The sequence below is a fragment of the Numenius arquata genome, unplaced genomic scaffold, assembly GCF_964106895.1.
Source record: "Numenius arquata unplaced genomic scaffold, bNumArq3.hap1.1 HAP1_SCAFFOLD_466, whole genome shotgun sequence".
Lineage (NCBI taxonomy): Eukaryota > Metazoa > Chordata > Aves > Charadriiformes > Scolopacidae > Numenius > Numenius arquata.
The window spans coordinates 3,085-74,384 of record NW_027415336.1 but is presented as its reverse complement, the minus strand read 5'-3'; the positions used below and the strand labels follow the sequence as shown (position 1 = coordinate 74,384).

At 50.5% G+C, this 71,300-nt stretch overlaps 2 protein-coding genes across 2 annotated transcripts; one reads left to right on the top strand and one right to left on the bottom strand.

Moving 5' to 3' along the window:
• Positions 1-37,800: 37,800 nt before the first annotated feature.
• Positions 37,801-38,585, top strand: LOC141478620 (endogenous retrovirus group FC1 Env polyprotein-like; the record flags this gene model as incomplete). Its single annotated transcript, XM_074167647.1, is given in 3 exon segments — positions 37,801-37,875; positions 37,878-38,443; positions 38,445-38,585. Coding segments are annotated over 3 exon segments (782 nt in total), but the record flags the coding sequence as incomplete, so codon positions are not given.
• A 24,013-nt stretch (positions 38,586-62,598) lies between these two features.
• On the bottom strand, positions 62,599-64,178 carry LOC141478621 (olfactory receptor 14J1-like). The gene is made up of 2 exons (XM_074167648.1): positions 63,274-64,178; positions 62,599-62,803 (listed from the first exon to the last, which is right to left on the bottom strand). Exons 1-2 carry the CDS (start codon positions 64,176-64,178, stop codon positions 62,599-62,601), a joined length of 1,110 nt encoding a protein of 369 aa, XP_074023749.1.
• Between the last annotated feature and the right edge of the window lie 7,122 nt (positions 64,179-71,300).

Here is a 71,300-nt window from a genome sequence, read left to right as displayed (position 1 = left end):
GCAGAACAACTCTTGCTTTCTCTCAAGGTCTCTGGGAACTACTTGCATTGCCACCCAGACTTTGGGGCTGCAGGCTTTCCTGGCCACTCTATCCTCAAAAGAACCTTTTTTTCACTTTCCCCCAGCACCGGCCCCCAATATGCTGAACGTCCTGGCCTGGCTCCCACTCCCAAGGTGGCAGCCAGAACAACTCTTGCTTTCTTTCAAGGTCTCTGGGAACTACTTGCATTGCCACCCAGACTTTGGGGCTGCGGGCTTTCCTGGCCACTCTGTCCTCACAAGCACCTTTTTTTTACTTTACCCCAGCACCGGACCCCAATATGCTGAACGTCCTGGCCTGGCTCCCACTCCCAAGGTGGCAGCCAGAACAACTCTTGCTTTCTTTCAAGGTCTCTGGGAACTACTTGCATTGCCACCCAGACTTTGGGGCTGCGGGCTTTCCTGGCCACTCTGTCCTCACAAGCACCTTTTTTTCACTTTACCCCAGCACCGGCCTCCAATATGCTGAACGTCCTGGCCTGACTCCCACACCCAAGGTGGCAGGCAGAACAACTCTTGCTTTCTTTCAAGGTCTCTGGGAACTACTTGCATTGCCACCCAGACTTTGGGGCTGCGGGCTTTCCTGGCCACTCTATCCTCAAAAGAAACTTTTTTTCACTTTACCCCAGCACCGGACCCCAATATGCTGAACGTCCTGGCCTGGCTCCCACTCCCAAGGTGGCAGCCAGAACAACTCTTGCTTTCTTTCAAGGTCTCTGGGAACTACTTGCATTGCCACCCAGACTTTGGGGCTACGGGCTTTGCTGGACCCTCTGTCCTCACAAGCACCTTTTTTTCACTTTCCCCCAGCACCGGCCTCCAATATGCCGAACGTCCTGGCCTGGCTCCCACAGCCAAGGTGGCAGCCAGAACAACTCTTGCTTTCTTTCAAGGTCTCTGGGAACTACTTGCATTGCCACCCAGACTTTGGGGCTGCGGGCTTTCCTGGCCACTCGATCCTCACAAGCACCTATTTTTCACTTTACCCCAGCATTGGCCTCCAATATGCCGAACGTCCTGGCCTGGCTCCCAGACCCAAGGTGGCATCCAGAACAACTCTTGCTTTCTTTCAAGGTCTCTGGGAACTACTTGCATTGTCACCCAGACTTTGGGGCTGCGGGCTTTCCTGGCCACTCTATCCTCCAAGGAACCTTTTTTTCACTTTTCCCTAGCACCGGCCTCCAATATGCCGAACGTCCTGGCCTGGCTCCCACTCCCAAGGTGGCAGCCAGAACAACTCTTGCTTTCTTTCAAGGTCTCTGGGAACTACTTGCATTGCCACCCAGACTTTGGGGCTGCGGGCTTTCCTGGCCACTCTATCCTCCAAAGAACCTTTTTTTCACTTTACCCCAGCACCGGACCCCAATATGCCGAACGTCCTGGCCTGGCTCCCACACCCAAGGTGGCAGCCAGAACAACTCTTGCTTTCTTTCAAGGTCTCTGGGAACTACTTGCATTGCCACCCAGACTTTGGGGCTGCGGGCTTTCCTGTCCACTCTGTCCTCACAAGCACCTTTTTTTCACTTTTCCCCAGCACCGGCCTCCAATATGCCGAACGTCCTGGCCTGGCTCCCACAGCCAAGGTAGCAGGCAGAACAACTCTTGCTTTCTCTCAAGGTCTCTGGGAACTACTTGCATTGCCACCCAGACTTTGGGGCTGCAGGCTTTCCTGGCCACTCTATCCTCAAAAGAACCTTTTTTTCACTTTCCCCCAGCACCGGCCCCCAATATGCTGAACGTCCTGGCCTGCCTCCCACACCCAAGGTGGCAGGCAGAACAACTCTTGCTTTCTTTCAAGGTCTCTGGGAACTACTTGCATTGCCACCCAGACTTTGGGGCTGCGGGCTTTCCTGGCCACTCTATCCTCAAAAGAAACTTTTTTTCACTTTACCCCAGCACCGGACCCCAATATGCTGAACGTCCTGGCCTGGCTCCCACTCCCAAGGTGGCAGCCAGAACAACTCTTGCTTTCTTTCAAGGTCTCTGGGAACTACTTGCATTGCCACCCAGACTTTGGGGCTACGGGCTTTGCTGGACCCTCTGTCCTCACAAGCACCTTTTTTTGACTTTCCCCCAGCACCGGCCTCCAATATGCTGAACGTCCTGGCCTGGCTCCCACAGCCAAGGTGGCAGCCAGAACAACTCTTGCTTTCTTTCAAGGTCTCTGGGAACTACTTGCATTGCCACCCAGACTTTGGGGCTGCGGGCTTTCCTGGCCACTCGATCCTCACAAGCACCTATTTTTCACTTTACCCCAGCATTGGCCTCCAATATGCCGAACGTCCTGGCCTGGCTCCCAGACCCAAGGTGGCATCCAGAACAACTCTTGCTTTCTTTCAAGGTCTCTGGGAACTACTTGCATTGTCACCCAGACTTTGGGGCTGCGGGCTTTCCTGGCCACTCTGTCCTCACAAGCACCTTTTTTTTGACTTTCCCCCAGCACCGGACCCCAATATGCCGAACGTCCTGGCCTGGCTCCCAGACCCAAGGTGGCAGCCAGAACAACTCTTGCTTTCTTTCAAGGTCTCTGGGAACTACTTGCATTGCCACCCAGACTTTGGGGCTGCGGGCTTTCCTGGCCACTCTATCCTCCAAAGAACCTTTTTTTCACTTTCCCCCAGCACCGGACCCCAATATGCCGAACGTCCTGGCCTGGCTCCCACAGCCAAGGTGGCAGCCAGAACAACTCTTGCTTTCTTTCAAGGTCTCTGGGAACTACTTGCATTGCCACCCAGACTTTGGGGCTGCGGGCTTTCCTGGCCACTCTATCCTCCAAAGAACCTTTTTTTCACTTTACCCCAGCACCAGACCCCAATATGCCGAACGTCCTGGCCTGGCTCCCACACCCAAGGTGGCAGCCAGAACAACTCTTGCTTTCTTTCATGGTCTCTGGGAACTACTTGTATTGCCACCCAGACTTTGGGGCTGCGGGCTTTCCTGACCACTCTATCCTCCAAAGAACCTTTTTTTCACTTTACCCCAGCACCGGACTCCAATATGCCGAACGTCCTGGCCTGGCTCCCACAGCCAAGGTGGCAGCCAGAACAACTCTTGCTTTCTTTCAAGGTCTCTGGGAACTACTTGCATTGCCACCCAGACTTTGGGGCTGCGGGCTTTCCTGTCCACTCTGTCCTCACAAGCACCTTTTTTTCACTTTTCCCCAGCACCGGCCTCCAATATGCCGAACGTCCTGGCCTGGCTCCCACAGCCAAGGTAGCAGGCAGAACAACTCTTGCTTTCTCTCAAGGTCTCTGGGAACTACTTGCATTGCCACCCAGACTTTGGGGCTGCAGGCTTTCCTGGCCACTCTATCCTCAAAAGAACCTTTTTTTCACTTTCCCCCAGCACCGGCCCCCAATATGCTGAACGTCCTGGCCTGGCTCCCACTCCCAAGGTGGCAGCCAGAACAACTCTTGCTTTCTTTCAAGGTCTCTGGGAACTACTTGCATTGCCACCCAGACTTTGGGGCTGCGGGCTTTCCTGGCCACTCTGTCCTCACAAGCACCTTTTTTTTACTTTACCCCAGCACCGGACCCCAATATGCTGAACGTCCTGGCCTGGCTCCCACTCCCAAGGTGGCAGCCAGAACAACTCTTGCTTTCTTTCAAGGTCTCTGGGAACTACTTGCATTGCCACCCAGACTTTGGGGCTGCGGGCTTTCCTGGCCACTCTGTCCTCACAAGCACCTTTTTTTCACTTTACCCCAGCACCGGCCTCCAATATGCTGAACGTCCTGGCCTGACTCCCACACCCAAGGTGGCAGGCAGAACAACTCTTGCTTTCTTTCAAGGTCTCTGGGAACTACTTGCATTGCCACCCAGACTTTGGGGCTGCGGGCTTTCCTGGCCACTCTATCCTCAAAAGAAACTTTTTTTCACTTTACCCCAGCACCGGACCCCAATATGCTGAACGTCCTGGCCTGGCTCCCACTCCCAAGGTGGCAGCCAGAACAACTCTTGCTTTCTTTCAAGGTCTCTGGGAACTACTTGCATTGCCACCCAGACTTTGGGGCTACGGGCTTTGCTGGACCCTCTGTCCTCACAAGCACCTTTTTTTCACTTTCCCCCAGCACCGGCCTCCAATATGCCGAACGTCCTGGCCTGGCTCCCACAGCCAAGGTGGCAGCCAGAACAACTCTTGCTTTCTTTCAAGGTCTCTGGGAACTACTTGCATTGCCACCCAGACTTTGGGGCTGCGGGCTTTCCTGGCCACTCGATCCTCACAAGCACCTATTTTTCACTTTACCCCAGCATTGGCCTCCAATATGCCGAACGTCCTGGCCTGGCTCCCAGACCCAAGGTGGCATCCAGAACAACTCTTGCTTTCTTTCAAGGTCTCTGGGAACTACTTGCATTGTCACCCAGACTTTGGGGCTGCGGGCTTTCCTGGCCACTCTATCCTCCAAGGAACCTTTTTTTCACTTTTCCCTAGCACCGGCCTCCAATATGCCGAACGTCCTGGCCTGGCTCCCACTCCCAAGGTGGCAGCCAGAACAACTCTTGCTTTCTTTCAAGGTCTCTGGGAACTACTTGCATTGCCACCCAGACTTTGGGGCTGCGGGCTTTCCTGGCCACTCTATCCTCCAAAGAACCTTTTTTTCACTTTACCCCAGCACCGGACCCCAATATGCCGAACGTCCTGGCCTGGCTCCCACACCCAAGGTGGCAGCCAGAACAACTCTTGCTTTCTTTCATGGTCTCTGGGAACTACTTGTATTGCCACCCAGACTTTGGGGCTGCGGGCTTTCCTGACCACTCTATCCTCCAAAGAACCTTTTTTTCACTTTACCCCAGCACCGGACTCCAATATGCCGAACGTCCTGGCCTGGCTCCCACAGCCAAGGTGGCAGCCAGAACAACTCTTGCTTTCTTTCAAGGTCTCTGGGAACTACTTGCATTGCCACCCAGACTTTGGGGCTGCGGGCTTTCCTGTCCACTCTGTCCTCACAAGCACCTTTTTTTCACTTTTCCCCAGCACCGGCCTCCAATATGCCGAACGTCCTGGCCTGGCTCCCACAGCCAAGGTAGCAGGCAGAACAACTCTTGCTTTCTCTCAAGGTCTCTGGGAACTACTTGCATTGCCACCCAGACTTTGGGGCTGCAGGCTTTCCTGGCCACTCTATCCTCAAAAGAACCTTTTTTTCACTTTCCCCCAGCACCGGACCCCAATATGCTGAACGTCCTGGCCTGGCTCCCACTCCCAAGGTGGCAGCCAGAACAACTCTTGCTTTCTTTCAAGGTCTCTGGGAACTACTTGCATTGCCACCCAGACTTTGGGGCTGCGGGCTTTCCTGTCCACTCTGTCCTCACAAGCACCTTTTTTTCACTTTACCCCAGCACCGGCCTCCAATATGCTGAACGTCCTGGCCTGACTCCCACACCCAAGGTGGCAGGCAGAACAACTCTTGCTTTCTTTCAAGGTCTCTGGGAACTACTTGCATTGCCACCCAGACTTTGGGGCTGCGGGCTTTCCTGGCCACTCTATCCTCAAAAGAAACTTTTTTTCACTTTACCCCAGCACCGGACCCCAATATGCTGAACGTCCTGGCCTGGCTCCCACTCCCAAGGTGGCAGCCAGAACAACTCTTGCTTTCTTTCAAGGTCTCTGGGAACTACTTGCATTGCCACCCAGACTTTGGGGCTACGGGCTTTGCTGGACCCTCTGTCCTCACAAGCACCTTTTTTTCACTTTCCCCCAGCACCGGCCTCCAATATGCCGAACGTCCTGGCCTGGCTCCCACAGCCAAGGTGGCAGCCAGAACAACTCTTGCTTTCTTTCAAGGTCTCTGGGAACTACTTGCATTGCCACCCAGACTTTGGGGCTGCGGGCTTTCCTGGCCACTCGATCCTCACAAGCACCTATTTTTCACTTTACCCCAGCACCGGCCTCCAATATGCCGAACGTCCTGGCCTGGCTCCCAGACCCAAGGTGGCAGCCAGAACAACTCTTGCTTTCTTTCAAGGTCTCTGGGAACTACTTGCATTGTCACCCAGACTTTGGGGCTGCGGGCTTTCCTGGCCACTCTATCCTCCAAAGAACCTTTTTTTCACTTTTCCCTAGCACCGGCCTCCAATATGCCGAACGTCCTGGCCTGACTCCCACACCCAAGGTGGCAGCCAGAACAACTCTTGCTTTCTTTCATGGTCTCTGGGAACTACTTGCATTGCCACCCAGACTTTGGGGCTGCGGGCTTTCCTGTCCACTCTGTCCTCACAAGCACCTTTTTTTCACTTTACCCCAGCACCGGCCTCCAATATGCTGAACGTCCTGGCCTGACTCCCACACCCAAGGTGGCAGGCAGAACAACTCTTGCTTTCTTTCAAGGTCTCTGGGAACTACTTGCATTGCCACCCAGACTTTGGGGCTGCGGGCTTTCCTGGCCACTCTATCCTCAAAAGAAACTTTTTTTCACTTTACCCCAGCACCGGACCCCAATATGCTGAACGTCCTGGCCTGGCTCCCACTCCCAAGGTGGCAGCCAGAACAACTCTTGCTTTCTTTCAAGGTCTCTGGGAACTACTTGCATTGCCACCCAGACTTTGGGGCTACGGGCTTTGCTGGACCCTCTGTCCTCACAAGCACCTTTTTTTCACTTTCCCCCAGCACCGGCCTCCAATATGCCGAACGTCCTGGCCTGGCTCCCACAGCCAAGGTGGCAGCCAGAACAACTCTTGCTTTCTTTCAAGGTCTCTGGGAACTACTTGCATTGCCACCCAGACTTTGGGGCTGCGGGCTTTCCTGGCCACTCGATCCTCACAAGCACCTATTTTTCACTTTACCCCAGCACCGGCCTCCAATATGCCGAACGTCCTGGCCTGGCTCCCACACCCAAGGTGGCAGCCAGAACAACTCTTGCTTTCTTTCAAGGTCTCTGGGAACTACTTGCATTGTCACCCAGACTTTGGGGCTGCGGGCTTTCCTGGCCACTCTATCCTCCAAAGAACCTTTTTTTCACTTTTCCCTAGCACCGGCCTCCAATATGCCGAACGTCCTGGCCTGACTCCCACAGCCAAGGTGGCAGCCAGAACAACTCTTGCTTTCTTTCATGGTCTCTGGGAACTACTTGCATTGCCACCCAGACTTTGGGGCTGCGGGCTTTCCTGGCCACTCTATCCTCCAAAGAACCTTTTTTTCACTTTACCCCAGCACCGGACCCCAATATGCCGAACGTCCTGGCCTGGCTCCCACACCCAAGGTGGCAGCCAGAACAACTCTTGCTTTCTTTCATGGTCTCTGGGAACTACTTGTATTGCCACCCAGACTTTGGGGCTGCGGGCTTTCCTGACCACTCTATCCTCCAAAGAACCTTTTTTTCACTTTACCCCAGCACCGGACTCCAATATGCCGAACGTCCTGGCCTGGCTCCCACAGCCAAGGTGGCAGCCAGAACAACTCTTGCTTTCTTTCAAGGTCTCTGGGAACTACTTGCATTGCCACCCAGACTTTGGGGCTGCGGGCTTTCCTGGCCACTCTGTCCTCACAAGCACCTTTTTTTCACTTTTCCCCAGCACCGGCCTCCAATATGCCGAACGTCCTGGCCTGGCTCCCACAGCCAAGGTGGCAGCCAGAACAACTCTTGCTTTCTTTCAAGGTCTCTGGGAACTACTTGCATTGCCACCCAGACTTTGGGGCTGCGGGCTTTCCTGGCCACTCTGTCCTCACAAGCACCTTTTTTTTGACTTTTCCCCAGCACCGGCCCCCAATATGCCGAACGTCCTGGCCTGGCTCCCACTCCCAAGGTGGCAGCCAGAACAACTCTTGCTTTCTTTCAAGGTCTCTGGGAACTACTTGCATTGCCACCCAGACTTTGGGGCTGCGGGCTTTCCTGTCCACTCTGTCCTCACAAGCACCTTTTTTTCACTTTACCCCAGCACCGGCCTCCAATATGCCGAACGTCCTGGCCTGGCTCCCACACCCAAGGTGGCAGCCAGAACAACTCTTGCTTTCTTTCATGGTCTCTGGGAACTACTTGCATTGCCACCCAGACTTTGGGGCTGCGGGCTTTCCTGGCCACTCTATCCTCAAAAGAACCTTTTTTTCACTTTACCCCAGCACCGGACTCCAATATGCCGAACGTCCTGGCCTGGCTCCCACAGCCAAGGTGGCAGCCAGAACAACTCTTGCTTTCTTTCAAGGTCTCTGGGAACTACTTGCATTGCCACCCAGACTTTGGGGCTGCGGGCTTTCCTGGCCACTCTCTCCTCAAAAGAACCTTTTTTTCACTTTTCCCCAGCACCGGACCCCAATATGCCGAACGTCCTGGCCTGGCTCCCACAGCCAAGGTGGCAGCCAGAACAACTCTTGCTTTGTTTCAAGGTCTCTGGGAACTACTTGCATTGCCACCCAGACTTTGGGGCTGCGGGCTTTCCTGGCCACTCGATCCTCACAAGCACCTATTTTTCACTTTACCCCAGCACCGGCCTCCAATATGCCGAACGTCCTGGCCTGGCTCCCAGACCCAAGGTGGCAGCCAGAACAACTCTTGCTTTCTTTCAAGGTCTCTGGGAACTACTTGCATTGCCACCCAGACTTTGGGGCTGCGGGCTTTCCTGGCCACTCTCTCCTCAAAAGAACCTTTTTTTCACTTTTCCCTAGCACCGGCCTCCAATATGCCGAACGTCCTGGCCTGACTCCCACACCCAAGGTGGCAGCCAGAACAACTCTTGCTTTCTTTCATGGTCTCTGGGAACTACTTGCATTGCCACCCAGACTTTGGGGCTGCGGGCTTTCCTGGCCACTCGATCCTCAAAAGAAACTTTTTTTCACTTTTCCCCAGCACCGGACCCCAATATGCTGAACGTCCTGGCCTGGCTCCCACTCCCAAGGTAGCAGGCAGAACAACTCTTGCTTTCTTTCAAGGTCTCTGGGAACTACTTGCATTGCCACCCAGACTTTGGGGCTGCGGGCTTTGCTGGACCCTCTGTCCTCACAAGCACCTTTTTTTCACTTTTCCCCAGCACCGGCCTCCAATATGCCGAACGTCCTGGCCTGGCTCCCACTCCCAAGGTGGCAGCCAGAACAACTCTTGCTTTCTTTCAAGGTCTCTGGGAACTACTTGCATTGCCCCCCAGACTTTGGGGCTGCGGGCTTTCCTGGCCACTCTCTCCTCACAAGCACCTTTTTTTTGACTTTCCCCCAGCACCGGACCCCAATATGCCGAACGTCCTGGCCTGGCTCCCAGACCCAAGGTGGCAGCCAGAACAACTCTTGCTTTCTTTCAAGGTCTCTGGGAACTACTTGCATTGCCACCCAGACTTTGGGGCTGCGGGCTTTCCTGGCCACTCTATCCTCCAAAGAACCTTTTTTTCACTTTCCCCCAGCACCGGACTCCAATATGCCGAACGTCCTGGCCTGGCTCCCACAGCCAAGGTGGCAGCCAGAACAACTCTTGCTTTCTTTCAAGGTCTCTGGGAACTACTTGCATTGCCACCCAGACTTTGGGGCTGCGGGCTTTCCTGGTCACTCTATCCTCAAAAGAAACTTTTTTTCACTTTTCCCCAGCACCGGACCCCAATATGCCGAACGTCCTGGCCTGGCTCCCACAGCCAAGGTGGCAGCCAGAACAACTCTTGCTTTCTTTCAAGGTCTCTGGGAACTACTTGCATTGCCACCCAGACTTTGGGGCTGCGGGCTTTCCTGGCCACTCTGTCCTCACAAGCACCTTTTTTTTGACTTTTCCCCAGCACCGGCCCCCAATATGCCGAACGTCCTGGCCTGGCTCCCACAGCCAAGGTGGCAGCCAGAACAACTCTTGCTTTCTTTCAAGGTCTCTGGGAACTACTTGCATTGCCACCCAGACTTTGGGGCTGCGGGCTTTCCTGGCCACTCTGTCCTCACAAGCACCTTTTTTTTGACTTTTCCCCAGCACCGGCCCCCAATATGCCGAACGTCCTGGCCTGGCTCCCACTCCCAAGGTGGCAGCCAGAACAACTCTTGCTTTCTTTCATGGTCTCTGGGAACTACTTGCATTGCCACCCAGACTTTGGGGCTGCGGGCTTTCCTGGCCACTCTATCCTCCAAAGAACCTTTTTTTCACTTTCCCCCAGCACCGGCCTCCAATATGCCGAACGTCCTGGCCTGGCTCCCACTCCCAAGGTGGCAGCCAGAACAACTCTTGCTTTCTTTCAAGGTCTCTGGGAACTACTTGCATTGCCACCCAGACTTTGGGGCTGCGGGCTTTCCTGGCCACTCTGTCCTCAAAAGAACCTTTTTTTCACTTTTCCCCAGCACCGGACCCCAATATGCTGAACGTCCTGGCCTGGCTCCCACAGCCAAGGTGGCAGCCAGAACAACTCTTGCTTTCTTTCAAGGTCTCTGGGAACTACTTGCATTGCCACCCAGACTTTGGGGCTGCGGGCTTTCCTGGTCACTCTATCCTCAAAAGAAACTTTTTTTCACTTTTCCCCAGCACCGGACCCCAATATGCCGAACGTCCTGGCCTGGCTCCCACAGCCAAGGTGGCAGCCAGAACAACTCTTGCTTTCTTTCAAGGTCTCTGGGAACTACTTGCATTGCCACCCAGACTTTGGGGCTGCGGGCTTTCCTGGCCACTCTGTCCTCACAAGCACCTTTTTTTTGACTTTTCCCCAGCACCGGCCCCCAATATGCCGAACGTCCTGGCCTGGCTCCCACAGCCAAGGTGGCAGCCAGAACAACTCTTGCTTTCTTTCAAGGTCTCTGGGAACTACTTGCATTGCCACCCAGACTTTGGGGCTGCGGGCTTTCCTGGCCACTCTGTCCTCACAAGCACCTTTTTTTTGACTTTTCCCCAGCACCGGCCCCCAATATGCCGAACGTCCTGGCCTGGCTCCCACTCCCAAGGTGGCAGCCAGAACAACTCTTGCTTTCTTTCATGGTCTCTGGGAACTACTTGCATTGCCACCCAGACTTTGGGGCTGCGGGCTTTCCTGGCCACTCTATCCTCCAAAGAACCTTTTTTTCACTTTCCCCCAGCACCGGCCTCCAATATGCCGAACGTCCTGGCCTGGCTCCCACTCCCAAGGTGGCAGCCAGAACAACTCTTGCTTTCTTTCAAGGTCTCTGGGAACTACTTGCATTGCCACCCAGACTTTGGGGCTGCGGGCTTTCCTGGCCACTCTGTCCTCAAAAGAACCTTTTTTTCACTTTTCCCCAGCACCGGACCCCAATATGCTGAACGTCCTGGCCTGGCTCCCACAGCCAAGGTGGCAGCCAGAACAACTCTTGCTTTCTTTCAAGGTCTCTGGGAACTACTTGCATTGCCACCCAGACTTTGGGGCTGCAGGCTTTCCTGGCCACTCTATCCTCAAAAGAACCTTTTTTTCACTTTACCCCAGCACCGGACCCCAATATGCTGAACGTCCTGGCCTGGCTCCCACTCCCAAGGTGGCAGCCAGAACAACTCTTGCTTTCTTTCAAGGTCTCTGGGAACTACTTGCATTGCCACCCAGACTTTGGGGCTGCGGGCTTTCCTGGCCACTCTGTCCTCACAAGCACCTTTTTTTTGACTTTTCCCCAGCACCGGCCCCCAATATGCCGAACGTCCTGGCCTGGCTCCCACAGCCAAGGTGGCAGCCAGAACAACTCTTGCTTTCTTTCAAGGTCTCTGGGAACTACTTGCATTGCCACCCAGACTTTGGGGCTGCGGGCTTTCCTGGCCACTCTGTCCTCACAAGCACCTTTTTTTTGACTTTTCCCCAGCACCGGCCCCCAATATGCCGAACGTCCTGGCCTGGCTCCCACTCCCAAGGTGGCAGCCAGAACAACTCTTGCTTTCTTTCATGGTCTCTGGGAACTACTTGCATTGCCACCCAGACTTTGGGGCTGCGGGCTTTCCTGGCCACTCTATCCTCCAAAGAACCTTTTTTTCACTTTCCCCCAGCACCGGCCTCCAATATGCCGAACGTCCTGGCCTGGCTCCCACTCCCAAGGTGGCAGCCAGAACAACTCTTGCTTTCTTTCAAGGTCTCTGGGAACTACTTGCATTGCCACCCAGACTTTGGGGCTGCGGGCTTTCCTGGCCACTCTGTCCTCAAAAGAACCTTTTTTTCACTTTTCCCCAGCACCGGACCCCAATATGCTGAACGTCCTGGCCTGGCTCCCACAGCCAAGGTGGCAGCCAGAACAACTCTTGCTTTCTTTCAAGGTCTCTGGGAACTACTTGCATTGCCACCCAGACTTTGGGGCTGCAGGCTTTCCTGGCCACTCTATCCTCAAAAGAACCTTTTTTTCACTTTACCCCAGCACCGGACCCCAATATGCTGAACGTCCTGGCCTGGCTCCCACTCCCAAGGTGGCAGCCAGAACAACTCTTGCTTTCTTTCAAGGTCTCTGGGAACTACTTGCATTGCCACCCAGACTTTGGGGCTACGGGCTTTGCTGGACACTCTGTCCTCACAAGCACCTATTTTTCACTTTCCCCCAGCACCGGCCTCCAATATGCCGAACGTCCTGGCCTGGCTCCCACAGCCAAGGTGGCAGCCAGAACAACTCTTGCTTTCTTTCAAGGTCTCTGGGAACTACTTGCATTGCCACCCAGACTTTGGGGCTGCGGGCTTTCCTGGCCACTCGATCCTCAAAAGAAACTTTTTTTCACTTTACCCCAGCACCGGCCTCAAATATGCCGAACGTCCTGGCCTGACTCCCACACCCAAGGTGGCAGCCAGAACAACTCTTGCTTTCTTTCAAGGTCTCTGGGAACTACTTGCATTGCCACCCAGACTTTGGGGCTGCGGGCTTTCCTGGCCACTCTATCCTCCAAAGAACCTTTTTTTCACTTTTCCCTAGCACCGGACCCCAATATGCCGAACGTCCTGGCCTGACTCCCACAGCCAAGGTGGCATCCAGAACAACTCTTGCTTTCTTTCAAGGTCTCTGGGAACTACTTGCATTGCCACCCAGACTTTGGGGCTGCGAGCCTTCCTGGCCACTCTCTCCTCAAAAGAAACTTTTTTTCACTTTACCCTAGCACCGGCCTCCAATATGCTGAATGTCCTGGCCTGGCTCCCACTCCCAAGGTGGCAGCCAGAACAACTCTTTCTTTCTTTCAAGGTCTCTGGGAACTACTTGCATTGCCACCCAGACTTTGGGGCTGCGGGCTTTCCTGGCCACTCTATCCTCAAAACAAACTTTTTTTCACTTTACCCCAGCACCGGCCTCCAATATGCCGAACGTCCTGGCCTGACTCCCACAGCCAAGGTGGCAGCCAGAACAACTCTTGCTTTCTTTCATGGTCTCTGGGAACTACTTGCATTGTCACCCAGACTGGGGCTGCGGGCTTTCCTGGCCACTCTATCCTCCAAAGAACCTTTTTTTCACTTTTCCCCAGCACCGGACCCCAATATGCCGAACGTCCTGGCCTGGCTCCCACTCCCAAGGTAGCAGGCAGAACAACTCTTGCTTTCTTTCAAGGTCTCTGGGAACTACTTGCATTGCCACCCAGACTTTGGGGCTGCAGGCTTTCCTGGCCACTCTATCCTCAAAAGAACCTTTTTTTCACTTTACCCCAGCACCGGCCCCCAATATGCTGAACGTCCTGGCCTGGCTCCCACTCCCAAGGTGGCAGCCAGAACAACTCTTGCTTTCTTTCAAGGTCTCTGGGAACTACTTGCATTGCCACCCAGACTTTGGGGCTACGGGCTTTGCTGGACCCTCTGTCCTCACAAGCACCTTTTTTTCACTTTACCCCAGCACCGGCCTCCAATATGCCGAACGTCCTGGCCTGGCTCCCACAGCCAAGGTGGCAGCCAGAACAACTCTTGCTTTCTTTCAAGGTCTCTGGGAACTACTTGCATTGCCACCCAGACTTTGGGGCTGCGGGCTTTCCTGGCCACTCGATCCTCAAAAGAAACTTTTTTTCACTTTACCCCAGCACCGGCCTCCAATATGCCGAACGTCCTGGCCTGACTCCCACACCCAAGGTGGCAGCCAGAACAACTCTTGCTTTCTTTCAAGGTCTCTGGGAACTACTTGCATTGCCACCCAGACTTTGGGGCTGCGGGCTTTCCTGGCCACTCTATCCTCCAAAGAACCTTTTTTTCACTTTTCCCTACCACCGGACCCCAATATGCCGAACGTCCTGGCCTGACTCCCACAGCCAAGGTGGCAGCCAGAACAACTCTTGCTTTCTTTCAAGGTCTCTGGGAACTACTTGCATTGCCACCCAGACTTTGGGGCTGCGAGCCTTCCTGGCCACTCTCTCCTCAAAAGAAACTTTTTTTCACTTTACCCTAGCACCGGCCTCCAATATGCCGAATGTCCTGGCCTGGCTCCCACTCCCAAGGTGGCAGCCAGAACAACTCTTGCTTTCTTTCAAGGTCTCTGGGAACTACTTGCATTGCCACCCAGACTTTGGGGCTGCGGGCTTTCCTGGCCACTCGATCCTCACAAGCACCTATTTTTCACTTTACCCCAGCACCGGCCTCCAATATGCCGAACGTCCTGGCCTGACTCCCACACCCAAGGTGGCAGCCAGAACAACTCTTGCTTTCTTTCATGGTCTCTGGGAACTACTTGCATTGTCACCCAGACTGGGGCTGCGGGCTTTCCTGGCCACTCTATCCTCCAAAGAACCTTTTTTTCACTTTTCCCCAGCACCGGACCCCAATATGCCGAACGTCCTGGCCTGGCTCCCACTCCCAAGGTAGCAGGCAGAACAACTCTTGCTTTCTTTCAAGGTCTCTGGGAACTACTTGCATTGCCACCCAGACTTTGGGGCTGCGGGCTTTCCTGTCCACTCTGTCCTCACAGGCACCTTTTTTTCACTTTCCCCCAGCACCGGCCTCCAATATGCCGAACGTCCTGGCCTGGCTCCCACAGCCAAGGTGGCAGCCAGAACAACTCTTGCTTTCTTTCAAGGTCTCTGGGAACTACTTGCATTGCCACCCAGACTTTGGGGCTGCGGGCTTTGCTGGACACTCTATCCTCACAAGCACCTTTTTTTCACTTTTCCCCAGCACCGGCCCCCAATATGCCGAACGTCCTGGCCTGGCTCCCACAGCCAAGGTAGCAGCCAGAACAACTCTTGCTTTCTTTCAAGGTCTCTGGGAACTACTTGCATTGCCACCCAGACTTTGGGGCTGCGGGCTTTCCTGGCCACTCTATCCTCAAAAGAAACTTTTTTTCACTTTACCCCAGCACCGGACCCCAATATGCTGAACGTCCTGACCTGGCTCCCACAGCCAAGGTGGCAGCCAGAACAACTCTTGCTTTCTTTCAAGGTCTCTGGGAACTACTTGCATTGCCACCCAGACTTTGGGGCTACCGGCTTTCCTGGCCACTCTATCCTCAAAAGAACCTTTTTTTCACTTTACCCCAGCACCGGACCCCAATATGCTGAACGTCCTGGCCTGGCTCCCACTCCCAAGGTGGCAGCCAGAACAACTCTTGCTTTCTTTCAAGGTCTCTGGGAACTACTTGCATTGCCACCCAGACTTTGGGGCTACGGGCTTTGCTGGACCCTCTGTCCTCACAAGCACCTTTTTTTCACTTTCCCCCAGCACCGGCCTCCAATATGCCGAACGTCCTGGCCTGGCTCCCACACCCAAGGTGGCAGCCAGAACAACTCTTGCTTTCTTTCAAGGTCTCTGGGAACTACTTGCATTGCCACCCAGACTTTGGGGCTGCGGGCTTTCCTGGCCACTCGATCCTCAAAAGAAACTTTTTTTCACTTTACCCCAGCACCGGCCTCAAATATGCCGAACGTCCTGGCCTGACTCCCACACCCAAGGTGGCAGCCAGAACAACTCTTGCTTTCTTTCAAGGTCTCTGGGAACTACTTGCATTGTCACCCAGACTTTGGGGCTGCGGGCTTTCCTGGCCACTCTATCCTCCAAAGAATCTTTTTTTCACTTTTCCCTAGCACCGGACCCCAATATGCCGAACGTCCTGGCCTGACTCCCACAGCCAAGCTGGCAGCCAGAACAACTCTTGCTTTCTTTCAAGGTCTCTGGGAACTACTTGCATTGCCACCCAGACTTTGGGGCTGCGGGCTTTCCTGGCCACTCTATCCTCCAAAGAACCTTTTTTTCACTTTTCCCTAGCACCGGCCTCCAATATGCCGAACGTCCTGGCCTGACTCCCACACCCAAGGTGGCAGCCAGAACAACTCTTGCTTTCTTTCATGGTCTCTGGGAACTACTTGCATTGCCACCCAGACTTTGGGGCTGCAGGCTTTCCTGGCCACTCTATCCTCAAAAGAACCTTTTTTTCACTTTACCCCAGCACCGGACCCCAATATGCTGAACGTCCTGGCCTGGCTCCCACTCCCAAGGTGGCAGCCAGAACAACTCTTGCTTTCTTTCAAGGTCTCTGGGAACTACTTGCATTGCCACCCAGACTTTGGGGCTACGGGCTTTGCTGGACACTCTGTCCTCACAAGCACCTATTTTTCACTTTCCCCCAGCACCGGCCTCCAATATGCCGAACGTCCTGGCCTGGCTCCCACAGCCAAGGTGGCAGCCAGAACAACTCTTGCTTTCTTTCAAGGTCTCTGGGAACTACTTGCATTGCCACCCAGACTTTGGGGCTGCGGGCTTTCCTGGCCACTCGATCCTCAAAAGAAACTTTTTTTCACTTTACCCCAGCACCGGCCTCAAATATGCCGAACGTCCTGGCCTGACTCCCACACCCAAGGTGGCAGCCAGAACAACTCTTGCTTTCTTTCAAGGTCTCTGGGAACTACTTGCATTGCCACCCAGACTTTGGGGCTGCGGGCTTTCCTGGCCACTCTATCCTCCAAAGAACCTTTTTTTCACTTTTCCCTAGCACCGGACCCCAATATGCCGAACGTCCTGGCCTGACTCCCACAGCCAAGGTGGCAGCCAGAACAACTCTTGCTTTCTTTCAAGGTCTCTGGGAACTACTTGCATTGCCACCCAGACTTTGGGGCTGCGAGCCTTCCTGGCCACTCTCTCCTCAAAAGAAACTTTTTTTCACTTTACCCTAGCACCGGCCTCCAATATGCCGAATGTCCTGGCCTGGCTCCCACTCCCAAGGTGGCAGCCAGAACAACTCTTTCTTTCTTTCAAGGTCTCTGGGAACTACTTGCATTGCCACCCAGACTTTGGGGCTGCGGGCTTTCCTGGCCACTCTATCCTCAAAACAAACTTTTTTTCACTTTACCCCAGCACCGGCCTCCAATATGCCGAACGTCCTGGCCTGACTCCCACACCCAAGGTGGCAGCCAGAACAACTCTTGCTTTCTTTCATGGTCTCTGGGAACTACTTGCATTGTCACCCAGACTGGGGCTGCGGGCTTTCCTGGCCACTCGATCCTCAAAAGAAACTTTTTTTCACTTTTCCCCAGCACCGGACCCCAATATGCCGAACGTCCTGACCTGGCTCCCACTCCCAAGGTAGCAGGCAGAACAACTCTTGCTTTCTTTCAAGGTCTCTGGGAACTACTTGCATTGCCACCCAGACTTTGGGGCTGCGGGCTTTCCTGTCCACTCTGTCCTCACAAGCACCTTTTTTTCACTTTCCCCCAGCACCGGCCCCCAATATGCCGAACGTCCTGGCCTGGCTCCCACTCCCAAGGTGGCAGCCAGAACAACTCTTGCTTTCTTTCAAGGTCTCTGGGAACTACTTGCATTGCCACCCAGACTTTGGGGCTGCGGACTTTGCTGGACACTCTATCCTCACAAGCACCTTTTTTTGACTTTTCCCCAGCACCGGCCCCCAATATGCCGAACGTCCTGGCCTGGCTCCCACACCCAAGGTAGCAGCCAGAACAACTCTTGCTTTCTTTCATGGTCTCTGGGAACTACTTGCATTGCCACCCAGACTTTGGGGCTGCGGGCTTTCCTGGCCACTCTATCCTCCAAAGAACCTTTTTTTCACTTTCCCCCAGCACCGGACTCCAATATGCCGAACGTCCTGGCCTGGCTCCCACAGCCAAGGTGGCAGCCAGAACAACTCTTGCTTTCTTTCAAGGTCTCTGGGAACTACTTGCATTGCCACCCAGACTTTGGGGCTGCGGGCTTTCCTGGCCCCTCGATCCTCAAAAGAACCTTTTTTTCACTTTTCCCCAGCACCGGACCCCAATATGCTGAACGTCCTGGCCTGGCTCCCACAGCCAAGGTGGCAGCCAGAACAACTCTTGCTTTCTTTCAAGGTCTCTGGGAACTACTTGCATTGCCACCCAGACTTTGGGGCTGCAGGCTTTCCTGGCCACTCGATCCTCAAAAGAAACTTTTTTTCACTTTCCCCCAGCACCGGCCCCCAATATGCTGAACGTCCTGGCCTGGCTCCCACTCCCAAGGTGGCAGCCAGAACAACTCTTGCTTTCTTTCAAGGTCTCTGGGAACTACTTGCATTGCCACCCAGACTTTGGGGCTACGGGCTTTGCTGGACCCTCTGTCCTCACAAGCACCTTTTTTTCACTTTACCCCAGCACCGGCCTCCAATATGCCGAACGTCCTGGCCTGGCTCCCACAGCCAAGGTGGCAGCCAGAACAACTCTTGCTTTCTTTCAAGGTCTCTGGGAACTACTTGCATTGCCACCCAGACTTTGGGGCTGCGGGCTTTCCTGGCCACTCGATCCTCAAAAGAAACTTTTTTTCACTTTACCCCAGCACCGGCCTCCAATATGCCGAACGTCCTGGCCTGACTCCCACACCCAAGGTGGCAGCCAGAACAAATCTTGCTTTCTTTCAAGGTCTCTGGGAACTACTTGCATTGCCACCCAGACTTTGGGGCTGCGGGCTTTCCTGGCCACTCTATCCTCCAAAGAACCTTTTTTTCACTTTTCCCTAGCACCGGACCCCAATATGCCGAACGTCCTGGCCTGACTCCCACAGCCAAGGTGGCAGCCAGAACAACTCTTGCTTTCTTTCAAGGTCTCTGGGAACTACTTGCATTGCCACCCAGACTTTGGGGCTGCGAGCCTTCCTGGCCACTCTCTCCTCAAAAGAAACTTTTTTTCACTTTCCCCCAGCACCGGACCCCAATATGCCGAATGTCCTGGCCTGGCTCCCACTCCCAAGGTGGCAGCCAGAACAACTCTTTCTTTCTTTCAAGGTCTCTGGGAACTACTTGCATTGCCACCCAGACTTTGGGGCTGCGGGCTTTCCTGGCCACTCGATCCTCACAAGCACCTATTTTTCACTTTACCCCAGCACCGGCCTCCAATATGCCGAACGTCCTGGCCTGACTCCCACACCCAAGGTGGCAGCCAGAACAACTCTTGCTTTCTTTCATGGTCTCTGGGAACTACTTGCATTGTCACCCAGACTGGGGCTGCGGGCTTTCCTGGCCACTCTATCCTCCAAAGAACCTTTTTTTCACTTTTCCCCAGCACCGGACCCCAATATGCCGAACGTCCTGGCCTGGCTCCCACTCCCAAGGTAGCAGGCAGAACAACTCTTGCTTTCTTTCAAGGTCTCTGGGAACTACTTGCATTGCCACCCAGACTTTGGGGCTGCGGGCTTTCCTGTCCACTCTGTCCTCACAGGCACCTTTTTTTCACTTTCCCCCAGCACCGGCCTCCAATATGCCGAACGTCCTGGCCTGGCTCCCACAGCCAAGGTGGCAGCCAGAACAACTCTTGCTTTCTTTCAAGGTCTCTGGGAACTACTTGCATTGCCACCCAGACTTTGGGGCTGCGGGCTTTGCTGGCCACTCTATCCTCACAAGCACCTTTTTTTCACTTTTCCCCAGCACCGGCCCCCAATATGCCGAACGTCCTGGCCTGGCTCCCACAGTCAAGGTAGCAGCCAGAACAACTCTTGCTTTCTTTCAAGGTCTCTGGGAACTACTTGCATTGCCACCCAGACTTTGGGGCTGCGGGCTTTCCTGGCCACTCTATCCTCAAAAGAACCTTTTTTTCACTTTACCCCAGCACCGGACCCCAATATGCCGAACGTCCTGACCTGGCTCCCACAGCCAAGGTGGCAGCCAGAACAACTCTTGCTTTCTTTCAAGGTCTCTGGGAACTACTTGCATTGCCACCCAGACTTTGGGGCTACCGGCTTTCCTGGCCACTCTATCCTCAAAAGAACCTTTTTTTCACTTTACCCCAGCACCGGACCCCAATATGCTGAACGTCCTGGCCTGGCTCCCACTCCCAAGGTGGCAGCCAGAACAACTCTTGCTTTCTTTCAAGGTCTCTGGGAACTACTTGCATTGCCACCCAGACTTTGGGGCTACGGGCTTTGCTGGACCCTCTGTCCTCACAAGCACCTTTTTTTCACTTTCCCCCAGCACCGGCCTCCAATATGCCGAACGTCCTGGCCTGGCTCCCACAGCCAAGGTGGCAGCCAGAACAACTCTTGCTTTCTTTCAAGGTCTCTGGGAACTACTTGCATTGCCACCCAGACTTTGGGGCTGCGGGCTTTCCTGGCCACTCTATCCTCCAAAGAACCTTTTTTTCACTTTTCCCTAGCACCGGCCTCCAATATGCCGAACGTCCTGGCCTGACTCCCACACCCAAGGTGGCAGCCAGAACAACTCTTGCTTTCTTTCATGGTCTCTGGGAACTACTTGCATTGCCACCCAGACTTTGGGGCTGCGGGCTTTCCTGGCCACTCTCTCCTCAAAAGAAACTTTTTTTCACTTTTCCCCAGCACCGGACCCCAATATGCTGAACGTCCTGGCCTGGCTCCCACTCCCAAGGTAGCAGGCAGAACAACTCTTGCTTTCTTTCAAGGTCTCTGGGAACTACTTGCATTGCCACCCAGACTTTGGGGCTGCGGGCTTTGCTGGACCCTCTGTCCTCACAAGCACCTTTTTTTCACTTTTCCCCAGCACCGGCCTCCAATATGCCGAACGTCCTGGCCTGGCTCCCACTCCCAAGGTGGCAGCCAGAACAACTCTTGCTTTCTTTCAAGGTCTCTGGGAACTACTTGCATTGCCCCCCAGACTTTGGGGCTGCGGGCTTTCCTGGCCACTCTGTCCTCACAAGCACCTTTTTTTTGACTTTCCCCCAGCACCGGACCCCAATATGCCGAACGTCCTGGCCTGGCTCCCAGACCCAAGGTGGCAGCCAGAACAACTCTTGCTTTCTTTCAAGGTCTCTGGGAACTACTTGCATTGCCACCCAGACTTTGGGGCTGCGGGCTTTCCTGGCCACTCTATCCTCCAAAGAACCTTTTTTTCACTTTTCCCTAGCACCGGACCCCAATATGCCGAACGTCCTGGCCTGACTCCCACACCCAAGGTGGCAGCCAGAACAACTCTTGCTTTCTTTCAAGGTCTCTGGGAACTACTTGCATTGCCACCCAGACTTTGGGGCTGCGAGCCTTCCTGGCCACTCTCTCCTCAAAAGAAACTTTTTTTCACTTTACCCTAGCACCGGCCTCCAATATGCCGAACGTCCTGGCCTGACTCCCACACCCAAGGTGGCAGCCAGAACAACTCTTGCTTTCTTTCATGGTCTCTGGGAACTACTTGCATTGTCACCCAGACTGGGGCTGCGGGCTTTCCTGGCCACTCTATCCTCCAAAGAACCTTTTTTTCACTTTTCCCCAGCACCGGACCCCAATATGCCGAACGTCCTGGCCTGGCTCCCACTCCCAAGGTAGCAGGCAGAACAACTCTTGCTTTCTTTCAAGGTCTCTGGGAACTACTTGCATTGCCACCCAGACTTTGGGGCTGCGGGCTTTCCTGACCACTCTATCCTCCAAAGAACCTTTTTTTCACTTTCCCCCAGCACCGGACTCCAATATGCCGAACGTCCTGGCCTGGCTCCCACAGCCAAGGTGGCAGCCAGAACAACTCTTGCTTTCTTTCAAGGTCTCTGGGAACTACTTGCATTGCCACCCAGACTTTGGGGCTGCGGGCTTTCCTGGCCCCTCGATCCTCAAAAGAAACTTTTTTTCACTTTCCCCCAGCACCGGACCCCAATATGCTGAACGTCCTGGCCTGGCTCCCACAGCCAAGGTGGCAGCCAGAACAACTCTTGCTTTCTTTCAAGGTCTCTGGGAACTACTTGCATTGCCACCCAGACTTTGGGGCTGCAGGCTTTCCTGGCCACTCTATCCTCAAAAGAACCTTTTTTTCACTTTACCCCAGCACCGGACCCCAATATGCTGAACGTCCTGGCCTGGCTCCCACTCCCAAGGTGGCAGCCAGAACAACTCTTGCTTTCTTTCAAGGTCTCTGGGAACTACTTGCATTGCCACCCAGACTTTGGGGCTACGGGCTTTGCTGGACCCTCTGTCCTCACAAGCACCTTTTTTTCACTTTCCCCCAGCACCGGCCTCCAATATGCCGAACGTCCTGGCCTGGCTCCCACACCCAAGGTGGCAGCCAGAACAACTCTTGCTTTCTTTCAAGGTCTCTGGGAACTACTTGCATTGCCACCCAGACTTTGGGGCTGCGGGCTTTCCTGGCCACTCGATCCTCAAAAGAAACTTTTTTTCACTTTACCCCAGCACCGGCCTCAAATATGCCGAACGTCCTGGCCTGACTCCCACACCCAAGGTGGCAGCCAGAACAAATCTTGCTTTCTTTCAAGGTCTCTGGGAACTACTTGCATTGCCACCCAGACTTTGGGGCTGCGAGCCTTCCTGGCCACTCTCTCCTCAAAAGAAACTTTTTTTCACTTTACCCTAGCACCGGCCTCCAATATGCCGAATTTCCTGGCCTGGCTCCCACTCCCAAGGTGGCAGCCAGAACAACTCTTTCTTTCTTTCAAGGTCTCTGGGAACTACTTGCATTGCCACCCAGACTTTGGGGCTGCGGGCTTTCCTGGCCACTCTATCCTCAAAAGAAACTTTTTTTCACTTTACCCCAGCACCGGACCCCAATATGCCGAACGTCCTGGCCTGACTCCCACACCCAAGGTGGCAGCCAGAACAACTCTTGCTTTCTTTCATGGTCTCTGGGAACTACTTGCATTGTCACCCAGACTGGGGCTGCGGGCTTTCCTGGCCACTCTATCCTCCAAAGAACCTTTTTTTCACTTTTCCCCAGCACCGGACCCCAATATGCCGAACGTCCTGGCCTGGCTCCCACTCCCAAGGTAGCAGGCAGAACAACTCTTGCTTTCTTTCAAGGTCTCTGGGAACTACTTGCATTGCCACCCAGACTTTGGGGCTGCGGGCTTTCCTGGCCACTCTGTCCTCACAAGCACCTTTTTTTTACTTTCCCCCAGCACCGGCCCCCAATATGCCGAACGTCCTGGCCTGGCTCCCACTCCCAAGGTGGCAGCCAGAACAACTCTTGCTTTCTTTCAAGGTCTCTGGGAACTACTTGCATTGCCACCCAGACTTTGGGGCTGCGGACTTTGCTGGACACTCTATCCTCACAAGCACCTTTTTTTGACTTTTCCCCAGCACCGGCCCCCAATATGCCGAACGTCCTGGCCTGGCTCCCACAGCCAAGGTAGCAGCCAGAACAACTCTTGCTTTCTTTCAAGGTCTCTGGGAACTACTTGCATTGCCACCCAGACTTTGGGGCTGCGGGCTTTCCTGGCCACTCTATCCTCAAAAGAACCTTTTTTTCACTTTACCCCAGCACCGGACCCCAATATGCTGAACGTCCTGACCTGGCTCCCACTCCCAAGGTGGCAGCCAGAACAACTCTTGCTTTCTTTCAAGGTCTCTGGGAACTACTTGCATTGCCACCCAGACTTTGGGGCTACCGGCTTTCCTGGCCACTCTATCCTCAAAAGAACCTTTTTTTCACTTTACCCCAGCACCGGACCCCAATATGCTGAACGTCCTGGCCTGGCTCCCACTCCCAAGGTGGCAGCCAGAACAACTCTTGCTTTCTTTCAAGGTCTCTGGGAACTACTTGCATTGCCACCCAGACTTTGGGGCTACGGGCTTTGCTGGACCCTCTGTCCTCACAAGCACCTTTTTTTCACTTTCCCCCAGCACCGGCCTCCAATATGCCGAACGTCCTGGCCTGGCTCCCACAGCCAAGGTGGCAGCCAGAACAACTCTTGCTTTCTTTCAAGGTCTCTGGGAACTACTTGCATTGCCACCCAGACTTTGGGGCTGCGGGCTTTCCTGGCCACTCGATCCTCAAAAGAAACTTTTTTTCACTTTACCCCAGCACCGGCCTCAGATATGCCGAACGTCCTGGCCTGACTCCCACACCCAAGGTGGCAGCCAGAACAACTCTTGCTTTCTTTCAAGGTCTCTGGGAACTACTTGCATTGTCACCCAGACTTTGGGGCTGCGGGCTTTCCTGGCCACTCTATCCTCCAAAGAATCTTTTTTTCACTTTACCCTAGCACCGGACCCCAATATGCTGAACGTTCTGGCCTGGCTCCCACTCCCAAGGTGGCAGCCAGAACAACTCTTGCTTTCTTTCATGGTCTCTGGGAACTACTTGCATTGCCACCCAGACTTTGGGGCTGCGGATTTGCTGGACCCTCTGTCCTCACAAGCACCTTTTTTTCACTTTTCCCCAGCACCGGCCTCCAATATGCCGAACGTCCTGGCCTGGCTCCCACAGCCAAGGTGGCAGCCAGAACAACTCTTGCTTTCTTTCAAGGTCTCTGGGAACTACTTGCATTGCCACCCAGACTTTGGGGCTGCGGGCTTTCCTGTCCACTCTGTCCTCACAAGCACCTTTTTTTTGACTTTCCCCCAGCACCGGCCTCCAATATGCCGAACGTCCTGGCCTGGCTCCCACAGCCAAGGTGGCAGCCAGAACAACTCTTGCTTTCTTTCAAGGTCTCTGGGAACTACTTGCATTGCCACCCAGACTTTGGGGCTGCGGGCTTTCCTGTCCACTCTGTCCTCACAAGCACCTTTTTTTTGACTTTCCCCCAGCACCGGCCTCCAATATGCCGAACGTCCTGGCCTGGCTCCCAGACCCAAGGTGGCAGCCAGAACAACTCTTGCTTTCTTTCAAGGTCTCTGGGAACTACTTGCATTGCCACCCAGACTTTGGGGCTGCGGGCTTTCCTGGCCACTCTGTCCTCACAAGCACCTTTTTTTTGACTTTCCCCCAGCACCGGCCTCCAATATGCCGAACGTCCTGGCCTGGCTCCCACAGCCAAGGTAGCAGGCAGAACAACTCTTGCTTTCTTTCAAGGTCTCTGGGAACTACTTGCATTGCCACCCAGACTTTGGGGCTGCGAGCTTTCCTGGCCACTCTATCCTCAAAAGAACCTTTTTTTCACTTTTCCCTAGCACCGGACCCCAATATGCCGAACGTCCTGGCCTGACTCCCACAGCCAAGGTGGCAGCCAGAACAACTCTTGCTTTCTTTCAAGGTCTCTGGGAACTACTTGCATTGCCACCCAGACTTTGGGGCTGCGGGCTTTCCTGGCCACTCTGTCCTCACAAGCACCTTTTTTTTACTTTACCCCAGCACCGGCCTCCAATATGCTGAACGTCCTGGCCTGACTCCCACACCCAAGGTGGCAGGCAGAACAACTCTTGCTTTCTTTCAAGGTCTCTGGGAACTACTTGCATTGCCACCCAGACTTTGGGGCTGCAGGCTTTCCTGGCCACTCTATCCTCAAAAGAACCTTTTTTTCACTTTTCCCCAGCACCGGACCCCAATATGCCGAACGTCCTGGCCTGACTCCCACACCCAAGGTGGCAGCCAGAACAACTCTTGCTTTCTTTCAAGGTCTCTGGGAACTACTTGCATTGCCACCCAGACTTTGGGGCTGCGGGCTTTCCTGGCCACTCTATCCTCAAAAGAAACTTTTTTTCACTTTACCCCAGCACCGGACCCCAATATGCTGAACGTCCTGGCCTGGCTCCCACTCCCAAGGTGGCAGCCAGAACAACTCTTGCTTTCTTTCAAGGTCTCTGGGAACTACTTGCATTGCCACCCAGACTTTGGGGCTACGGGCTTTTCTGGGCCCTCTGTCCTCACAAGCACCTTTTTTTCACTTTCCCCCAGCACCGGCCTCCAATATGCCGAACGTCCTGGCCTGGCTCCCACAGCCAAGGTGGCAGCCAGAACAACTCTTGCTTTCTTTCAAGGTCTCTGGGAACTACTTGCATTGTCACCCAGACTTTGGGGCTGCGGGCTTTCCTGGCCACTCTATCCTCCAAAGAACCTTTTTTTCACTTTTCCCTAGCACCGGCCTCCAATATGCCGAACGTCCTGGCCTGACTCCCACACCCAAGGTGGCAGCCAGAACAACTCTTGCTTTCTTTCATGGTCTCTGGGAACTACTTGCATTGCCACCCAGACTTTGGGGCTGCGGGCTTTCCTGGTCACTCTATCCTCAAAAGAAACTTTTTTTCACTTTTCCCTAGCACCGGACCCCAATATGCTGAACGTTCTGGCCTGGCTCCCACAGCCAAGGTGGCAGCCAGAACAACTCTTGCTTTCTTTCATGGTCTCTGGGAACTACTTGCATTGCCACCCAGACTTTGGGGCTGCGGGCTTTGCTGGACCCTCTGTCCTCACAAGCACCTTTTTTTCACTTTTCCCCAGCACGGGCCTCCAATATGCCGAACGTCCTGGCCTGGCTCCCACAGCCAAGGTGGCAGCCAGAACAACTCTTGCTTTCTTTCAAGGTCTCTGGGAACTACTTGCATTGCCACCCAGACTTTGGGGCTGCGGGCTTTCCTGTCCACTCTGTCCTCACAAGCACCTTTTTTTTGACTTTCCCCCAGCACCGGCCTCCAATATGCCGAACGTCCTGGCCTGGCTCCCACAGCCAAGGTGGCAGCCAGAACAACTCTTGCTTTCTTTCAAGGTCTCTGGGAACTACTTGCATTGCCACCCAGACTTTGGGGCTGCGGGCTTTCCTGGCCACTCTGTCCTCACAAGCACCTTTTTTTTGACTTTCCCCCAGCACCGGCCTCCAATATGCCGAACGTCCTGGCCTGGCTCCCACAGCCAAGTTAGCAGGCAGAACAACTCTTGCTTTCTTTCAAGGTCTCTGGGAACTACTTGCATTGCCACCCAGACTTTGGGGCTGCGGGCTTTCCTGGCCACTCTATCCTCAAAAGAAACTTTTTTTCACTTTACCCCAGCACCGGACCCCAATATGCCGAACGTCCTGGCCTGGCTCCCACTCCCAAGGTGGCAGCCAGAACAACTCTTGCTTTCTTTCAAGGTCTCTGGGAACTACTTGCATTGCCACCCGGACTTTGGGGCTACGGGCTTTCCTGGCCACTCTATCCTCCAAAGAAACTTTTTTTCACTTTCCCCCAGCACTGGCCTCAAATATGCCGAACGTCCTGGCCTGGCTCCCACAGCCAAGGTGGCAGCCAGAACAACTCTTGCTTTCTTTCAAGGTCTCTGGGAACTACTTGCATTGCCACCCAGACTTTGGGGCTGCGGGCTTTCCTGGCCACTCTATCCTCCAAAGAACCTTTTTTTCACTTTCCCCCAGCACCGGACCCCAATATGCCGAACGTCCTGGCCTGGCTCCCACTCCCAAGGTGGCAGCCAGAACAACTCTTGCTTTCTCTCAAGGTCTCTGGGAACTACTTGCATTGCCACCCAGACTTTGGGGCTGCAGGCTTTCCTGGCCACTCTATCCTCAAAAGAACCTTTTTTTCTCTTTCCCCCAGCACCGGACCCCAATATGCTGAACGTCCTGGCCTGGCTCCCACAGCCAAGGTGGCAGCCAGAACAACTCTTGCTTTCTTTCAAGGTCTCTGGGAACTACTTGCATTGCCACCCAGACTTTGGGGCTGCGGGCTTTCCTGGCCACTCTGTCCTCACAAGCACCTTTTTTTTACTTTACCCCAGCACCGGACCCCAATATGCTGAACGTCCTGGCCTGGCTCCCACTCCCAAGGTGGCAGCCAGAACAACTCTTGCTTTCTTTCAAGGTCTCTGGGAACTACTTGCATTGCCACCCAGACTTTGGGGCTGCGGACTTTGCTGGACACTCTGTCCTCACAAGCACCTTTTTTTCACTTTTCCCCAGCACCGGCCTCCAATATGCCGAACATCCTGGCCTGGCTCCCACTCCCAAGGTGGCAGCCAGAACAACTCTTGCTTTCTTTCAAGGTCTCTGGGAACTACTTGCATTGCCACCCAGACTTTGGGGCTGTGGGCTTTCCTGGCCACTCTATCCTCAAAAGAACCTTTTTTTCACTTTACCCCAGCACCGGCCTCCAATATGCCGAACGTCCTGGCCTAGCTCCCACACCCAAGGTAGCAGCCAGAACAACTCTTGCTTTCTTTCAAGGTCTCTGGGAACTGCTTGCATTGCCACCCAGACTTTGGGGCTGCGGGCTTTCCTGGCCACTCTATCCTCAAAAGAAACTTTTTTTCACTTTACCCAAGCACCGGACCCCAATATGCTGAACGTCCTGGCCTGGCTCCCAAACCCAAGGTGGCAGCCAGAACAACTCTTGCTTTCTTTCAAGGTCTCTGGGAACTACTTGCATTGCCACCCAGACTTTGGGGCTGCAGGCTTTCCTGGCCACTCTATCCTCAAAAGAACCTTTTTTTCACTTTACCCAAGCACCGGACCCCAATATGCTGAACGTCCTGGCCTGGCTCCCACTCCCAAGGTGGCAGTCAAAACAACTCTTGCTTTCTTTCAAGGTCTCTGGGAACTACTTGCATTGCCACCCAGACTTTGGGGCTGCGGGCTTTCCTGGCCACTCGATCCTCAAAAGAAACTTTTTTTCACTTTCCCCCAGCACCAGACCCCAATATGCCGAACGTCCTGGCCTGACTCCCACACCCAAGGTAGCAGGCAGAACAACTCTTGTTTTCTTTCAAGGTCTCTGTGAACTACTTGCATTGCCACCCAGACTTTGGGGCTGCGGGCTTTCCTGGCCACTCTCTCCTCAAAAGCACCTTTTTTTCACTTTTTCCCAGCACCGGCCTCCAAAAATTCGAAACATCCTGGCCTGGTTCCCACAGCCAAGGTGTCAGCAAGACCAAGTCTTGCTTGTTTTCAAGGTCTCTGGGAACTACTTGCATTGCCACCCAGACTTTGGGGCTGCGGGCTTTCCTGGCCACTCTCTCCTCAAAAGCACCTTTTTTCTTTATCATTTTCCTGCACCGGCCCATAAAAATTCTGAACCTCAGGAGCTGACTCCCACAACCCAGGTGGCAACCAGAACACCTCTTGATTTTTAGGAACGCCTCTGGGGAACTACTTGCATTGCCACCCAGACTTTGGGGCTGTGGGCTTTCCTGGCCACTCGATTCTCAAAAGCACCTTTTTTTCACTTTTTCCCAGCACCGGCCTCCAAAAATTCGAAACATCCTGGCCTGGTTCCCACAGCCAAGGTGTCAGCAAGACCAAGTCTTGCTTGTTTTCAAGGTCTCTGGGAACTACTTGCATTGCCCCCCAGACTTTGGGGCTGCGGGCTTTCCTGGACACTCTGTCCTCAAAACTACCTTTTTTTCACTTTTTCCCAGCACCGGCCTCCAAAAATGCCGATCTTCAGGAGATGAGTCCCACAACCAAGGCATCAGCAAGACCAAGTCTTGCTTGTTTTCAAGGTCTCTGGGAACTACTTGCATGGCCACCCAGACTTTGGGGCTGCGGGCTTTCCTGGCCACTCTGTCCTCAAAAGCACCTTTTTTTCACCTTTTCCCAGCACCGGCCTCCAAAAATTCCAAACGTTAGGAGCTGACTCCACAACCCAGGTGGCAGCCAGAACACCTCCTGCTTGTTTTGAACGTCTCTGGGAACTACTTGCATTGCCACCCAGACTTTGGGGCTGTGGGCTTTCCTGGCCACTCGGTCCTCAAAAGCACCTTTTTTTTCAACTTTTCCCAACACCGGCCTCCAAAAATTCGAAACATCCTGGCCTGGTTCCCACAGCCAAGGTGTCAGCAAAACCAAATCTTGCTTGTTTTCAAGGTCTCTGGGAATGCTTGCATTGCCACCTAGACTTTGGGGCTGTGGGCTTTCCTGGCCACTCTATCCTCAAAAGCACCTGTTTTTCACCTTTTCCCAGCACCGGCCTCCAAAAATTCCCAACGTTAGGAGCTGACTCCACAACCCAGGTGGCAGCCAGAACACCTCCTGCTTGTTTTGAACGTCTCTGGGAACTACTTGCATTGCCACCCAGACTTTGGGGCTGTGGGCTTTTCTGGCCACTCGATCCTCAAATGAACCTTTTTTTCACTTTTCCCTAGCACCGGACCCCAATATGCTGAACGTCCTGGCCTGGCTCCTATCCCAAGGCATCAGCAAGACCAAGTCTTGCTTGTTTTCATGGTCTCTGGGAACTACTTGCGTTGCCACCCAGACTTTGGGGCTTTGGGCTTTCCTGTCCACTCTGTCCTCACAAGCACCTTTTTTTTGACTTTTCCCCAGCACCGGCCTCCAATATGCCGAACGTCCTGGCCTGGCTCCCACACCCAAGGTAGCAGCCAGAACAACTCTTGCTTTCTTTCAAGGTCTCTGGGAACTACTTGCATTGCCACCCAGACTTTGGGGCTACGGGCTTTCCTGGCCACTCTATCCTCAAAAGAACCTTTTTTTCACTTTCCCCCAGCACTGGCCTCAAATATGCCGAACGTCCTGGCCTGGCTCCCACAGCCAAGGTGGCAGCCAGAACAACTCTTGCTTTCTTTCAAGGTCTCTGGGAACTACTTGCATTGCCACCCAGACTTTGGGCCTGCGGGCTTTCCTGGCCACTCTATCCTCAAAAGAACCTTTTTTTCACTTTACCCCAGCACCGGCCTCCAATATGCCGAACGTCCTGGCCTGACTCCCACAGCCAAGGTGGCAGCCAGAACAACTCTTGCTTGTTTTCAAGGTCTCTGGGAACTACTTGCATGGCCACCCAGACTTTGGGGCTGCAGGCTCTCCTGGCCACTCTCTCCTCAAAAGAACCTTTTTTTCACTTTTTCCTAGCTCCGGACCCCAATATGCTGAACGTCCTGGCCTGGCTCCCACAGCCAAGGTGTGATTCAGAGAATGAATGGTTAAAGGTTGTTAGTGTAGATTTAGTACAGCTTGGAAAAAACAGAGCTCAGTGTACAGGAGCCCAGCATTCCAAGATAAGGAAATGGCCTTGTTTATAAGATAGCGGGAACAGCCTGCATGCTATGAAGGAACCCAATTTTCTGGTTAAAGTGTCCATCTGGTCGGGACCAGTTTCGCCGTTTGGGGTCCAGCCAACCCAACATTCTAGGACAAAGGTAAAGGTACACGGTGAAGAAGATTGCGAGCCTTCCTCCAGAAGACCCCGGCCCACGAGCACCGGGTGTCAGTACGCATGTCAAGGGGAGGAGACTTATGATAATGAGTTCCTAGAAATAATTAGAATAGTAACGCCTTTTCTCAGAATCAATTATAATAACCCAGGCCACATTAATGAATATGTATGCTTTTCATCATAAATAGACTCTTGTTTTACAAACCGGTGTGCAAGTTTGGAGGAGCGATCCCCCTTGCACCCGGCGCCGCAATAAACATACCTGCTTTATAACTCTCTGCGAGTTGTAGGGTTTGTTTCCGCGCGCCAATTTGGCACCCCAGATGGGACCCTCTCTGTCTGGCTGCGGGACCTGCTGAGGACGGGACTCCTCTGGGCACCCCCGAGATTGCTCAGGAGGACTCCCCCACTCATCCAGATCACTGCGGGGTCAGACAAGGACCATCTATTGCGGACCAGGTATGTTTAGGGTTTCTTAAGGGGGGGACCTGTAAGTCATGAGGAGACGTCCTACGCGTGGTAAAGAGTCGGCGTACTTGCCCCAGGGTATGGTCAAGCTTGGGCTAACGGTTGGCTTATGCTTGTGTGGGATCCCTCGGTTTTGGTTTTTGTGTTAGTGTGTGGAATTGTAATACTGTTGGTTACTTGTTGTATTTGTCATAAGGTACCACTACCGTGTTATTGTCTGATATAAGGTGGAAATTATTGTATGAGTGAAATGAGTGATTGAGACGCGGCACTGCTGCGGAGCGGTGCGGAGTTCCGATCCGCAGTTCCGTGTTCTCCACGAGGAGAGCGGCCGGAGACAAACGAAGCGTATGACAGACTGTAAAGAAACATTGTGTGAACCTAATATTGAGAATATTAAGTGGCAGTGTCTTGGACATTCGGATAACGTTTGTGATCCTACTTTTATCTTAAAGTGCTTTGCTTGTAATACGGAGGTTTGGGTAGATCAGGAGGACGATTTTTGGTGTTCACAGTGTGGTAGCTGGACTGCGTGGGAAAAGATCGAGCGGGCGGGAGAGTTGAAACAAGTAATCTGTGGAGACATAGCCTACCCCTGGAGATAAAGGTAGCGACAGGGATATAGCTGTACCATTTCCCGGGAGGGAAACAGGAATAACACCCAGGTGACACAAGGATCACCTCTGAACCAAGGGGGTAAGGAGAACATAAAATGGGCAATAATCAAGGAGGTGAGATACTGAAAAAGAGTCCCCTAGGGTGTATTTTAGCACACTGGAAGGAGATCGGGGGCTCACCAGGTGGCAGCGTGGACAAGAAAACCTTAATTAAATATTGTAATCAGTGGTGGCCCCTTTACAAGTTAGATGATCAAGAGAAATGGCCCTTTAACGGGACCCTTAATTACAATACTATATTACAATTAATGCTATTCCTTAGAAGGGAAGGAAAGTGGGATGAAGTCACATATGCGGACATGTTTTTCACCCTTCGGAACCACCCAGAGTACCAACGGGACTGCGGGCTATTACCTCCACAAGACCCGATGGTATTAGCCTTAGCGAAAGAAAAAAGGAAAGAAATGAAAGCAAATATAAAAAGATGTTCGGCCTGTAGCATAGGGCAGAGATGCACAAAGCCTGAAAAGATTTGGGGTTTTAAAGAAGACGATTTACTTGAAACTTACTTACCACCGGTTAAGGTAATGGGAGATGAAAATATTTCCCAAGGGGACAGAGAAACTGATTCCAGAACCCCACCTGATAGCCCGGTATCGTCCCGTACCCGAAAGGGAACAGGGCGAGCATTGATTCAGGCACCCTTAAGGGAAGCCGTGGGTCTGGAAGGACCTATATTGATAAAAGTCCCTTTTTCCTCATTTCATTTAGAAATCTGGAAAAACGTGGCGAAGAATTATCAGAATGATCCCGTAGGGGTCACTAAACATTTTCAGTTTCTGGTAAAGCAGCATAATCCTGACTGGGGTGATATCCAGTTATTATTAGATCACCTGACAGAAACTGAGAAACAACTGGTTTTGAAAGCTGCTCAAGATATAGCCACGGACCACCTGAAAGATTCAGGAAGAGACATTAAAGACTATTTCCCCTTGCAGGACCCTCATTGGGACCCAAATAGGAGCATTCACTTGGAAGCATTACACAGTTATAGAGATTGGGTCATAAGAGGGATGGAGAGAGCTATCCCGAAAGCTATTAACTGGTCAGTGCTATATGCTGTAAGACAAGGGCCGAAGGAGACTCCCTCGGAGTTCTTGGATAAATTACGAGATGCAATGAGACGCTACACCCCCTTGGACCCTGGATCAGAGATAGGAATCCAGCAGTTAGTGTCTCTCTTTATAGGGCAGTCCGCTAGTGATATCCAGAGGAAGCTGCAAAAACTAAGAACAACTGAAAGCAGAAATCTAGAGACTCTGTTAGATGAGGCATGGAGAGTATTTAGCAACCGAGAAGAAGAGGATAGGAGAAAGGACAAACGGGCACTGGTAGCAGCACTACAAGGGGGGGGAATAAGAAATGGGAACTTTAGGATACCATTAGAAAGAGATCAATGCGCATGGTGTAAGCAGAAAGGACACTGGAAGAATGAGTGTCCAAAGAGAGGAAAAGAAAAAATTCAGGCCCATTTTAAAAGAGATTGACGGGGACCTGGGGAATCTACCCGAGCGGATCCACTGGTTACTCTAAGGCTAGGGAAAAAGCAACAAGAAATAGAATTTTTGCTAGATACAGGAGCAACGTTCTCGGTCTTGAATCAAGCCCTGACCCCTATTGATACTGATTTTGTAACAGTAAAGGGAGCCACTGGCCAGAGTGAAAAGGCATATTTTCTCAAATCTCTTAGGTTCAAATTGGGAAAACAATTGGGGATACACAAATTCTTATATATGCCAAGCTCCCCGAAACCCCTGCTAGGGCGAGATTTATTAGAACAATTGGGAGCAGAAATTAAATTCAAAAAAGGGAAAATGGAACTTCGGATAAGAGAAGATCAACTAATTGAAGTACTAAGTTTGGCCCTGATAGGAACTCCCATTACTCCAGGAGTGCCTGAGAAGATTAGAGACCAAATTTATCCGGGGGTATGGGCCTCGGGAGTGCCGGGGAGAGCAAAAAGTGCTTCCCCAATAGTGATAAAACCTCAACAAGGAGCACGACCGGTGAGAGTCAAACAGTATCCCCTCAGGATAGAGGATAGGAAGGGAATCCGACAAATTACAGACCAGTTTATCGAGTATGGGCTGCTGAAAGAATGTGAATCAGAGTATAACACTCCAATATTACCTGTCAAAAAGCCGGATGGTAGCTATCGCATAGTACAGGATCTCAGGGCTATCAACAAAATTGTTGAGGATTTACATCCGGTAGTAGCAAATCCATACACTCTCCTAACTAAATTGGTACCTGAATTGACATGGTTTACTGTCTTGGACCTAAAGGATGCCTTTTTCTGCTTGCCTCTGAGCCCAGAGAGCCAACTTTTATTTGCATTCAAATGGGAAAACCCAGAATCTGGAAGGAAAACACAGCTTACATGGACTGTGCTACCACAGGGCTTTAAAAATAGCCCAACACTTTTTGGAAATCAGCTAGCCAAAGATTTAGAACAGTGGAAACGCCCGCCTGGGACAGGAGTAGTATTGCAGTATGTGGATGATATATTACTCCCCACTGACACCAGAGAGACATACCTAGAATGGACTGTGAGCCTGCTAAATTTTCTTGGACTTAATGGCTATAAAGTTTCTCCACAGAAGGCACAGATAGCCCAGCAGCAAGTGACCTATCTGGGATATGAAATAACCGCAGGCCAACGGACACTAGGGAAGGAGAGGAAAGAGGCCATTTGCCAGACACCTCGACCACAGACGCCTAAGGAACTTCGGACCTTTCTAGGAATGACAGGATGGTGTCGTCTCTGGATATATAACTACGGACTCTTGGTAAAGCTGCTATATGAGTTATTAAAATCTAACTCAAAGAATATTGTGTGGAATAAGGAAGCAGACAGAGCCTTCTATCAGTTAAAAAAGAGGTTAATGGAAGCACCTGCCCTGGGATTACCCGATACTACTAAACCTTTCTGGTGGTTTTCCTGTGAAAAGCAAGGAATGGCCTTAGGAGTCCTAGCTCAGAATCTGGGACCCTGTCGAAGGGCGGTGGCCTACTTCTCTAAACAGCTCGACGGAGTAAGTAAAGGGTAGCCTAGCTGTCTCTGAGCAGTGGCAGCAGTGGTAATAAATATCCAAGAGGCCCATAAGTTCACCCTAGGCCAGAAAATCACAGTTATGGTTTCACATACCGTCTCAGCAGTACTGGAAGTAAAAGGGGGGCATTGGCTTTAACCTCAGAGGTTTCTTAAGTACCAGGCTATCCTGATAGAGCAAGATGATGTAGAAATAACAGTAACTAATATTGTCAATCCAGCCTCTTTCCTCGGCGGAACCGAAGGAGAATCAGTGACCCATGACTGCTTGGAAACAATCGAGGCTGTGTACTCCAGTCGACCAGACCTGAAAGAGGAACCATTGGAAGATGCAGAGGATTCCTGGTTCACCGACGGGAGCAGCTTCGTTCAACAGGGGATACTCAAAGCTGGCTATGTGGTAACCACCACAGAGAAGGTAACAGAGTCCAAAGCCCTGGCCCCAAATACATCAGCCCAAAAGGCTGAGATAATAGCACTAATCCGAGCGCTGGAACTAGCCAAAGGAAAACGGATAAATATCTGGACAGACTCTAAATATGCTTCTGGGGTGGTGCATGCTCACGGGGCGGTCTGGAGAGAAAGAGGACTCTTATCTACACAAGGGAAGCACATAAAACATGCTGAAGAAATTCTCGAGCTCTTAGATGCAGTATTACTGCCTACCAAAGTGGCTATCATGCACTGCAAAGCTCACCAAAAAGGGAACACCGCTCCGGAACTGGGCAACGCACTGGCGGACCGAGAAGCCAAAAGAGCAGCAGAGATGGGTAATGCAGAGGTACAATCCTTGGTCCCAGATGGTAAGATACAAATTGACGACGAACCTAGATATTCTAGGGACGATCACAAATTGATCAAAGACTTAAATGGGAAAATTGAAGGGAAATGGGCCAGAACCCCACAGGGAAAAATAATAGTGCCTTTCTCGTTATTATGGGCTGTAGTCATGGCAGAACATAAGAAATCCCATTGGGGAACAGAGGCACTTTATGGATACCTGAGTAGGCTAAGATGGGCTCGGAATCTATACGCCACTGTCAAACAAGTCACTCAGCAGCGTGAGGTATGTTTACAGAACAACCCTAAGACAGGTCCCAAAGTCCAGTTTGGCCAAATAGGAAAGGGAAACTATCCGGGACAACAATGGCAAATTGATTTTTCAGAACTTCCAAGAAAAGGGGGGTTTCGATACCTATTGGTATTAACAGATACCTTTTTAGGATGGCCAGAGGCGTTTCCCTGCCGAACCAATAAAACAAAAGAAGTGGCTAAAGTGTTGTTGCAAGAGATTATACCAAGATTTGGGGTTCCCACAGTGATTTCCTCGGACTGAGGATCTCATTTCACTGCAAAGGTTGTTTCAAAAGTAAGCAGATTACTGGGTATAGATTGGCAACTTCACACCCCATACAACCCACGATCAAGTGGTCAGGTAGAAAAGATGAATCACCTAATTAAAATGCACATTGTGAAGCTAGGCCAGGAAGCTAACTTGGCCTGGCCTCAGTCATTACCGTTAGCCCTTCTCAGGATAAGAACAAAACCCAGAACTAAAGAAGGTTTGAGCCCCTTTGAAATACTCTATGGGAGATCATATAGTGTACAAGACGGGACATCCACAGAGTTGGGGAATGAAATATTGACAGATTATGTAATAAATTTACAGAAACAGCTCCGAGGGGTAGAAAAGCTGGTTCTGGGAACAAGAGCTTGTGGGCTGGATGGACCAGTACACAATATTGAACCTGGGGATTATGTATATGTCAAGTCTTTTACAGATTCACCACTGAAGCCAAAGTGGGAAGGTCCCTTCCAGGTACTGCTGACCTCTCACACAGCCATAAAGATTAAGGAACAAGCCGCTTGGATCCATTGGACTTGAGTCAAGAGAGCTCCAGAACCCCAATGGACATCAATGCAGGCCAGACCCTTGAAACGTTGCCTCCAACGAAGAGATGGACATTAATGACATTGATAATCGTTACCATGCCGGGACTTTGTATTTCAGGGGGAGGGACACGGGATGTGAATACATATTCACGAAATCTAGAAACATTGGTAAGGGCTACTAATCTGTCAGATTGTTGGGTATGTACTACCCTACCCAAAGGAGAAATGAAATTGCCTCTATATGGGGTGGCAGCAAGCAATTGGAACTGTGCCAACGGAACCTGGCCCAAATTTTGGGCAAGAGGGGAAGATGAGTTGGACGGGTATTGTGAGTACAATGATAATATCTACCCCTTAGGACCCAGATTTGATTTACAAGTGTTAAAGGAAGAGCTCGTTGCATTAATTAGCAATAACAATTGTACCTGGGAACACGGGGAATATAGACGCAGAGGGCCGGGAAATATGACGGTAGCATGGGGATGGAGCAACTTCTGGATCAATAAGACAACTGTTAATGTAGGAAATTGGGATTTAACAGGGATAAATGTCACGTACGTTGACTTTTGTAGTAAGACCCAATTAGTTGCATATAAAAGCAGCGGTATTTCCCAAGGAGAAGAATACTCTTGGGAGTATGGATAGTATCAGGCAGGAAAGTTTCTAGGTGTGAATCTGACAGCAACTATTGGACCTTGTAAGTTGCCTAAAGGGTACTGGTGGCTGTGTGGAGATGGGTATAGCAGAAAACAGCTCCCTGCAGGAGCTATCTAACTAGCCAAGATACAGTGTTTAATCAGTCTGAAATCCCCTCAAGTATGTTGAGAACACCTTGGAGGAGAATTCGAGAGGTAGAAAACCCTCTAGTGACAAGGGGAACAAGATACCATAGCTTTATAAGGTGGCTTATACCATCCCTGAGCGTTAGTGAACTGGAGAAAGCAATCATAAACCTATCAGCTACCACAGAAGCGCTTGAGAAATCTACAATCGATGCCATAGAGGCACTTCAACAAGAAGTCCAGTCATTAGCAAATGTGGCTGGACAAAATAGAATGGCATTAGATTTATTAACTTGGAAAGAGGGAGGCTTATGCGCAGTGATTAATCAGAGCTGTTGCTCGTATGCAAACCAAAGTGGAAGGATAGAGAAAGACTTAGAAAATCTCATAGCTAAAACTCAGATTTTGCATCAGACTGCACAAGATGATACTACGTTTGGGTTTTCAGACTTTTGGGAAAAGTTAACCTCATGGTTACCTAATCTGGCTTGGCTTAAACAACTGTTTATCCTTTTAGTAGCAATACTTGTTAGGAATTTTAGTGTGTGTATTAGCTAGATGTTTTATGTGTTGTACCAAGGGGGCCAAAGATGAATACATTCAATGGAAGAAGCATCAGCTCTGTGAACGAGTGGAGTCAGGGAAGTACTTTAGAAATCAGATGGGGAGGGAAAGTGTACTCTAGGCAATTGTAAAAGAATTTACAAATGAACAAAGGGGGGACTGAAAAGGGGGAAAATAGAAGGATTAATCATGCCAGGGACGTATATCTCAACCTTGGAGGGGAGGAAAGAAAACAAAAGAATTGCCCGATTAGTGGACGTGGGCCCCAGCCTTGAAAGAACACTCCGTAGACAAACGTAGATGGCAGCTCATCTGAGTTCTCCAGCCCTTAACTACCTCCACATACAAAGCTCTAGCATACCAATGGAACTGGTGGGAGTCACATTTGTAAAACAGGCCAGTTTAGTAGTTTACTGACAGTCTTCAGAACGGGAAGTCGAGTCATGATCTTTTCATGAGGTTAAAAACATTTGCCTCTCTAGCCCTCCTATCTCCAGCTTTCAATTCATCTTTCCATTTATTTTCCATACTCTTTCCAGTTTCTTAAGATCTCTTTAAAAATACAGGCAACACAACTTGGTACCGCATTTTAATCTTGGTTTAAAAATAACAGAGATGTTATTTATGTTTTCGATAGGGCAAACTCATGCAAGTAGACAATCAATAGTAGAGCACAGTTTCGCCTAAAACATTTAGGGCTGGAAGTTTCATAACTGGTTGTCTAGCTTTTTGCCCGTGCCCTTACCTGAATGTTCAGAGTAAGCATGTGCCACGCGTTATCCCGGACACCCAGGACGGCCTTTCAATGTATCTTCTCCAGCTGCAAAACGTGCTTAAGGTTAGCAAAGTGTTGCTTCGCCCTTTTGCTGAAACCAATAGATATATGCAAAGCCAGCAAAAGGAAAGCAATACCTATTTTTCAGAAGTGCTCAGGACTGGCGTTTTACCACTTGCAACTGCAGCACGGAAGGCTTAACACACAGACCTGGACTCAACACTCTCAGTGCATTCCCCTGTTCTGCCAGGCCTATTTTTCCACTGAAATCTCCAATGCTCTTGGCAATCTGGTGTGAGATAAGGATTCCCCTCTATTGACAGTATGGGTTCATGAGGTGTCACAGTAATTATTGCTCTGCTTGTTCTATAGACCTCCTTGTTTATGTATTGGAACTTTTTTAAATCGGAGGGCTTGAGTTGCCACTCATGCTGCTTAGTTATAGTCAAACTTTAGGCTAAGCAAAAACTGCTGTGACTGGCACCTGGGTGAAAGACCTGAAAAAAAGCTAAGCGCTACAAGTAGAATCTTTATTCAGAATAATTATTCAGCAGAGAGTCTCAGCTGCAAGTTAATTTTACATTTGGGCTCCCTTCTAGAGAACTATAAAGATGACAAAAATGATTATATCATGGCACAAGTCTGAAACAATGAGGTGGTTAATCAAAATCCTCTCATTTCTTCTAGGAAATGCTATTTTTGTCAGCCTGAGAAACTGTTTGGGTAATCTTGTTATGTCTTATTAAAAGGAAATACGGGAGTCAATCCTAAACATAAGTATATTTTTACATACAGCTGAAAATTCAGTTGTATGGAGTTAGAAATTGTGAAGTTTCCTTAGGGAGGAACAGTATGTTAAGAGAAGCTCATGTAAAGCCGCCTTTGTGATACCCATCCGTGATCAAAAAAGAATGGGAAAAAAAACCCCACAACAAAAAACAAACCTACAAAAAACCAAAATGAGGAGAAAGCATAAACTACGGCTACCAAATCAAAACAAGACTATTTTGAAGGTCCAGTACAGTGAGAAACGGGTCATTACAGGCTGTCTTCATATTACATATACTGCAGATCTAGAAGTTGCATTTGATTCATCAGGAACTATTGGAAATTTTATGATCATGAAGGGATAGGAAGTGCATTTAAACAACACCACCTGTCACTATTTCAAAGCACGTTAAAAAGAACTTCTAGCTATTGATGAAGTAGTATGACATACACTCTTTCATGTGCCTGTCAAGTGCTCTACAGGTGATCACATGGGAATGCGAGCACCACAAGCAGAATACGCTCTCGCTCCTCTGAGCCAGACTAACAGCAAAATGCGTAACTTGTGGAAACAGTCGGCCACTCATCATCATCACCTACATTGACTTGCACTGCTCTGCAAAACAGGCCACTGCATCGCAAGCAGAATTTCTTTTTTTAGGTGTAGTGTCATAATACGGATCACAGTTTTCTGTAATTACTAATTTTCTCTAATAGACCAGCCAGTAGCCTTCCGATGCTCTCTTCACGTACAAAATGTGGTCATCGTTAGAGCACGATGGGTTAAATTCATAGCAACGACAACTGAATGACAAAATCTGAATATTAGTCATTTTTATCAGGGCTAGCAAAATGACATATCCATTTGTCAGCATCCACTTTAGCAAAGAGCTGCTTACCCAGGTCACTGGTGACTCCAGGGGTGTCACCTGCAAAAACCCAGAAGAAAACTCCTTTGGTACGTCGAACGTACATCCCGCCATCGTCAACTCCTCCTGCAATAAACATGCCCCCATCACGTTGGTTTTCTACGTAGAGGTCACAAGTGACTGTCATGTTTACGCTACATAAGAAGCTTCGCGCTTTAAAAAGCAATGAATCGATCATTTTGAGCAGGCAGTAGGTAGAAGAGTATTCCCTATTTAGTCCAGTCAACTTTTTGAGGAAAGATTTAGCAATCCTAATGGTGACCTGCAGGTGTAAGACGCGTGGGACTTGTCTAGACTCATTGTTTCCCACCTGTGAATCCATAGATTTTCTTAGGAGGAGCAAATCTCCTCAGAAACCAACAGCAAAATGAAATGTATTTTCAGCAATTTTCAATTAATTATTTAAAAAACAAACACAACCAAAACAAAAGCACACAGAAGGTTTGCATCTGCACAGAAAAACTTGCGGGTGTCTGCCACGTGAAAAGTTGCTTTTAGACAACTAAATCAAACCCAAGGTTCAAGGTTACAGCACCACATCTGCTACCATTTGATCTTCATTTCTCTAGCGTTTTTCATACAGGACAAGTCTTAAGTAATCCAGACCTCTTGCCCAAAAGCCAAACCAAACTTTTTTAAGCAAAATGTTCAAATACGTTGAAATTATTTGATTTTCCTGAGGTGGCACTTCAGCTCAACAGTAAAGCACCACGTTATACATCTAATGACAGCTGCAAAGGAGAATAGAGTGAAGGAATACCAGAACAATCAAACATCACCTAGAAACTTCCCCCGCCCCAGGGCTCCACTACAAGCCTCTTAACAGTAAAAATTAAAGGCATTTTTTACCTCTATTAATCTACACTAAAATTGGAAATCTACATCCCCTGTGTGGACTTGCAACATGGATACAGCCACAAGGTCGCATATTTCAAAAGTTTCAAATTATCTATAACTATTTACAGAATGTGAAAAGACTCTCTCTGACATCAGCTCAGCTGATAACTACATCATATCTATTTTAGCAACTTTTCTCCCCACCTCTTACAAAATAGTAAGAACAACCCCAGATTTCATTCAAATGCAATGCTATTAGAAGTACCACATTCTTGGATACATATTCATTACACAAACAAGATTTCTTTTTTGCCTTCTTACGGACTAAACAAGAGATCCCCACATCTTGCTGAAGCCATTATAAAGCGATTGCAAGCAATGTAGAATGAGTCGAATAGGAATATATTCAGGATACAGCTAGCTTCAACCAAAGCATCAGGGCAAAACACTAACAAATTCAGGAGTCGAAACAAAGCACAAGACTAAAATTCACAAGCACAAGACTAAAATTCAAACTAAAATGAACTAAATAATTCTGAAATTTAATCATAATAAATTGCCATTGATGACTGAAGTCAAGTATCATGCCACAGAGAAGCACAGAGTGCAAGATTGCTTCAGTATTTCAATAGCATGCACTAATGGTTGAAAACATCTACCTAGGGCGAGATGAGCTTTAAACTGAGGATGAAGCAAACAAGTCAGAGGGCCCGAAATTGAAGACTACCATTATGAAAAGCTACAGGTCAGTAGAACTTAAATAATCAACTGAATAGTCAGGAAACAAGCTTGGTTCCGAAAACAAGATGAAAATTCAGAAAGAAATGGAAGAAAATGAAATAATAGGAAGGTTTTAGGAATCTCAGTACAGTAACTTAACAACACATCCTGTGTAGCTGTTATAGGAATCACTGATTATGATCTACTCAACGAGGAAAAGTTGATTTTAGGGGGAATACGAGACTTTGCTTAACAGATGACTGCAGGAGAAAACATCGGGTAACTGAAGAACAGCCCCCAGCTACAAGATGCCAATGGTCTTCCAGGCTTCAGAGCAAAGTGATTCCAACACTTGTCCAGGCCAGAAATTAGAAGCACGTTCTGTAAAAGCGTTTGGGGGATCAATGATGCAATTAAATTGAAAAAAACCTGGCCAAATGGCTATTTTAAAGAACATATCAAAGAATTTAAGTTAGACTTGAAAATAGAAGAAAACGATTTAAGCATAAATTTGATGATTACTTACTATTACTAAATCAATTAGTGAACAGGTTCTTTCCCAAATGCTTTTTAATTTTAAATAAACGCTATGCTAAATATGCTGCTTGATTCCAAATTACCATCATTACAGTTCCTAGAAGGAATTGCAATCATAACTATACTCTTACCAAACCAGTAAATCTCAGTTACATTTACCCCAAAATAAAACTCTCTTAAGTAGCAGTTGAATCAAACCCACACAATGGCAGTCTGCAACAAATATAACTGAATTAACTCCCAGACTATTTCATTGATTCGAGATTGATCAAAATCACTAACAATCAAGCAAGACAACTCATAATCATCTGGGCCGGAAGGGACCTTCAAGGGTCGGACTAGATGACCTCTGAAGGTCCCTTCCGGCCCAGATGATTCTATGATTCTATAATTAGGCAATTTAAACTGAATAGATTTTTTTTTTTTTTGTTCCATCTAAAAGGCACCAAAACTCAGTGCACACTTTGAATTAGGATTTTGGTCTTTCTAGTCTGCCCAGCGAGATCTGTTATTCTGAAAAACCAGCTTGAACAAACACGTCCAGCGGGACATTAGGGAGAAAAATTCTAAGACAGTGCAGCGGTGGGTCTGGCTACCAAGAGACGTGGTGGACTCTCCATCCTTGGATGGTTTCAAGACTCCTTTAGACAAAAAACACAGTTGATCTCTTAGAGTTGGCAAGAGCCCCGAGCAGGGCTCAACAGCTTTTGGAAGTCCCTTCAAGTCATCATTTCTACATGTCTACAGAGAGTCTGAATGCAAAAGCCCTCTGTCTAAGAGAAATGAGGCTTGAAACAGATTAACTGATCATAAGGAGGACATTTCCCCAGATGTCGCTAGAAAATAGTATTTACATACCACTTAGAATTTCCCATGAGTCTGGTCTGCATCAGAAGCCCAAGTGATGGGTCGCTGAACCACCACCTGGCGGCGTGTGAACACATGATCTCCTGGGTCGGAAGCATTTACAAAGCACTCAAATACACCTGTCTGATCAGCAAAATTTGGGGCTTCACTGAAAGGAGGACCACCTGTTCAGAAAAGAAAACATGTACCAACACCAAAACTATTATTTTTCTTCTGTGTACTCCTCAGAAATTTTGTCTGAAAATATTCTGCAGAATTTTCACTTACTCTATCAAAGCACAGTCTCCAAAGATGAAGTTTGGGGAGTTGCAAGGTGATTTTAGTTTTTAAGCAGACCCCAGTCTTTGCAAACATATGAACAAAGTTAAAATACTTCCTTTCCTATCTTCCTTCCTTAAGCTACTTCACTGTATTTATGAGCTGCATCACTTGCATCAAGAACTTTAAAACTGTTAGTGACCACCCAGTTAAGACACAGAATTAAATACAACTCATTGCAAGTGAAGCACGTAGGTGTAAGTTGCTGGAGAAGCAGGTATAAATAAACAAAAATAATACAGATTACTTTGTGTCACTTCCATTAGAGGACTCAAATAACATAATTTTTATTGCCTTTCTACATTAAGACTATATCTGTGTGTGAAATAAGTTTTTGGATAAGAGAATTCTGACTTACAAATATTGAAAACATCTCTGTAATTTGAAGGAAAGGGCTGAGGTGGTAGAGGCTCTGCGCAGCCACGTTTCCGCCCTATCTTGAGTGTGGTTAAAGTGTAGACTTCATCTACGTCTAGATCTAAAGAAAAACTTCCCTTCCGCACCTGGAATTAAAAGAAAGCTCGAGTTGCAAAAAGTCAAACAGCTAAATAACAAAGTACTCAAGTTCCTGAATTAAAGAAGGTCTCTGAAGTTCTGATTTAATGCAAAAAACTCTCTCATCTTCGTGCCTCAGCATTTAATACCTCGAGGCTCTTTTAAATACCCCTTTCCCCCAAACTCTTTATTGCCTCCAAATAAGCTTGTCTATAGCTAGTAAAACTGCAATCAAATGGAGCTAATAAAACACATCCTAATTAGGCAGTTTAGGCATGAAAGTCCAGAGGTTCCAGCAAAAAGGGAAGAAACACCTGGACCTGTAGACTGCATCAGAGAATCACAGAATGACATGGGGTTGGAAGGCACCCCTGGAGATCATCTGGTCCAACCCCCTGCCAAAGCAGGTCCACCCAGAGCAGGTTGGGCAGGTTTTGAATGTCTCCAGAGACAGAGACTCCACCACCCCCCAGGGCAGCCTCTTCCAGGGCTCTGCCACCCTCAAGTTCCTCCTCATGTTTAGATGGAGCTTCTTATGTTGAAGTTTGTGCCCGTTACCTCTTGTCCTGTCACGGGGCACCACTGAAAAAGGTCCGGCCCCATCCTCTTGAAACCGACCCATTAAGTATTTATTAGCGGTGATCAGATCCCCCCCTAAGCCTTCTCTTCTCCAGACTAAAATGACCCAAGTCCCTCAGCCCCTTCTCATAAGAGGGATGTTCTAGGACTCTAATCATCTTTGTGGTCCTCTGCTGCACCCTCTCCAGCAGTACCCTGTTCTTCTTGAACCGGACACAGCGCTCCAGATGGGGCCTCACCAGGGTAGAGTAGAGGGGCAAGATGAACTCCCTCGACCTGCTGGTCGACCTCGACCTGATGCCCCCCAGGATGCCATTGGCGTTCTCAGCCACGAGGGCACATTGCTAGCTCATGGTCATCCTGTGGTCCACCAGGACTCCCAGGACTTTCTCCTCAGAGCTGCTCTCCAGCAGGTCAGCCCCCAACCTGTACTGGGGCAGGGGGTTATTCCTCCCCAGGTGCAGCACCCTACACTTGTCCTTGTTGAAGTTCATCAGGTTCCTCTCTGCCCAGGTTACTCTCCAGCATCTCCAGGCTGCTGGTGACCATACAGGTGACACAGCCTTCTGGTGTGTCAGCCACCCCTCCTAGTTTTGTGTCGTCACCAAACTTCCTGAGGGTACCCTCCATCCCTTCATCCAGGTCATCGATGAACATATTGAAGAGGACCGGACCCAATACTGACACCTGGGAAACACCACTTGTTACTGACCTCCAACAAGATCCTGTGCCGCTGATCACTACCCTCTGAGCTCTGTCTTTCAGCCAGCTTTCAATCCACCTCACTGTCCGCTCGTCTAACCCACACTTCCTAAGCTTACCTAGGAGGATGCTGTGGGAGAATGTGTCAAAAGCCTCGCTGAAGTCCAGGTAGACAACATCCACCGCCCTCCCCTCATCTACCCATCCAGTCATGCCATCCTAGAAGGCTATCAGGTTAGTCAGACACGATTTCCCCTTGGTGAATCCACGTTGACTACTTCTGATAACTTTTCCTCCAGATGCTTTGAGGTGACATCCAGAAGGAGCCGTTCCATCATCTTTCCAGGGGTGGAGGTGAGGCTGACCAGCCTGTAGTTTCCCGGCTCCTCCTTCTTGCTCTTTTTGAAGACTGGGATAACATAGGCTTTCCTCCAGTCCTGGGGCACCTCACCTGTTCTCCAGGACCTTTCAAAGATGATGGAAAGCGGCCCAGCAATGTCTTCTGCCAGCTCCCTCAGCACTCGTTGGTGCATCCCATCAGGACCCATGGCTGTACTTTACTGTTCTCTTTCTTGGCCTTCCCCAACCAGAGGGCTGGCCTGAGCAGTAAAGCCTGAAAGCAAAGAAGGCACTCAGCAGCTCCTCCTCCTCTGCATCCTCCGGCAACAGGGCACCCGTCTCGTTCAACAGCAGGCCCACATTTTCTCTTGTTTTCCCTTTGCCTCCGATATACTTGACAAAACCCTCCTTCTTGACTTTGACATCCCTTGCCAGTTTTAATTCAAAAAACTTGTGTTAGGCAGGAACGAATTCTTAAAACCCTTTAACTTTTTGCATCAAAATTTTGAAAGCGATTACTGTGCAGTGGGATAGTTAAACAAAGAAGCAAAATTATCCTAGGCCACAGCTCATTGAACGTGACCCTACAGGGGCAGCAGACACAAAACAAGAGAAGACGAGAAAGTTAGAATAATACGACTAATTGATATAATTGCCAAAAAGATTTATATCAGGGATTTGTAGCAAATGCTATTTGGCTCGCATTTACGGTAATCAGATAAATGGATATACATGAACTAATTCCTCCATTCACGGTTACAAAAAAAAAAAAAACCCAACAACAAGGAAAGGTTATTGTCGTGGTTTAGCCTCAGACGGCAACAAAGGACCACGTGGCAGCCGCTCGCTCAGATCGGGCCCTCCCCCCGCCAGCACGGCCGGGAGGGGAGAATCGGAAGAAGAAGGCAAAAACTCGTGGGTTGAGACAAAGGCAATTTAACAGTACAGCAAGGGGAGCAAGAAACAACAACAATAATAACACCGACAGGGGAATATACAACCACGAGTACGATACCACCGCTTGCCGACCGCACCCGGGACCCCCCCCCCCCCCCCCCCGACCGCTCCGCTCCCCTGGGGGATGACTTCCTCCTCCCCCCCCCCCCCCCCCCCCCGACTTCCTGCCCCTCCCCTTCCCCGGCTAGCTCCTGTTACCCCCTGGGCATGGCTCACATGGGATGGAATACCTGTGTCCCTGCTAGGTCCTGGGGAGAATTAACCCTATCCCCGCCAGACCCAGGACAGTTATTTTATCACGGTGGGCGGAAATTATTCAAACCTCTAAAGGGTATTCACAAAGTGCACTTTTCAAAATGTGAGCCATATTAAATGAATTCCCGCTCCACCATTACGGAGATCAGCTCAGTGTTGTACCTTTACTGGCAATTCTCTCATATCCTTTCACTCCAAAGACGTTATGAGTGAGGCTCCGCTCGCCACCATCTCACACGGAGAGATCCCACTGCCAGACCACAGCAGCAGTTCTGAACTTCCACTTCTCTTGCTGAAGTCAGTTTATCTGTTTAAAGAAATATTGTTTATGTGAGAACTGCAGGCCATCAGATCTATATCAGCTGCCTCAGAGTCCTTTTTCTTTCTATCGTTCTGCAGGATTTGACTGATGACCAAAAATCTTGGAATTCCAGCTACCTGGGGAAAATAAGTACTCAGTGGAGGATATATAATAAAGAGCAGCTAAAAAGAAAGTGATAGCAATCACTGAAAAGCTCGATCACTGACTCTCTGGTATCCAACATAAATATGGGCTTTAGGTACTTTTTACACATTTCACAGCAAGACTCAGATGCTCGGAATCCAGTCAGGGAGTTTATAGAAGTCAGTTCCTTACTTGCCCAACTTTATGACATCGGTTCATCTTGAATTTATACATTGCTTTAAAAGGTCACAATTACAAAAAAATACTGCCAACTAAAATATTGAGACCGAGCCTTCCTGTTCCTGGCAGTTTTAAATGTATCTCCTGGAAATATTTTGAACTACATACTTGCAGATTTTATGAAATGCTGCAATCTTAGTATTGTGCATTATGTCATAGAATCATAGAATCATATGGGGTTGAAAGGGACCTCTGGAGATCATCAAGTCCAACCCCTCCACCAGAGTGGGTCTACCTAGAGCAGGTTGCACAGGATCTTGTCCAGGCGGTTTTTGAATGTCTCCAGAGAAGGAGATTCCACCGCCCCTCTGGGCAGCCTGTTCCAGTGCTCCACCACTCTCACAGTAAAGCTGTTTCTCCGCGTGTTCAGGTGGAACTTCTTATATTCAAGTTTGTGCCCATTTCCTCTTGTCCTGTCACTGGGCACCATTGAGAAAAGACCAGCCCCCTCCTCCTGACTCCCTCCCTTTAAGTATTTATAAGCATTGATCAGGTCCCCCCTCAGCCTTCTCTTCTCTAGACTAAAAAGACCCAAGTTCCTCAGCCTCTCTTCGTAAGAGAGATGCTCTAGGCTCTTAATCACCTTTGTGGCCCTTTGCTGTACCCTCTCCAGCAGTTCCCTGTCCTTCTTGAACTGAGGGGCCCAGAACTGGACACGGTATTCCAGATGGGGCCTCACCAGGGAAGAGTAGAGGGGCAGGATGACCTCCCTCGACCTGCTGGCCACGCTCTTCTTGATGCACCCCAGGATGCCATTGGCCTTCTTGGCCACAAGGGCACATTGCTGGCTCATGATCATCCTGTTATCCACAAGAACTCCCAGGTCTTTTTCCTCAGAGCTGCTCTCCAGCAGGTCAGTCCCCAACCTGTACTGGTGCAGGGGGTTATTTCTCCCCAGGTGCAGCACCCTACACTTGCTCTTGTTAAATTTCATTAGGTTTCTCTTGGCCCAGCTCTCCAGTCTGTCCAGGTCTCGCTGGATGGCAGCACAGCCTTCTGGGGTGTCAGACACCCCTGCCAGTTTTGTGTCGTCACCAAACTTGCTGAGGGTACCCTCCATCCCTTCAACCAGGTCATTGATGAACATATTGAAGAGGATTGGACCCAGTACTGACCCCTGGGGAACACCACTCGTTACAGACTTCCAGCTGGACTCTGTGCCCCTAATCACAACCCTCTGGGTTCTGTCTGTTAGCCAGTTTTCAAACCACTTAACTATCCATTCATCTAACCCACACTTCCTAAGCTTGCCTATGAGAATGCTGTGGGAGACGGTGTCAAAAGCCTCGCTGAAGTCAAGGTAGACAATATCGACCGCCCTCCTCTCATCTATCCAACCAGTCATGACATCATAGAAGGCTATCAGGTTAGCCTGACATGACCTTCCCTTGATAAAGCCATGTTGACTATTTCTGATGGCTTGCTTTCCCTCCATATGCTCTGAGATGACGCCCAGGATGAGGTGTTCCATCACCTTTCCAGGGATGGAGGTGAGGCTGACCAGTCTGTAACTTCCCGGGTCCTCCTTCTTGCCCTTTCTGAAGACTGGGATGACATTGGCCTTTCTCCAGTCCTTGGGCACCTCGCCTGTTCTCCAGGACCTCTCAAAGATGATGGAGAGTGGTCTTGCAATGACTTCTGCCAGCTCCCTCAGCACTCTCGGGTGTATCCCATCTGGACCCATGGACTTGTGGATGTCCAGCATTCTTAACTGATCTCTAACTTGGTCCTCCTCCACCAAGGGAAGATCTTCCTTAGTCCAAACTTTCTCTGATTCATCCAAAGTCCATGGCTCTTGGGGGTTGGCCCGAGCAGTAAAGACTGAGGCAAAGAAGGCATTCAGCAACTCAGCCTTCCCAGCATCCTCTGTTACCAAGGCACCCGACTCATTCATCAGCAGGCCCACATTTTCTTTAGTTTTCTTTTTGCCTCCAATGTAATTGAAGAACCCCTTCTTGTTAAGTTTGACATCTCTTGCCAATTTTACTTCCAAGGAGGCCTTGGCTTTCCTTGTTTCTTCCCTACATAGTCTAACAGCATCTCTGTAAGCCTTCCAGGTGGTCAGTCCCTTCTCCCACTTGGTGTAAAACTCCTTCTTCCACTTAATTTTTTTTCAGAAGGTCCCTGCTCAACCACTCAGGTCTCCTGCTTCCCTTGCTCGATTTCTTGCTCTTTATGAATGCACTGTTCCTGAGCCTGGAGAAGGCAATGCTTGAATATTTCCCAGCTTTCTTGAGCCCCCTTGCCTTCCAGAGCCCTAACCCATGGAACTTCACCTAGCAGTTTCCTGAAAAGGACAAAGTTAGCCCTCCTGAAATCCAAGGTTTCAGTCTTGCTTATTGGGTTTTGTATGTTAGCCACGATCCTGAACTCTTATCATGGTCACTGCAGCCTAGGTTGCCCTCAACCTTGATGTCATCCACCAGTCCCTCTTTGTTCGTCAGTACTAGGTCCAGTAATGCCTCTCCCCTTGTAGGCTCTTCCACCAGTTGGGTTAAGAAGTTATCATCAATATTTTGGAGGAACCTCTTAGATTGTATGTTCCTGGCTGTGTAGCCTTTCCAGCAGATATCTGGGTGATTGAAGTCCCCCACAAGAAATAAGGCCCGCGATTGTGAGGCTACTTGGAGCTGGTTGTAAAGGCCTCATCAACTTCTCTATCCTGGTCAGGTGGTCTGTAATAAACACCCACAATAGTGTCCCTCTGTGGGACGAGGCCTGAAGAGCAGGACCCCAAGTACTGCTCAATTAATTAGCGGGGATGTGCTGGAACTTGTAGGCCATAAACCATGGGAAACTGAAGGAAGTCATGACCATAAAAAGACTAAACAAGGGCCTGAAAACAGAAACTTGACAAATGTTACAACACTGAGATAAGCAAGTTCCAGACACCCTGGCGCCCTGCCAAAGAAGGCCTTAAGGACTATCTCCTCAAGATAAGATATGTTTGCTAGCGTGACAGTATATCACTGACCAATCTGATGCAGCCGCATGAGCAGCATATGTGCAAAAGAACCAATCTGTTTAAAACACACAGTCAATGTAAGCATATATAAAGAAATAATTGTATACAATAAATTGACATTCTGCTTGCATCAAGCTGTGTCCCGTCTCTCAATCGCCGCATCCCTCATATTGGCCTGCCCCTTAATTCTCACCCACGGGCTCTCAACTCTCTCATCTGACACCAGGGAAGAATTTAGGGACATCTCCTCACTCTCTATCCATTCCTTGATATAAAGGGCAACACCTCCACCCCTCCTTCCTCGCCTGTCTCTTCTGAACAACCTATAGCCCTCAATAGCCACACTCCAGTCATGGGATTCATCCCACCAGGTTTCAGTGATGGCCACTATATCCTATCTTTCCAGCAGCACAGTAGCTTCCAACTCATCCTGTTTGCTGCCCATGCTGCGTGCATTGGTGTAGAGGCACTTCGGCTGGGCTGGGCTGTTGGCTGCATTGCCTTCTTAAGGGAGTACCCCCTGGAGTGTCCATCAGGTGTTTCTCTGTGTACCGCATCTAGCCTGGGAGCTGCTGGCTCATCACCATAAGACTTTGATTGTAGTGAAGGGTATCCAGCTTGGCTCAGGGAGCCAGGCTGAAGGCCCTTACTAGCACCCTGTCACTCCAACCGTGGTGTGTTACTCCCAAACCTATCACCCCCCTCCCAACTAGTTTAAAGCCCTGTCAATTAAACCCGTGATCCCTTTATCTATGTCAAGTCTATAGAATGCGCCTCTGACAAACAGTAGCTAAGTATTTCCATGCGTGTGCAAAGGTGCATCTGGGTAAGTTCTTTGTCTCTCTCCAAGTAGCTACAACTCCCATTCCTCAGAAATGTGAGGTACAGCACCCCTCGATTCCATCTAATGAAACCCTGATGAGAACGGGCTCTTCAGGTGTACAAGTGACAAACCAAAAGCCCAACCACAGATTACAGGCAGGCGCTGAGACAACACTGCAAGAATTTAAGCTTGTGTTACGCTGCAGAAGAAAGAACAGTGCGCTTTGGCCGAGGCGGCTGCACCTGCAAAGCTGACTGTGATTTGAGGGGCAGTGGGAACCTGCAGGTGAGGCGGGTCTGCCACGGCCCAGCGGTGCTCCAGCATCCCTCTGCTGTCCTCTGTCTTCTCCTGCCTGTCATTTATACCTCCTCAGGTGAGTATGGATACATGCTGGCTGCCAGCAGTAGAAAAAAACACGTTAAAAGGAACTAAGGGGTGATGCTTTTTATGCTAGGAAAGGCAGTCTTTTATCCTTAAAATGGTGTGCGGTCTGGGGCTGTAGGAAGGACGAGGCCTTACGGCGTTTAGAGTAATAAGAGCTGCCACACCCTCAAAGAAATGTGTTGTAACGGTGAAACCCCTGCTGAAGGCAGTGTGATTTCTGCCGCTGACGTTAACGGGGCCAAGATGTCACCCCACAAATGAGAATCTTTCTGTCACTAAGTTCTGGGACACAGCTCCGCCGAGAGCCGGGTTGTGGGCACGTGAGAATTTACCGTTCTGCGCCTGCGCTTGGGCGCGTCCTGGCTTGAGCGACACAGGACTGATTTCTCTTCTAATGCCTGGGAAAACTGTGCTTTTAGAAGACTCTAGTGTCTGATCTGGTGACAATATTTACTTTACAGCCAGCTCTGGGGTGCGGGTTTCAAGGTCTCAAGTGTTTTCGCGCTCCTCGGGTGCGGGGATGAGGAGGAGCGAGACCCGGGCACTTGCCCCAAGCTGCCAACAGGGTTATTTCATACCAGGAATGGCACATTCCATAGAAATTAGAAAGTTTGGTGCATAGAGCGCACTCACTCTCTCTCCCTTGATGGTGGCGGGTCCAGAGAACTCCTTGCCCCGGTGCCGGAGCCCTGAGCCCTTCCCTTCCTCCCAAAGCCGCAGCGCTCGCAGGGTTCCACACTGGCTGTCCTTGCGGGAAGGGCACGGCTTCCTGAGGACAGAACGGGCTGGGAATAGTCTTTGTGTGTTTTATATCGATATCAGGATCAATGCTGATTCGTCAGTGTTATTAATGTTAATTATCTAGTCTTACTCTACTAAATCTGTTCATATTCCAACACTTGGGCTTCCTTGTTTTTCCCTCTCCCGGGTAGGGAGAGGTCATTGAGTGACAGAGTAATTGTCTAAACGACAGTAAATCACTGTGGGTTTCTCAGACCATAACAGGGTGATAACGCTGCAAGAGTGGCGAGGTCTGGATTTATTTTCTCCTGCTAAAATATCAGTTTAGAATCGCTGCAACCAAAGTAGGTTGGCTCAACAGACACCACACTTAAAATTAATGGCCTTCCACAATATCTTATAAATTCCTTATTGAAAAACAAAGTGTTACAGAAATTTGGCACTGGTGTGAAACTTTGGGAGGTAGCAATTGCCAGAGGCTCTAAATCAGCCTGCTCCCACAGGCCTGACGCCACCCTCGCTAGCCTTTTGCTACCGCCACCGTGTGGCCACTCAGCCCTCCCAGCCCTGCCAGCTCTCTCTCGGCGGTGGCCAGGCCCCCTCTGCCCAGGGAGAAGGCATTCATGCTCCTCCGTGGAGTCACGGCAGAGATGTTCGCAAGACACGGAAAATTTAGTGACTTGCAAGTACAGTTGACGTTTCCAGCAAACCTCTTACAGCGATCGGCAGAACTTGCCCTGGAGGCGCTTCTCGGCCTCCCAGGATCTACTATCACGTCATTTGGTACCATGATGCAAGGAACTACAGAAAAATATAGTAACTTTGTTGACCGACTGTGGGAAGCAATCATGAATCACCCTGATTTAGATGACAACGGCAAAAAACAGATGATCAAAGTATTGGCTTTCGACAACGCCAATAAGACCACCAAGAAAATTTTAGCCAGTTTACCAAAAGGAGCAGGCGTTGAAGAAATGTTATTAAGAGTAGAAAGGTCTGAAGCTCAAAAACAAAACACCACAGTCGCTGCAGCAGTTCAAGGAGCTGTCCGAGAGGTCATGCAGCCTTTAGCCGCAGTTGTCCAACAGAAGCAAGGACGGCTGCCTGGACAGCCCTTCCGTGGAAGTTGTTTCCGCTGTGGTGAGTCTGGCCATGTTAGAACCAACTGTCACGGTGCCGTATGGTGCGACAAGTGTCAAAAGAATACTCATGCTACGAAAGCCTGTACGGGAAACTGGAAGCCGAGTGGCATGGGCACTGCAACCACTTCGGAACCAATGGCCGAACACAATAATCTATCATTATATGGATGATATTCTCTGTTGTCAAAAGGAGCCTTTCACTGAAGAGTCTGTGCGACCATTAACCAACATATTATCAAGAAAAGGACTTGTTATTGCACCCGAAAAGGTACAGCGCACAGCTCCCTGGAAATATCTCGGATGGTTTATCATAGACTCCAAGATTCGACCACAAAAAACCGAGTTTGCGACTCAATTGTGCACACTGACTGATGTCCAAACCCTGCTTGGAGACATTCAATGGGTGCGGAACTGTGTTGGCATTTCCAATACCGACATTGCACCCTTAACAGAATTATTGAGAGGCAATCATCCAGCCAACAGCGTTACTCTGACGGCAACGCAGGAAGCAGCACTACAACAAATTGCACAAAAACTGCAATCGACGTGGTCATCTCGATGCATTTTAATGTTGCCAGTGTCTTTGATAATATGTAATGGCAAAGATTCACCATACGCAGTCATTTGTCAATGGCAAAACAAAAAGGGGGAACTTGCCTCTCTCTTCTCCTCCTTTGGTGATGCCACTGACAAATGCGAAGGGATCAAATGCGAAGGGAAAGTAACAAAAGAGGATGTGTTCAATGTCTTAGAATGGGTGTTCTTAAGTGTACAACCAAAAACGAGCATTCAAACGCGAACTGAAGCAGTAGGTGAATTGATACGAAAAGGAAGATCACGAATCATAGAAATCAGTGGTAAAGAACCAGAGGATATTAGCATACCTGTTAGCGCCTTAGATTTACAATGGTGGCTGCGTAATGACGCTGCCATGCAAGAAGCCTTGTTAGGCTATAGTGGGAGAGTGCATTCACAACAGCCACAAGGGAAATTATGGCAAGTTTTAAAAAGAAATCAATGGCTAGAAAGACCCAAGGTACGGAGAGACCCATTGTCAGATGGTATCACTGTGTATACAGATGCGGGCAAACGCTTGCGGCGTGCAGCCTGTGTTTGGCAGGAAAGAAATCAATGGTGTCAGCATATCATAGAGGGACAACCCCGAGATTCCCTTCAAACGTTGGAACTAACCACAGTAGTTTGGGCCTTGAACAATTGGCTAAGCACTCCCTTGAATGTAGTAACAGACTCATTATATGTGGCTGGAATAGTGCCACGCCTGGAAGACGCTCTACTTAGAGAGACAGCTAATCCTAGGCTGGGGAGTTTGTTTATTCGGTTGCGATCTATACTTGACCAAAGAACAGCTGCCTGTTGTGTCATCCATATTCATAGTCATCAGCTAGACCTTGGACTAGGCCAGGGCAATCAACTTGCTGACAGCCTGGTTAGTCCAGTGTGTCATGTGCCTCCTGTGGATAAATTTCAACAAGCTAAGCAGAGTCATGAGAATTTTCACCAAAATGCAAAAGGGCTAAAAAGACAATTTAATTTAACAGAAAATGAGGCTCGAGGCATTATCCAAGCCTGCCCGAAATGTGGGAGCCACGGCCCAGGAATAGGGTTAGGAGTGAACCCAAAAGGATTAAAGGCGTTAGAGTTATGGCAGATGGATGTCACACATATCCCAGAGTTTGGTCGCTTGAAGTATGTACATGTGACCATTGATACATTTTCAAAAATGATCTGGGCAACCGCATTGCCCGGAGAAAAGGCACATCATGTATGTAAACGCTTGCTTTGCTGTATTAGGAGTGCCTGAATGCATTAAAACTGATAATGGGCCTGCTTATATTAGTCAAAAGGTTAGAAAGTTTTTGCTAAGATGGGGGGTCAATCACACGACAGGATCCCACATTCGCCTACGGGACAAGGATTAGTGGAACGCACTCATCAAGTATTGAAGGACTATCTAGGTAAACAAAAGGGAGTAGAGACAGATGCTCAGCAAAGGCTACATCGTGTGCTCTTTACGTTGAACTTTCTCTGTCTCGTGGGTGATCGAGAGGAACCGCCAGTGATGATTCACCATCAAAACCTTAAGTTCAATAGTACAACAATACTCCCGCAACTCAAAGTGATGTATAAAGATCCAGTCTCTGGAATTTGGATGGGGCCTGTTCCTGTTATATTTAATGGTCGAGGTTATATGTGTGTCTCCACAGATTGCAGTCCAGTGTGGGTGCCCAGTCGAGCTGTAAAACCTGCTCTGACTCGACATGATCCACCTGACAACCAAGATGTTCAAGATCCTGACCCTGGAGATATTGATCCCGGTGGTAATGACCCTCCACAAGATTGAACCTAGGGAAAACATGTGGGTCACCTGGGCGAATAAGACAGGACAACAAGCCTTTTGTCTATCGCTTGCCTCTGCTACAGAGCCTTTTCAGACATGTTTGATAGGAGTACCTGGTTTTAAGGTAGAAGACTTTAGCAAGTATAGTAAGCAGAACTGCACTAATTCTCAGAGCGTTAGTAATTGTAGTGCCACGCTCCTTAATAGCCTGAATGTTACGCTGCCTTGGGACCCTCAAGAATTAGAACTGTTAGGATCAATGAGAATTGGAAATGTCTCCCAGAACTGGACTCAAACCTGCATATTTTTTGGAGGACCTGCCTTTACTGGCGTAAATTATTATCGATCATTTAATTGGATGGGGTGGACAAACGTCACTCCGAAAGCAAACTACTATGACTATAGATATAAAGGTGCATTTTGTGGCACAAATGACACATCAAAGCAAGGACTGGGAGCCCTTGGGGTTGGAACAAAAGGGGAACAGCAAATTTGGAACAATGGCACCCCAAAAGCCTTGCCGCCAGACGTGTTTTTGATATGTGGTGACAGGGCATGGCAGGGAATTCCGAAAAATGTGATAGGTGGTCCATGTTATCTTGGCAAATTAACGTTGTTGGCCCCAAATCAAAACTGGTGGAAAAATGTGACCAAGGGAGAAAACGCCGCACGTACGAAACGGGCGGTCACGGGTCTCCCACCCAATTGCAATGATGAAGTTACTTTACTCAATCCCACTGAGAGAGTGTTTTTATCCTTGTTTGTACCTGGGGCAGCAGCAGGCAGAGCTTTGAAGGAGATAGGACGGTTAGCTTGTTGGGCTGAAAAACAAGCTAAAGTCACCACTGAGTTAATAGAAACTCTGTTAGGAGATCAAAATAGCTTACGCCACGCAATTTTGCAGAATAGAGCGGCAATTGACTTTTTGCTATTAGCTCAAGGTCATGGTTGCGAGGATTTTGAAGGCATGTGCTGTATGAATTTGTCCGATCACAGCGAATCAATTCATAAACAGTTGCAGTGGTTAAAAGAGCATGCAAACAAAATTCATCAAAACCATGGGTTTTTAGATGGGTGGCTGACTAACTTGTTTGGGAATATGCCACAATGGTTAGTAGGCTTGCTTGTTGAAGTCTTGCACATTATAATAACCCTTATGATTATAGGTCTGTGCTTATGTTTAGTGCTTAGTTGTATTAAGAGAGCTATGTTAAAAGTAGTAAACCAAGCCTGGATTGCTCAAAAACAAGAAAGGGGAATTGTGGAGGAATGGCTGAGTGAAAAAGGGCATGACTTGATTACAATGAGCAACCAGTCTTTGATAGGGATGAAAGCCCGGAGGAGGCTGTGAACTCTCCTTGAGAAACAGAAGTGTGAAGAAGTAGCTACGTGATAAGTAAGTGATAAGTGGTATTGCCTCCGGGAGATAGAGAAACATCTGCTGCGCGTGGACAAGAGGTCTGCACTAATTGTGTGAGCGCTCTAGGCGCCTGAACAGAGACTGTAAGCCAATCGTATAGCTGTCGCTAGCGCGTGCTCTGCTTGTCTGTCTTTATATACTCTGTGTGAACTTGAATAAAGTGAGAATGACCATACTCATATTGAGACTCATCGTTACTCCGGGTCCATCTCCCACTCCGACAGTTCCCTGTCTCTCTTGAACCGGGGAGCCCAGAACTGGACGCAGTATTCCAGCTGTGGCCTCACCAGTGCAGAGTAGAGGGGGAGAATGACCTCCCTCCACCTACTGGCCACACTCTTCCCTAAGCAGCCCAGGATCCTATTGGCCTTTTGGGTGACAAGGGCACATTGCTGTCTCATGGATAGTTTACTCTCTACCAGGACTCCCAGATCCTTCTCCTCAGAAGTGCTTTCCAGCAGGTCCATCCCTAACCTGTATTGGTGCCTGGCATTCTTCCTCCCCAGGTGCAGGGCCCTACACTTGCCCTTGTTGAACCTCATTAGGTTCCTCTCTGCCCAGCTCTCCAGCCTGTCCAGGTCACGCTGGATGGCGGCACAGCCCTCTAGAGTGTCAGCCAGCCCTCCCAGTTTGGTATCATCAGCAAACTTGCTGAGGATACACTCTGTCCCCTCTTCCAGGTCATTGATGAATATGTTGAAAAAGACTGGAACAAGTATTGACTTCTGGGGGACACCACTGGTTTCAGGCCTCCAACTTGACCCCGCTCCATTAATTACAACCCTCAGAGTTCTGTCACAGAGCCAGTTCTCAATCCACCTCACTGCCCCCTCGTCTAGCCCACACTTCTGGTGGGGCTAGCCCACATCTGCTGCTCTCCCCTCATCCAGCCATCCACTAATAACATCACAGAAGGCTACCAGATTTGTCAAGCATGATTTACCCTTGGTAAATCCGTGTCGACCACTTCCGTGTTGACCACTTTCAATCACTTCCTGTTCTTTAAGATGAGAGAATTTGCCCTCCTGAAGTCCGAGGTTGCAATGCTACTTGCTGTTTTGCGCATACTACCCACGATCCTAAACTTTATCTGTTCATGATCACTGCTGCCAAGGCTGCCCCCAACCTTAATGTCCTCCAGCAGTCCCTCTTTGTTTGTCAGTCCTAGGTCCAGTAGTACACCTCCCCTTGTTGGCTCCTCACCACCTGAGTCAAAAAGGACCGTACATGCCGGGCTGTGTGCCCTTCCCAACAGGTCTCGGGGTGACTGAAGTCCCCCATGAGAACCAAGGCCTGTGATCGTGAGGCTATTTCCATCTGTCTGCAGAAGGTCTCATCAGCTTCCCTGTCTTGATCAAGTGGCCTGTAATAAACACCCACGACAGTGTCTCTCCTGCCAGCCTGCCCCTTAATCCTCACCCACAAGCTCTCACCTCTCTCCTTACCCACTCCCAGGCAGAGCTCCATCCATTCCAGCTGCTCCCCCAAATAGAGAGCAACTCCACCACCTCGCCCCGCTGGCCTGTTTTCTCCTGAAAAGTACGTAGCCATCCCCAACAGTGTTCCAGCCAGGCGAGCCATCCCACCGTGTCTCTGTAACTGCAACGAGATCATGGCCCTGTGATCGCACACAGATCTCCAGTTATTCCTGTTTATTCCCCACGCTGCATGCGATGGTTACAGGCATTTCAGAGAGGGAGCTGAGTGTGTAGTTTTCACCCTTGAGGGGTGGTAGGCCTTCTGGCTCTCAAAAATACTCACCTGCTGTCCCACAAGTGCTGACCTACAACGCCCAGGCAGCTCTGGAGCAAGCCCAGTTACATCCCCATCCTCATTTGAATCTAGTTTAAAGCTCTCTCCATGAGCCCTGGTAACTCTTGTCCTAGAACCCTTTCCCCCTGTGAGATAAGCTATTCCTGCCCGTTACCAGCAGGCCTGGTGTCTTGGAAATCAAGCCGTGGTCAAAGAACCCAAAGCCCTGCCGGCAGCACCAGGCTCGGAGCAAGGCACTGATCTGCTGGCTCTTCCTATTGACCCCCTCCTCATTCCTGCAACTGGAGGGACAGAGGAGAACACGACTTGTGCTCCTGATCCCTCGACCAGTCGACCCAAGGTCCCGACATCTCCTGGGCATGTTTAGTTTGGAGAAGAGGAGGCTGAGGGGAGACCTCATTGCCCTCTACAAATACCTGAAAGGAAACTGTAGAGAGGCAGGGGTTGGCCTCTTCTCCCAAGGGAATAACGACAGGACCAGAGGAAATGGTATGAAGCTGCGGCAAGGGAGGTTTAGATTAGATATTAGGAAGAATTACTTTACTGAAAGAGTGGTCAAGCACTGGAACAGCCTGCCCAGGGAGGTGGTGGAGTCACCATCCCTGGAGGTATTTAAGAAACGTGTAGACATGGCTCTTCAGGGCATGCTCTAGTGCCCGGGATTGTTGGTTTGCGGTGGGGTGTTGTGTGTGAGGTTGTGGGTGTGGGGTTTAGTTGGTGGGTGCTTTTTTTTTTTTTGGTTTTTTTTTTTGCTTGTTTGTTTGTTTTTGTGTGTTGTGGTTTTTGTTTTTTTTTTTTTATGTGGCTGGACTCGATGATCTCAAAGGTCCCTTCCAACCGCCAAGATTCTGTGATTCTGTGATTCTGTGATCTCTCTTCGTTGCCCCTGGACTTCTTCACAGGACTTTGTCACTGCCTGACAGATCAAACGGGGTTTGATCTGAGGGCCGTACCAGGGAGGGAAGGGTCTTCCTTACATCAATAACCTGGGCCCCAGGGAGGCAGCATCCCTCCCTGTGCAGCGGCTCTGGTCTGCGTATGGGGCCTTCTGTTCCCTTCAGGAGCCAGTCGCCTGTGACAGTGACCTATCTGGGAAGGTGGGGTAGTGGCTGGGCAGGAACCTCTTGCCATTGCCCCCTCTCCTCCAAGTCAGCACATTCCGTGGGGCGGAGAGAGGAGAGGGAGTTCTCTGGAGCAGGGGCTCTGTCTGCCTGCTGGGTTTCTATCCCGGGAGGCTGGCGGCAACTCCAGGGATCCGTCTCTCTCTCTCACATCCCCTGATGGCCCTCAACATGCTCCCCTCCTCCCTGAGCTCCATCCCTAAGCGGAGGAGCTCCTCTCCCAGGGCTCAGCTCCCACAGGCGCTCACCGCTGCCATGGGACACCGGCCTAAGAGCAGGGCACACTCTGCAGCCCCACGTCTGGGGGGCAGCGTGTTCCCAGGAGAGCGCCGTCTGGGAAGCTGCATCCGAAGTGCTGGGTGCAGAGATCACGGGTGCCGTGGTTCTTCTTTCCAGCAGACACCGTTGTTTCCTGGCCGAGTTGGCCGTCTCTCAGTGCTCTCCGGTGCAAACTGCCGTGCAAACTGCTGCGCCCTGACTGTCGTGCCGTGCCCCGTTCTCCCGCCCAGGGAGCCCATCCTTGCCGTGGTGCTCCCAGGGGATGCCCTGCGTGATGCCCACTGGCTGCTTGCTTGCTCAGCCCTAAAAACGGGCTTATTTTATGAGGGGGAAAGTGGCCTCGCCGTTTATGCCTCATTTAGCTCTGCCACCGGTGGTGCTGGCTCCATCCACACCACCTCAGCAGCCGCCCACAACCTGCTGGTTCCCGGCACAGGCCACTTTCCCCGGCTTCGAGAAGCCCCCAAAAGAGCCCCTTGCTGGCCCTCTTTTCCACAATTCCCTTCCCCAGTGGGGACTCACCTGCACTGGAGCTGGGTGAATTGGGTGTCAGAGCCCTGTCTGTGTGCACCCCCACTGCACTGGGATCAGTAGAGACCAATAAAGGTTTTTTTTTCTTTTTATAATAGTCTTTCTGTGTGTGAGCCTTTGTGCAACACTCACAGCTCCCACCCAGCTCCAGTTACTTTGGGATACGATGGTTTCCCTTCTGTACCACGAAGAATCTCAGTGTGAGGACACCGCCCAAGGCTCACACGTGCACCCAGCACAGCGTGAGGCACTCGTCCCCTGAGAAGCTTTCTCTAATGGTGCTCAGTTCCTGCTGTGGGTGAGGACCATCACAGCCCATCTCCAAGCTCAGCCTGGCCAGGATCTCCTGGGACTGGGCAGCCAGGCCATGGTGACCAGCTCCAAGCAGAGACACACACGGCAGGTCCCTGCATGGGATCCCAGCAGGACACATGGAGACCCCCAACACCCAGCCCACAGGGACTGTGGCAACACCTGTCAGCTGAAACTGTGCTGGGGAGCGTGGGGCAAGAGGAGGAGACCTCCTCACTGGGGCTGGACAAGCCCCACTGCCCACCATGGCCCCACAGCCCTGCGGTGAAGGCACCACACAGATCAGGGTGTGTTCATGAGGTGGGGAAAGGTCCCCACCAGCACAGTCCCCGTGGCCACCCTCTGTGCCCCCACCCCCAGCAGCCCCCCAGTTGGACGCTCCGCTCCCCTTGCCCTGGGGCAGCTTCCCCAGGATGGCCAGGGAACATGGCACAGACCAGCTCCTCTCTCTGCCCCTCTCATGACTTGCTTCCTTCTCCAGGAGACCTGGCTCTGCCCCACATGCCCACTGGAGCAGGTCCTCACCTGGCATGGTCACACAGCTCCGCTGCCATTGGGGCTTTCCTCTCCTGGGCACTTCCCAGACCAGTCCAGCCCCCCTCTAGCTCTCTGAGATTTAAACTTTTCTGTTTCCATTCACTTCCCACCCCAGAGTACATGTAGCGTCCCCATCCTCTCCTGACAACTTCAGATTTTTTTCCACATGGACTGAGATCTGCCATCAGCCCCATCATACCTGGGATGGCCCGAGGAAGGGGTCTGGGAGCTCAGGCATCATCTCTACTGCCCCTCTACACTAGAAGTGATCCTATATCTGAGTGCTTGGTGTCTATAAAATCCCTGTGATACCATGATTTTACTCCCCCAAACACAGCAAGAAAACAAGGTGGAAAGACACTTGGAAAGTCCAATTCCATAGACTTGTTTTTTTATTCACCTGTATCAAAGAGAAGCCAACCGTCTTTCTCTGCACTCAGGACATCCCCTTCTGTTGCACAAGGTGACAAGAGGTGACACCTGGTTCTTCAGGGATCAGACACAGCAGGACAAACAAAACAAATGCAATGAACCCAAGCAATTGCCTCTAAGAAGTATTGTCAATGAAGGAAAAGCAGAGCCCTGGATTAAAAAAGAATTCTGGGCACTACTCAGAGAAGCCAAATTGCTGTTAATGGTGCCAGGTCCATGGGATCAGTTTCCTCAGAGCATCCTTGAGCTCCTGGTTCCTCATGCTGTAGATGAGGGGGTTCACTGCTGGAGGCAGCACCGAGTACAGAACTGCCAGCACCAAATCCAGGGATGAGTAAGAGATGGAGGGGGGCTTCAGGTAGACAAACACACCAGTGGTGATAAACAGGGAGACCATGGCCAGGTGAGGGAGGCACGTGGAAAAGGCTTTGTGCTGTCCCTGCTCAGAGGGGATCCTCAGCACGGCCCTGAAGATCTGCACATAGGAGAACACAATGAAAACAAAAAACACAAAGTTGAAAGAGGCACTAACTATAATCAGCCCATCTTCCCTGAGATAGTCTGAGTCTGAGCATGAGAGCTTGAGGATCTGGGGGATTTCACAGAAGAACTGGTCCGGGACATTGCCCTGGCAGAGGGGTATTGAAAATGTACTGGCCGTGTGCAGGAGAGCAGTGAGAAACCCACTGCCCCAGGCAGCTGCTGCCATGTGGACACAAGCTCTGCTGCCCAGGAGGGTCCCGTAGTGCAGGGGTTTACAGATGGCAATGTAGCGGTCATAGGACATGACTGTCAGAAGATAAAACTCTGCTGAGATCAAGGTGGCAAAAATAAAGACCTGTGCAGCACATCCTGAGTCGGAGATCACCCTGGTGTCCCAGAGGGAATTGGCCATGGATTTGGGGAGAGTGGTGGAGATGGAGCCCAGGTCGAGGAGGGAGAGGTTGAGGAGGAAGAAGTACATGGGGGTGTGGAGGCGGTGGTCACAGGCTATGGCAGTGATGATGAGACCGTTGCCCAGGAGGGCAGCCAGGTAGATGCCCAGGAAGAGCCAGAAGTGCAAGAGCTGCAGCTCCCGTGTGTCTGCAAATGCCAGGAGGAGGAACACAGTGATGGAGCTGCCTTTGGACATTTGTTCCATGTACACATGGGGGCCTGTTCAAAAAAGGAAAAGAGAGTGAAGAGTCAGGACAGACACCTCTGAGCAGAACCTCTTCCACTTGTTGCACTACGCTCCCCCAAATGACCTCTGTCCTTCCAGGGAAACCTTGGTGCAGATCCTGGCGTGATCCTTGGTTGGTGCTGGCTGAGGGTGCAATGGGGAGCAGGGGACTCTGCTGGGGGCTCCAGAGGAGTCAGTCATGCTGTGCAGCAACAGGCAGAGAGGAACCAGGAGTGGTCACAGGTTACATCTACCCCTGATGGGAAAGAGCTTCTGACCATTGTCACTCCCAGGTCCCCTGGATGCAGAACAGAGCTCAGAGGGAGGATGTGTGTCTCTGTGTATGTGTTTATTTTTCTGCTGTTGCCCCCGTCCCACCTGAGGAGTCATTTCTGAAGGCAGAAATCCCTGGCATTTTTGCTACACTACAAGTGCTGTTTTGAGAGTCCTGGGAGGCAACAGGACAGACCCACAGTGCAGAAGGAGGAGAGCTGCTCTCTCCATCACTCCTGCTCTCAGCTGCTTTGTGCTGGAACCCCTTTGGTCTGGAGGATGATCCCATGGAGAGCAGAGGAGTCCAGTTCCAAAGTGCAGATCTGCAAACTCCCCTCCTCAGTCAGTATCTGTCAGCTTTTGGATGCCCAGAAGATGGGGTGTCCTTAATGGGGAGTTAACGTTACCCCCACCTCATGTACTGCATTGCCTTGAGACCCACAGGTTAGAATAGGGCTTGGACACCATCAGCACGGCAGGACCTGCAGGGTCAGTGTCTGAGCTTCTGCTGAAACCTTACTATGGTTCAAAGGACCCACAAACATTTATTGTCATTTAGACAATTATTCTAACATCCTATGATCCCTCCCACCCAAGAAGGAAATTGGGAAAAAAAAAGGAAACCCAGAGGTTGAAATATAGTGTATAAGACGACTAAATAATTAACATAAAAATACAAAAGAATCTATATCCTTCCTCATACCAATATAAAATATCCAAGGTTTATACTAAGCCCCTGGCTGCTCACCCACCTTCACACCCTGCACCATCCCCAGCACAAGGCACCCATCCTCTCCTGTCCCTCTGAGGGTGCTGCAGGGAAGCCCTGCTCTGGAGCACACCCTCATCCTCCTCCGCACTGCAGAGAGAGCCCAAAGGCTGTGGGCGATGACAGACTGAGGAGAACCCTTCAGGATCTGCAGGGCCATTGCCCTGCAGCCCAAGACTCACCGTGGAGAGGGCTGTGAAGCTTTGTCCCACCGTCAGCTCTCAGCTCTCCTACCACTCCCAACTGCCTTGAACCTCTCTCCGCATTGATCCTCTCATCCTCGCGCCTGAAGCTCTTCCCTCAGCCCTGCTGCGCTGGCTAAAACTGTCTCTCTGCAGCTCTGCCCGCTTGCCAGGAGCTGCCTCTGTCCCAAGAGCCCGGCCCAGCTCAGCAGCAGAGGACCAGCCCGAGGCAGTTTAATGACCCCTCTGGTGGGTTTGGTACCGAGCCCATGAACCTCAGACACTGAGAGGAAGCTGAAGAAACCTCTCAAGAAGTCAAGCTGTGACATCATCTCCAAAAGAAACACTTTCTGGGAGTGTTCATGGGTCCCAGTGAGGACCATTCCCAACAAAGCCTCCCCAGGGGCTCGTTAGAGCAGAAAACTGGAGGCAATAAGGACAGGCAGGTAAAGGACAATTAAAGGTGGCTCTGATGCTGAGGAAACCTGACTGTGTCCCATTAAGGCAAAGGGCCAGGCTCTGACCCCCAGGCCCTGGGAAAGGAGATCTTGTCCCTCACACCTGGCTCTTCCTGGGGCAGTGTGATGTGGGGATGTGCAATGCCAAGGGCAGGACTATGGCAGGACACTTCTGGGTGGGGCAAGGAGGTCATGAGGTCTTCCTGAGTGAGGTTAAGGGACCTTCTGGTAGGCTTTGGTGGCAGAGACAATAGCCATGGTGACAGAGAGGTCACCTCTTTTGGGGGCTTTCAGCCTTGCCACGGCCCTCAACGGTCTCCACCACAGGCTGCCCTACAGTGTCCCATAGCTGCACCTCTGTCTCTGAAGGCACCCAATTGTCTTTTCAGTTTCACCTCAACAGCTCACTACCCTTCCTGATATCTCTCCATCCTCCCTGGCTGTTCCTGGAAAGAGAAAGCCATGGGCTGGTCCAGCCTCCCTCTGATTGCCCTCTTGGACCACAGCACTGCCCTTGGAGTGACATCTCCTTCTCTTCAGTTTTAGACTTAACCTCCCCAGACACAGTTTGTGACATCCTTCCTTTCCCATGTTTTTTTTTTATCCATTATGAAAAGCTCCACCATCTCTGAAACCCCCCTTCAAGCAGTTCCAGACTGTGGCTGTGATGCTCTGAGCCTCCACTTCACCAGGCTGGAGAAGCCCATGTCCCTCAGCCTCCCCAGAAAGGGGCCTCATGGTCTTGAGGCCATGAATCCCCTCTTGGCAGAGCTCCTCTGGACACTCTCCAGTCCTCCCTGCTTGTCAAGAACAGGAAGCCCCAAAGAGGGCCACACGAGTCCAGAGGTGGCCACGCCAGGTTTCAGAGGAGTGGGATGACAGCTCCCCTGGGGTGGGTGATCCACGCTCCTCCTAACGCAGCCCCACATGCAGCTGCTCTTGTTCCTGGTGAGTGTGCACTACTGGCTCCTATGGCATCCCTCGGAGTGCCCAGGCCCTTCTCCTCAGGATCCCTGCCCAGCCAGTCAGGTCCCGGGCTGCCCTCATCTACGGGGTTATTCTTCCCCCCGATGCAGCTCTGGCCACTTCTCCCTGTGAAACTTCCAGAGGCTTCTGTTGCCCAAATCCCAGAGTTTCTCAAGGTCCCCCTGGACTGAAGCTCCATTTTGTCAGCTGTCCATGTTAGCATGCAGATGGCTACCCCAATGGCGGTGTCCCTCCCAAGGGAACAGCATGGGGGGCTCCAGGGCACTACAAATACTCAAAGGTCGTGCTCTTTATCGCAATTTCTTTCCAATGCAGGATTAGCCATGGTGGCCATCTCAGAAACAGCTGCAAAGCCACGGCCAGTGAGGAAAGAGGGAGCAGAGGTGGGATGTTTGTACTGGACAGTGCAGTGTTTCATGGGTTGATGGTGTTTCTTCACACACCACAGGGAAGAGCATGGATCCGCCTTCTTGATGACCTACTGGTAGTTGTGGAAAGGTCATTTTTAGTTCTTCCCAAAGCCCTCTCTTCTCTACAATTGAACAACTTCATCTCTCTCAGCCTTTCATACTGATAAGCTCAACCTTGCAAATGCTGCCTGAGAGGATTAGGGCTCTTCCAGTCCTATTGGATTTTACTGGGTTTCCAAGGGACCTCAGGGATGTTGGAATATCATCACCCTCATGCCATCCCTTTCCGCGTGTGTCACTCTCATTTGTCATCCTCTTGCAAAGCACAGCTCTTGCAGGCTGTCAGGAGAGCCTGTTCTCTCTGGACAAGCTGTCATCCACAATGACACAATGAACTTCCAATGTTCCAGGCCCTGGTGGCACCATGACACCACTGTGAGGGTCTGACTCAAGGGTTTCCATGCCTGGTGCTGACCCATATGCAAGATGAGGAGTTAATGGCTGCAAGAACCACAGTAGCCATTGTCAGAGACAACAGGTTTATCATGGGACTGTTCAAGTGTGAAGGGAGCTTGGGATGTCTCTAGACCCACCTCCTGCTCACAACAGGGTCAACACTGAATTCACCACAACTTCCTTCCAATTCACTTTGTCCAGGAGAGTCCTGAAAACCTCTTCTGAGGACTTTGCAAGAGATCCTTGGGTTTGAGGAGAAGCGGACACATCCTGTAGGTCGACAATTGGTTGTGCAGCTGGTATCAGGAACAGGGTTTCTCTGACCATGAGACCCTCTGTGAGGATCAGTAACTGCTTGGAAGAGAAGGGATCCACCTTCTGTCCAAGTGGCAGAAGCTGAAGGCAGGGACTAGGAGAATGACGTACTGCCCAGTGTAGGAGAAGAGCAGGTTTGAGACCAACTGAGGAGCATCAAGCTGCACAAGTCCATGGGGCCTGATGGGATTCACTCATGGATCCTAAGAGAACTGGCAGATGAAGTTGCCAACCCACTAGCCATCATATTTGAGAAGTGGTGGCAGTCTGGTGAAGTACCCACTGACTGGAAAAGGGGAAACAACACCTACTATTAAAAAGGGAAAAAAGTCCTGAGAAACTACAGGTCGGTCAGTCTCACCTCTGTGCCCAGCAAGATCATGGAGCAGATCCTCCTGGAAACTCTGCCAAGGCACATGGAAAATAAGAAGGTGATTGGTGCAGCCAAAATGGCTTCACCATGAGCAAATAATGCCTGACAGATTTGGTGGCCTTCTACGATGGTGTTACAGCATTGGTTGGTAAGGGGAGAGAAACAGACATCATCTACCTGGACTTGTGCAAAGCGTTTGGCACTGTCCCGCATGACATCCTGGTCTCTAAATTGGGGAGGCATGGATTTGACAGATGGACCACTCAGTTGATATGTAATTGCCTGGATGGATGGCCACACTCAAAGGGTTGTTGTCAATGGCCTGATGTTCAAGTGTGAACAGTCACGAGTGGCTTTCCTCAGGTGTTGTCGATGACACCAAGCTGTGCGGTATGGTCGACACGCTGGAGGGAAGGAATGCCATCCAGAGGGACCTGGACAGGCTGGAGAGGTGGGCCCTTGCAAACCTCACAAAGTTCAACCAGGTAGAATGTAAGGTCCTGCACCCGGGTCACCACAATCCAGAGAACATATAAAGGCCGGGTAGAGAATGGATTGAGAACAGCGCTGAGGAGAAGGTCTTCAGGGTGTTGGTTGATGAGAAGTTGAACGTGAGCTGGCAATGAGTGCCGAAAGCCCAGAAAGCCAACCGCATCCTGGGCTGCATCAAAAGAAGCGTGGCTAGCAGGGTGAGGGGGGAGATTCTGCCCCTCTGCTCTACTCTGGGGAGACCCCACCTGGAGTATTGTGTCCAGCTTTGGAGACCACAGCACAGAAAGGATGTGGACCTGCTGGAGTGGGTCCAGAGGAGGCCACAAAGATGCTGCCAGGGCTCGAGCCTGTGAGGACAGGCTGAGAGAGTTGGGGTTCTTCAGCCTGGAGAAGAGAAGGCTCCGGGGAGAACTTTGAGACCCTTCCAGTATCTGAAGAGCCTACAGGAGAGATGGAGAAGGACTCTTTATGAGGGAGTGGAGAGATAGGATGAGGTGTAATGGTTTAAAACTGAAAGAGAGGAGATTTAGATTAGATATTAGAAGGAAATTTTTTGCTGTGAGGGTGGTGAGACCCTGGCCCAGGTTGCCCAGAGAAACTGTGGCTGCCCCATCCCTGGAGGAGTTCAAGGCCAGGCCAGATGGAGCTTTGAGCAACCTCGTCTGGTGGGAGGTGTCCCTGCCCAGGGCAGGGGGTTTGGAACAAGATGATTTTAAGATGCCTTCCAACCCAAAATATTCTATGGTCCTATAACTCTAGGATTCTAGGATTAAATCAGTGGATGGGATCTTCCTGAGCAGCACCTCTAATGTTAAGCGCTATCAAATGCATTTGCCCTTCATTTGCCTTTATCTCCAAGGCAGCCTTGACCTCTCCTAACACAATATTCCTTGATTATGACAGTGCCAACAATTGATCAAATATTTTCACACTATCTTCAGAACACAAATAGTGTCACAGCACATTTAAAGTTGACAAATAATTCCCCAGTGTGTAACTCGGCTATCTAAGAAATAACACACAAAGCAGAAGCCATCAACGTGGAACTCTTCCAGGTGACTGCCTGCTCTTTGGGCCAGTCCCAAAGCAAATACTCGAGTCAGTCACCTTAAATCTTTTCACAACTGACCCACAACAGATCTCTTCTTTATAACTAGTGTCCCGCAAAGATATAACCATACACGTGAACCTTAAAAATGACACAGAACGTCACCAAAGAAGCTGAGCCATTTCCAGTTCTCGTGAACCACTGATCGGTGTATTTTTATTTCTTTGAGGCTGTGACAGGAGTCTGTATCATCATGGGAACAAAACCAGGGACACCCTGGATTCACTGAGACAGGCAAACCTTCCACTGACTTCAAAACCTAAACCAGGTTTTTGCCACCAGCGTTTCATTCCCAGCTTGTGTCTCGTAACAATAAATTCTCCTCATGCCCTCAGAGACAGAGGACTAAAATCAAGCATTATTTTCCTGTCAGACATGTGGCAGGGAGTGCGGGATGGGATTGGCAGTGAAGAGCAATGGGGAAGCACAGGGTGGCAGCCCCACTCCTGCAGGACACCCCTGCCACCAGAGTGTTACCCTGAGAGTGATATCCCAGGTCTCAGGCTGCTCCCCCGGGACTGCCCCCACCTCTGGGCTCCAGCCTGGCCCCAGCACAGAGAGGGAACCCCAGGCGTGTGGGGTACCCCAGGACCTGCTCCTCCCGCTCCCCCCAGCACTGAGCCCCTCTGGGGGCTCTGCTCCCTGCCAGGGCTGGAGGGAGCCCAAGCATCCAGGCTGCTGTAACCCCCACACACTCCTCCCAGTTGGGCACTACTGGGAAGCATCAATAGTGCTGAATGGGACCCTTGTGCCACGAGCCCTGGGCAAACACGGCTCATCAGAGATGCTGCGGGGACAAACACACCTCCCCCTGCCAGGGGAGCTCTGTCCCCACAATTAGCTCCGAGTGGCTGCCTGGGGACAAGGGATCTCTTCATTGTGTCCCTCTGAAGGGCCACATCCTGCCCAGGGACAGCGCTGGCCTGGGCCAAGGACGAGGGCATTGAAGGGACACTCGGTGGGGACAAGGGCCTTTGGTGAGCTCTGGCCAAGTCCCAACCAGGGACTCCCAGCTGGAGCCAGAGCCTTCCTGGGGACACTGTCACTGGGACCCACCGTCCACGGGCAGCTCTGCAGAGAGGAACCCCTGTTGCCTGGAGGGCACAGTGGCCACAGGCAGTGGCAGGGTGAGGGCCAGGGCAAGGGATGTTCCTCTCTGTTCTCTGCTCTGGCGTGGCCGTGGCTGACAACTGGAGCAGTTTGGGGCCCACAGTGCAAGGGAAATGGGGTGGGCTGGAGATGGGAACAGCGACCACCCTGCTCCAAGCC

Bases quoted from the DNA above. Each gene is read 5' to 3' on its own strand.
- LOC141478621 (XM_074167648.1), bottom strand. From the start codon at position 64,178: ATGTCCAAAGGCAGCTCCATCACTGTGTTCCTCCTCCTGGCATTTGCA. The intron at 62,804-63,273 runs ACTGATCCCATG...AGGTATGATGGG, and splicing joins CTCAAGGATGCTCTGAGGAA to GCTGATGGCAGATCTCAGTC.